Here is a 72,089-nt window from a genome sequence, read left to right as displayed (position 1 = left end):
ATGGGCCCTACTTCGAAAATTTTATGCGAAGAGGTTCTTTACCCTCTTAGAAACAAAGATGACAAATAAGGGCCAAAAACAGAAGAAAGTGGCGAAGACCCCAAAAATAGCTTAAATCATACAATGGTTATATATGATCGATATCATGACCTGCAAAACCGATTTAAGGTATCTTGAGTGATCGGGAAGAATTTCTGGAGGGATAGAAATCCTTTTCTTACTAAAAGTCCCATTACTCTACTCTACTATTTGCACCCTTTATATTTTGTATTTTACTGATTGTACTCCCAAAAAATTTTGCAATTTGAGCTCCCATTGGACGGATCATTGTCACATGAAAGAAGTAGGTCCACGCTTTGAAATGAGCCCCATTAGTCTTTTTCTGTCATTTTTGTTTGTTTAAATGTGTGCGCATCTTCCAGCTGAAGCACGATGTAGGTCCTGGAGTTGCAAGGTAGATGTCAGTTGTCATCGTATTTCGCACTTATTTCATTTTTTTGGTGAAAAATTGTATATAGTGAAAAATTATTCATTATTTTGTTCAAAAAATTCACTGAATTCAATATGATAATACAAATTGAAAAAAAATTGACAAAAAAATAACAAATTGAAAAAATCTTCAACTTGTTCGCTGATTTTTTACAGCAACTGTTTAAAGATTCTTACAAAGTTTGTCAATAGAATGTACTATTATTTTAAAATTCGATTCCATTGAAAATTTTTTCCCCCGATTTGAGAATTTTTGCAATGAGATCTCTTTTACGTGATTTTTTTAGCGATTTTGAAAAAGTAATTATCTTTTAACTTTGATGTGATCGTGTTAAATTATTTCGATATCATCTATTCCGTTTTGCCACCACATAATTCGGTACTACACTTCCATGTAATCCGCCATCAATTTCAGTTCTCAAGAAATAAAGTCAATTAAATAAATTGGTATTAATATTCGAATTCAAAAATAAAATATAAAAAACACAACAAATGTACATTAGAAAAAAGTAACTCAAAATGGAAAAAAATCATGCAAAATAAAACATTACTATTGTACATTTCAAAAGTCAAAATGAAAATTTTAATATATCACATTTTTACGCGATTTTTTTGGATATTATCCTTTTCGGATAGGAGACAATTCCGAATTTGTATGAATCATTAAAATCAGTTCAGCGGTTCTTAAGTTATAAGCGTAGTAACTAACACAACTTTCTTTTATATATATAGATTCTATTCTATATATATATAAAAATCAATTATTGTTTGTTGGTAACGGAATCAGTTGAAAACGACTGGACCGATTTGCATAATTTTTTGTAAAAACCTTCGTCATACCCCGAGTTAGGTTTAAAAAAAAATATATAGACCACGCCTACTTTTACGCCCATTATCTTAATTTATCTAAAATCTTTATATTTGCCATCTAATGAAGATATCGGTTTAGAAATTATTACACGAGATATTGTTGACTTTCCCTCCAAACTTAGGGATTTATTTGGGCGCTAGGGAACTGACCACGCATACTTCTAATCTATCTATATATATATAAGGAAGTTGTGTTAGTTACTACGCTTATAACTCAAGAACCGCTGATCTGATTTTAACGATTTACGCAAATTCGGAATAGTCTCTTGGCAAAAGAGGATAAAATCTAAAAAAATCGCGTAAAAATGTGAAATTTTTAAATTTTCGTTTTTACTTTTGCAATGTACAATATTTTTTTTTTCCATTTTGACTTACTATTTCGGAATGTACATTTGAAGATGTGTAGTCTTAGTAGAAAGCGACGAAAATTATGGAGTGGCGGACCTGAATAGATGATGTCAAAATAATTTAACGTGGTCAAACCAAAATTGCTAAAAAATCAAAAAAGAGCATATTGCATTGCAAAATAGGGAAAATAGGGAAAAATGGAGAACACTTTTCCAATGGAATCAAATTTCAAAATAATAGTAAGGACCAAACTTCGTAAGGTCCTTTAAATATTCGCTGTAAAAACCAGCGAACAAGTTGAAGATTTTTTTTCATTTTGTTTATTAGTTACTATGCTTATAACTCAAGAACGTTTTGACGGATTTTCACAATTCATACAACTTCGGAATGTAATCTATAAAAAAATCCTTTTGGCGTGAAATTTTTTCAATTTAAAAACTATATAGAAGTGTACATTTTTTATTGTTTTGAATTCTGAATGAATAATATCAAAAATGAAATAGTACGCAATACGATGTTAAATGGAGATCTTTCATGTCCGAAATTGGCATTTAGCTTTCAACTCCAGGATCCACATCGTGCTTTAGCTGGAAGATGCGAACACATTTAAACAAACGAAAATAACTGACAAAACTTTATGGGGCTCATTTCGAAACGTGGACCTACCTACTTCTTTCACATGACAATAATCCGTCCAATTAGAACTCAATATGCAAAATTCATTGGGACTGCAATCAGTGAAATACCGAATATAAAGTGCGCAAAAAATAAGAGGGGAAAGGTTTTCTATTCTTTCAGAAATTCATCCTAAACTTTCACGATACCTTAAATCACTTGTGCAGTTCATGATATGGGGCATAACCCCCGGATAAGGATACAACCCGATTTCAAGTATATCTTACATTTTAACCATATTTTCATACTAATTTCGGCAAATGTTGGTAATTTGGGAATAAACCATCCATGCAGAAACTGATCACGTTTTGTATAACCATCATATGATTTAAGAAACCGGACATTTGTTTAATCGTCTTTGAATTATACTATGATAAAAGATATGGAAATTATGGCGTCTCCAACGCGCAATTTCAATGACAAATAATTCATATTACTTTAAAAACAAGTAAAAAAATTAAGTTCGGCCGGGCAGAATTTTTACTATCATCCAGCTGAGGGTAAAGGAAACATTTTTATATAAAAGTATCTAAATTCAAGCGTGTTTCACTTTAAACTTCATATACCAGTAAGACTGTTTGGATAATGCAGTTAACTTATCAAAAAAACCATAAAGTGAATGAGGCCGTTATATGGGGCCATACCAAAACGGGAACCTCTGTGGACAATTTTATACTTCAAGGATTGTCATCTATCAAACCTTCTAAAATACCAAATTTGAAACAATTATACGCGTAAATGTGTGGATTATCAACATACCCAATATAGGTAGGTATCGTGAACCGATAGATAATTTTCAATACCAACCATCGTATTCACAATACAAATTTTTCAGCTAAATTTTGACGCTATACGTCAAATAATGTGGGCTGTATCTTAATTTTAACGAACAGACATACAGACGGACAAATCGACTTAGAATTTTATGACGGTTATGAATATATATGCATATTTTATGGGGTCTATGACGAACATTTAGTGATGTTACAAATGGAATGAAAAGTTAATATACCCACCTCCAAGGTGGATGATATAAAATTAGGGCCCGGCAACGCGGACCGGGCCAGCTAGTATATATATATATATATATATATATATATATATATATATATATATATATATATATATATATATATATATATACTAGCTGAACCCGGTGCGCTTCGCTACCCCTTTTGATTTTATATGCATTCAAAATTTTATTTACGAATATATGTTGGATAAAGAAAAACAAATTTAAAAATTTAAAAAAAATCTTGCACTAATTTAATGCGTTAATAAACAAAATCATTACAAAAGCAGTAACATGACATGCATACACGAAGGGGTTGTCCTTTGGATTTATTTATTTCATAGCAAATACCAAGCGTGCAGGAAACTGCAATTTTTTTAAGTAGAGTGGTTTTTCTATTGCAATTAGTGAATTCGAGATAGCAACATACTTCGCCGTAATAAGCGTATTTCAAATTAATTGTTGTGTTGTTTTTTAGTGTTAGCCTAAGGCGTTGTTGGTCAATGGTTCTTATTAAAATCATATCCCAATCTGATCCGATTTAAATATAATTTAAAAAAAATTACTTTTATGCAAAACTCCGCCACACCTTTCATAACTCATTGAAATTGGTGCGTCAAATATGTGAAATCGGCCGAGAAGACATATATATGGGAGCTATATCCAAATCTTAACTAATTTCCAATTAATTTATCACATTTATTATTATAACCAAATTCCACCACACATTCTGAATTTCTTTGGAATCGGTCATATATATCGTGTTTGGTGCATAATATGTATGAAATCGGCCGAAATATATATGTTAGCTATATCCAAACCTCAACTGATTTCAATATAATTTGGCAATTTTTGCTGGTGCAAGATTTTGTCTCTCTCGCTTTGGGTGCATCAAATATGTGAAATCGGCTGAGTATATATTTGGGAGCTATAATCACATCTGAGCGTATTTGAATATAATTTGTCAAATTTATTTTTGTACCAAATTTAGCCACTCATGCCGAATTTCGTTGGAATCGGAAATACGTATCGTGTTTTGTGCATCAAATATGTGAAATCGGCGGAAAAAAATATATATATGGGAGCTATATCCAATTCTGAACCGATTTTAATATAATTTGACTAATTTATTTTCTAATCAAAATCCCGTTACATATTCCAAATTTCTTTGGAATCGAACATACATATCGTGTATGGTGCATAAAATACATGAAATCGGTCGAAAATATATATGAGAGCTATATCCAAATCTGAACCGATTTTAATATAATTTGACAAATGTATATTTGTTTTAATTTCCGCTATACATTCCAAATTTCATTGAAATTAGAGATACATAGCGTGTTTGGTGCATCAAATACATGAAATCGGTCGAAAATATATATGGGAGCTATATCCAAATCTGAACCGATTTCAATATAATTTGACAAATTCATTTTGGCTCCCAATTCCGTTACTTATTTTAAATTTCATTACAATTGGAAATACATGTCGTGTTTGGTCCACCAAATACATGAAATCGGCCGAAAATGTATATGGGAGCTATATCCAAATCTGAACCGATTTCAATATAATTTGACAAATTTATTTTCGGATTAAGTCCCGTCACACATTCCAAATTTCATTGGAATCGAACATTCATATTGTGTTTGAGGCATCAAATGAACGAAATCGGTCGAAAATATATATGGGAGCTATATCCAAATCTGAACCGATTACAATATAATTTGGCAAACTTATTTTTGTTTCAAATTCCGTTACGTATTCCAAATTTGGAGACTGTATCTTCAACCAATCAATAGATATGTGCATATAAAATCTAAATTTTTGGGAGGTACCTCCGATTCTGATGCTATATCTCCAGTTCCAAGTGGAAATTCAAAAATGTATATAGCCTATGTTACTTTCAGGCGATGTTGCAGTATATATGGAAATGTTCAGGAAAAATCTATTCAGCGGTTTTCAAGTCCATAAATTACAAACAAACATACAAACATTTTCCTCTTTTATAGATATAGATATATTTAGATTAAAAAGTAGGCGTGGTTAGTTCCTCAGCCCCCAAATAAATGCTTAGGGTTGGATGGGAAGTCAACAGTATCTCGTGTAATAATTTTCAACCCGATATCTCCATTATTTTGGCATATATAAGGATTTTAGATAAATCGAAAAGTGGGCGTGGTCAATATTTTTTTCTTTAAAAACCTAACTCGGGGTATGACGAACGTTTGTACAAAAAAATTATGCAAATCGGTCCAGCCGTTCTCAACTGATTCCGTTACCAACAAACAACAATTGATTTTTATATATATAGATAAAACATTACTATTGTATATTTTAAAAGTCAAAATGAAAATGTTCAAATTTCACATTTTTCCGAATTTTTCTAAATCGTTAAAAACAGACCGGCTGTCTTTATGTTATAAGAGTAGTAACTAACACAACTTTCTTTTACATATAGAGAGTCAGATTTAAAAGTAGGCGCGTTTCTCAGCCCCTAAATAAGTACTTAGGGTTGGATGGAAAGCCAACAGCATCTCGTGTAATAATTCTCAAACCGATATCTTCACTATTTTGGCAAATATAAAGATTTTAGATAAGTCGTAATAGTGGGCGTAAAAGGAGACGTGGTCAATATTGTTTTCTTTAAAAACCTAACTCGGGGTATGACGAACGTTTGTACAAAAAATTATGCAAATCGGTACAACCGTTTCCAACTGATTCTGCTACCAACATATATATATATATATATATATATATATATTTTTTTTTTTTTTTTTTTTTTTTTTCTGCACAAAAAGACAAGCAATAATCCGATATTGTTCGAACTTTGCAAATCCTAATATTTGCATCAATTTTAGATCAAGTTCGAAAATGGACAATATCGGTCCACTCCATCAAGTACCTCCTCCACAAAGGGTCAAAATTTTGAATAATTACAACTCTTATAAAATGTGATGTAAAAGTCCGATTGTCTTCAAATTTTACATATCCCAATATTTTTATTAACATAAGGTCTGGTGTTAGGAGGGAATACATCGGTCCACTTCTTTTGGTACCTCCCCCACAAAAGGTCGAAATTTAAAAATATATATATAAAATATTGTTTTTTTTTTGCAGAAAGAGAAACGGTTTCCCGATTTTGCTCTAACTTTGCAAATCCTAATATTTGCGTCAGTGCTAGGTCGGGTGTGAAAATGGAAAGTATCGGTCCACTCCATCAAGTACCTCCCCCACAAAGGTTCAACATTTTGAATAATTATAACTCTTATTAAATATGATGTAAGGATCCGCACGTCTTTAAATTTCACGTATTCTAATATTTTTATAAACCCAAGATCTAGTGCTAACATGGGATGTATCGTTCACTCCTTCTAGTACCTCCCCCACAAAGTGTCATGAAGCTCATAAAACGTCAAATTATCATCCGATTCCATTTAGACTTGACACATCTCAACATTTCTATCAACACAAGATCTGTTATAAAGGTGGTATAGATTGAACCATTTCTTCTCCCCCATACATAGGGTTCAAGATTTTGAAAAACAAAATGCTCAAATAAAGCAAAATAAACATCCAAATCTTTTCAAATTTCACACATACAAATATTTTTGCTCACACGAGATCTATTATGATATATCTGCCAACCCCTTCTGGATTAAAATTTTCAATAATTATATCTGTCATAACTTTCAAAACAATTTAGCAATTCTTTAATACTTGCTATGCTCAAATATTTTTCTCAATAAGAAGTCTGATATGAATATAAAATTTATCGGTATTTATGATTTGTAATATTGCCCAATATTTCGCTCAATATTTTTTATTTGTATCAGATGGAGAACAAAAATGGAATATTTCGGTAGACTCTATCTTGTACATCACGCACATTTTAACATTTTCTAAAAATTATTACATATCTCATATAAAGTGAAGTAGTGAGCCGATCTGATCCATACCAGAAATGTCGGAATATTTATATCATATTTTTGGGCAATTGTAACACTAGTCAAATTATTTTTATATAATCGAACAAAGGCTGAGGGTATACATATATCTGTCGGCAATACCGACTGATACTTTTTAACTTGTTTTTTATACCCTACACCACAAGGTGCTCATGGTATTATGTCTTTGTGCATTTGTTTGTAACATGGAGAAGGAAGCGATAGAATCACTTTCTGAGTTGATTTATGCATGTCAGTCCGTCCGTCCGTCTGTCCATGTATTCTTGTGAACAAAATTTATTATCCGATTGAGATGAAATTTTCCAAAAAACATTTGTTTGACCCAAGGTCGAACATTATTGAAATTTGTGGTAATCGGTAAAAATTTAGATATAGCTGCCTTTTATTGTGCACCAAACTTCTAATATTTGCCCAAATGGGATGGAATTTGGCACATACGACCGATTTGAGTCTACAAGATAGTACGCCAAATATAGCTATAGCTCCCATCAGATATAGCTATAGCTTCCATATATATTGTTCATCCGATTTGTTGTATTTGTTACACACAGCCGTAATATGCACTCCGTAACAACGATATTCAGGGAAATATATCAAATACAGCTCAGAAATATCTTTGCCAAATTTTATCGAGATCGGTTCAGATTTGGATATAGCTCTCATATATATCTATATCTGATTTCACATTAATTTTACATCAAATGGGCAATACAAGTCCGAACTTAGAAAATACAAATGCTTCAGCATATTTAGTCCTTTCACATGAAATTATAATTATAATCATAGCGTGTATGATTGAATTTTCACACAAAAACTTTGAATTGTGGAGCCCTACTAAATTAGCAAAGTGGTGTAGGGTATCATAAAGTCGGGCCCGCCCGACTTTGGGACATTCTTTTCTGGTTAATTTCTCGGTTAATGCAGTAACAGTGTTTGGAATGTTTATTTAACTCTATTACAAAATGAAGAGTATTTATTTTGTCAACACCTCGAAACATTCTTCAGATTAAATGAACAAATTTTTTTACAACCTCCTATCCCTGTATAAAACTTTAAATAATAAATAAGATCTTAATTTCAAGGTGATTCGAGAGAGAGGTAATTCATGGGGATTTTGACATATTTGTTTAGGGACCGTAAGTGCTGATTTAAGCTAGAGTGGTTTATCGTTCTATTATGATCTACCCCATTGCATTTGTTCAAGACTTGAAAGTCATGAACGGCTTGTCTGGTTTTGACAGTTCCACTTTCGAAATGTCTCTTAACAGAAAAGGATAAAATAAAAAAAAAGAAAACCCAGTAAGTTCGGCCGGGCCGAACTTTGAATACCCTCCACCATTTGGATCGAATTTGGAAATTTTTAAAAAATATAATCTTTAAAAATTCAGTTAAACTCTTAAAAATACCGAATAAAGCCGTTATATTTTGGTATAAAGAATATTGCCGTTATATTGGGGTCTACATGGGCATTGTTTGTCATAAGCCGTTACCATATTCAAATTCGAAACTTGAAATAAACGGTGAATAATGTAGCTAAAATCATTAAAATACCGTATATAGGGAGGTATCGTTATATCGGAGCTATGCGAAGACCTGGACCTGCAAAGACAATTTTCTGTCATAGGCTGTAGCATTTATTACGATCTTCAAATACGACATCTCAAACAATTTCGGTAAGTATTGTACCTAAAATCGTCAAAATACCGAATATAGGGAGGTACTTGCATATGGGCCTAAACGAAGACCTGGACCTGCATAGACAATTTTCTGTCAGAGACTGTAGATCCCATTACGAATTCTAAAAACGTAATTTGTAACAATTCCGGTGAACAATGACGATAAAATCATAAAAATACCGAATATTGAGAGGTACTGTTATAGGGGGGGGGGCTATACAAAGACGTGACCTGCATAGAAAATTATCTGTTATAGGCTTTAGTATCCATCACGAACTTAAAATACCAAAATTGAAACAATTCCGGTGAATAATCATCAAAATACGGAATATGGGGAGTTACCTTTACTGCACAGTAAATTTTTTGTCTTAGGCTATAATATCCCTTTGGATCTTCAAATATCAAAACTTAACCTGCCTACTAGAAAAAAAACATGTGTGCAAAATTTTTGCCTTCTATCTCAATTCGTTCGAAAGATAGTGTGATTACAACAGGCAGACGGAAGGACATCACTGAATCGTCTTAGAATTTTACGCTGATCCAGAATATATATACTTTGTGGGGTCTAAAATGTATATTTCGAGGTGTAACAAACGGAATGATAAACTTAATGTATCATCCATGCTATGATAGAGGGTATAAAAATCGCGTAAAATGTCGTATAAAAAACCGCCAATAAAAATGTGAATAAAAATATTTTTGGGATATACATTATCCGTTATTGCGATATGCATGCATTTTTTATACCCTCCACCACTCCATGGAGGGTATATTAAGTACACTGAAAGAAATGAACCGGTTTCGTTGTTTTTTTTTTTTTTCATTGATGCAATGAAAAGTTACATTAATATAATAAATGTTTGGTTCATGCAATGAAAACTTACTTTGCTTATAAATTCAATGATTTTTGGTTTCAATGAAAATATGAAACGGATTTCATTAATGTTTCGAAACTACTTATTTTTACAAAATTCAGTAAAAATGTAAATATAGAAATGATACATAATAGCGTTGTCTTATACAAAAAAATGCGCAACCAAATTATTTGCAATTAGAGGGAAAATTGTTATAATTGTTATATTTAAAATTGTGCTCCAATTTAATAAAGCAGTTTCATGAAATGGATGAATCGTTACGTTATGGAGTTCGTTCTTAAGCCAAACAAATGATGCATGGATAATTTCATCTCAATTGGACAATAAAGGCGATCTGCATTTTGTTTATAAAAATACATGGGAAGACGGTCAGACTTATTGACATACATAAACCGGCTCAGAACGTGACTTTATAAAGATCATCCAAGAAAGTACGGTTTGTATCGAGTATTTCTACCTGTTACAAACAAATGCACAACGAGAAATTACCCTCCACCACAGTGTGTTGTAGGTATTAAGAAGTAAAAAACAGCAAAGTTCGGCCGGACCGAACTTTTAATACTCTCCACCATCTTCATATCACTGAATCAGGGAAGAATTTTCATTATATTAATGAACAATTTCGTTAATTTTACATTAATGAAACTTTTTTCATTTATTCAATGAACCTCTACGTTGGTTCAAAATCAATAAGTCGATATAGCGATGTCTGTCTGTCTGTCTGTCTGTTGTAATCACGCTATCTTTCGAACGAATTGAATTCGTAAATGGATCATGAAGGTCCACGTTTTCGTATAGCCCCCATATAACGGTACCTTCTGATATTCGGTGTTTTGCTGATTTTAGCGACATTATTCACCGGAATTATTTCAAATTTTGTATTTGAAGTTCCAAATGAATGCTACAGCCCAAGACAGGAAATTGTCTGTGCAGGTCCACGTCTTCATATAGCCCCCCTATAACGATACCTCCCTATATTCGGTATTTTGATGATTTTAGCGTCATTATTCGCCGGAATCGTTTCAAATTACGTATTTAGATAATCGGATCAGATCGGTTCAGATTTGGATACAGCTCCAACATATATCTTGGCCAATATCAGTCCAAAAGTCCTGAATTTCCGACCGACTTCAGCAAGTACATCGAATTCGGAGAAAATCGATTCTGATATAAAGTGCAACAACTTACACCGCAACAGAAAGAAAATAGACTCAAAAGAGCTAAAGAGTTGCTTTGCTTGGCCGAAAGTGGTGAACTGCCGAATTTGGTTTTCTCCGATGAGAAAAGCAGTTTGTAAACCAACAAAGTTATCGTGTTTACTTGGCAAAGAGGTCAGCTGAACATGTGCACCTTCGGTTGGCCACTAGAACTCAAGCGCCGGTCATGGTAAGGATGTGGGCCGCGGCCGTCAAATCAGAATAAATGCCGAATATTATCGCGAAAAGATTCTGGAGGGTGTATTAAGGCCTTGGACATGCAAACATTTTGGCCGCAGACCTTGGACAGTCCAACTTCTACTCAGAACCAGCGCACTCAGCACGCCCCGCCCAAGAATGGTTACAAAATGAGGTTCCTCGCTTTATTTCCAGCGCACAATGGCCACCAAAATCTCCGGATACCAATCCGTTGGACTATTGTGTCTGGAGTATTCTGAAAAGCAAAGTTGGCACTAAAAAATGCCAAGTGTCGATCACCTCAAGTAAGTGCTTTGTCGGGAATTGGTCAAAATACCGCAGAGCAACATTCGGGCAGCGTGTGACAGTTACATTGGCCGTTTGAAGGCCGTAAATCGTGCCAAAGGTGACCAATTCGAACAAATCTAACTTAGTCTAAAATTTGATGGTATTTCCGATATTTTTTGCTTTCATTCAATAAAATTAAAAAAAAAAATGTGAAAGTTATGGCGTTTGACTTTGTTTCAGTTTTTTTATGTCAACCAAAAACGGTGGAAGATATATATGTTAGACATATCTAAATTTGAACCGATTCCCACAAATTTTAATAGGGTTCATCCTTGGGCCAAACAAATATTGTTTGGAAAATTTAATCTCAATCGGATTATAAATGCGACCTTCATGTTTACAAGAATATATGAATAGACGGACGGACAGACGGACTAACATGCATAAGTCGACTCAGAACGTGATTTTATGAAGATCCTCAAAAGTAGCAATGGGTCTATCTCGCTTGCTCCTCCATGTTACGAACAAATGCGCAAAGGCATAATACCCTTATCACTATGTGGTTTAAGGTTTAAAAACCCGAAACATAAAAGAATCCATGATATCCAGCGACAGTTGTAGCTATTTCATTCCAATACTAACCTACTCTGTTTTTTTTTTTTTTTTTTTCAAACTGATACATCCTTTATATCTTTGACAACAAAATCCATTTCCCTTCGTGTCGGTAGCTTTACACAGCTTCTTCCTTTTTGACTCGATTCCAACCACAAAGACGACAGTGATAATGTTGATGATAACGACGATGACGACGCTCGCAGATGGCTATAAAGAACTGTAAGGGTGGTACAGTCTTCTTGGATGAAAGTACTATCTTAACAAGGGGGACATTTAAGCAGTGTTGCCATCAGCCAACTTTTGTTATTCGCATCAGCTCAAAAGATATATCTTCATCTATGGTTTTGTTTTCTCACGACTGGAACAAGCCTCGTTGTTAAATGTTGTCACTGGCAAAAGTGGTCCAGAAAGTACAATGAAATTTGCGAGTAATTTCAAATTAGAACGATGACATTTTGATGACTGCATGCTGCTGTTAGTCGTCAAGTTGTTACATTTGAGGTTTTACATGTCAAAGCATTTAAAAGAGTCGGTATCTTTTTGACGTTTTCGCACAATACTAATGTGTGAACAAGCAGCAGAATGATGAATATGAATATATAGGGATAGGAAGGGCGAGCTTGCTGTTTTAATTTACATTTAGCGATTATTTGTTCCTTTCACTCTGAAAGAAAAAGAATGAATGCTAAACATGTCTATTGTTTGTCGAAAGGGTGTACATTCTCTTGTGAGAACTTTTTAGGTAAGAACATTGTAGTATACACATTTTTATTCGTAGTAACTTAATATTACATTGATGACCATATCCGCTGTTAAAGAATTTGGCTAAGAAGTTTTAAAATTCAATGATAATCTCTTTGGAAAATTTGAAGGGACGTTGCATTGCGAGGCATTGAAGTCTAGCTCGGAAATGTTGCTTTCAAACATTTTCCAAATCCATGTATAATACGGAAGTTTTTATCATTCCAAATTGTAATCTGATATTTGGATACAATTGTATGCCATATATTTTAAATGAACGCTAGGGACGACATCATAATTATCAAAGGATAGAACAAAGTTGTTCATACACTGTGCTCATGTATATCCAGCTGTATATTTTTCAGACGCTATGTGTCCATATGTGTGAATGTGTAAAACACCAAATACATCATCTGACAATGAGCACTTAAAGTCAAAGAAATGCGGAAAAGTATTTGAAATTGGATGAATACATTTGCATCCAAAGTGTATACCGCACTAAAGGGTGGGTACTTAAGAATGTGCCAAAATAAATATTTTTTAGTGGTATAAGTCAGTTTCTATGCAAATTGACATCGTTGAATTTTATATTATAACAGAAAAATATCTTCTTAAATTCTAAAGACCCTTATAGAAAATAAAAATTAAGAAGAACGTTGACAAACGCGGTACCAGTTTTTATCGGACACCCTGTACACAGTCGCAAAGCTTATGTTATCTACTAAAAAGAGCTGGGAGTATGCACTTTTATGTAGATATGCAGCACATGCGATAATTGCATACATATGCTGCTTGCTAAAGGATTTCATAGTCCATATTTATGCTTGTGCTTATGTTAATTCAACAACAATCTCCACGGTGAGGTGTATGCGAATGCTGCTTGCTAAAGACATTCACATTTCATTATGTACACATTAGAATATGTTTATGTATAATTGCGAATACATGAGTACTGTAACATTATTCTTAAAGATTTACTTATATGTTCAGTATCATCCTAAACCATAACATATAGGTCGATACAACTTTACTGTGAAAGTATTTTGGGGTAACTGTGGCTGATTTTTATCTCTTTCCATTTGATGTATTTTGAAAGTTTTTAACAATTTTCAATGGATTGTCTTTAGTTTGGAAATTTTTCTCTCTTGCAATAAAATTTTGAATATGAGTCTCAGTTTTAGTATAATGTGGCTGCTCGATTATTTTTTAAGGTGGCCATCAAATTTTTCGGCCGTTTTGACTGGATTATCTCTACTCAAAATAATCATATTAGGCACCGCAAAATATTTTCTGTTTATTTACTTCTATAGTATAAATTTATAATATTAATGAAAGCAAGTAAGCAAAGGCTATAGTCGTGCGGGGCCCGACCATGTGATACCCTACAACACTACAATATGTTCGAAGTCCCCTTATATCCAAATCCATTTTGGAATATTTCGTTTTTAAAATAATGCCAAAAAGCTCCGCTCAGAAGTTACCCTTAGTTTTTTGGCCCGGAGAATTTGGCCAAAATTTACGCACTCCGTAGTTCTGTAAGTATTCAAAACAATTTTCACACGAATTCATTTTACAGCTAAATATAATCCAATGGTCAACCCAAATTCTAGACTTCTTCCCTGTCCTTGACTCTCTTCTGATGCGAAATTCCGTGTCGATTAATTTTCAATTGTGGCCTATAGAGCGACTACAAAATTAGAACAAAATAATTTTTTAGTCCATTTGCATCTCTAAATTTACATCTTAAGAACAATAGGCTTTAATTCTGACCCTAACCCTAACCTCATGCAAAATTTTGTGAGGAGCGACGATAATTGCGATATGCATATAATACCCTCAGAACGTAGTGTTGGTTGGTGTAAAAATTTAGAAAAATTACAATTCAAAATTGTAAGTCAAATTGAAAAAATCGCATGCGATAAAAAATATGACAAAAATTGAAAAAAATCGTCAAAAGATATTCAATTTTTTATTGGTATGTTTTTTTCGCGATTTTCTTAGATTTTATCGTTTTCTGGCAAGAGACCATACCAAATTAATGGGAATTGTGAAAATCGGCACAGCGGTTCTTGATTTATAAGCAGAATAAATAAGATCAATTCTTTTACATTACATTCATTTTCTTTACCTTACATTCAGAATTCAAAGAAAACAAGTAAAAAAGTTGTAAGTTCGGCCAGTCCGAACTTTGGATACCCTCCACTATTTGGTACAAATTTGGCAATTTTCAAAAAATAAAATCCATTAAAAATTTTGTTAACATCTTAAAATTGTCGAATGTAGCCGTATTAGGGTCTATACGACGACGTGGACCTCAAATGCTAAACTTGAAAAAAAAAAACAAGTGAAAAAGCAGAAAGTTCGTCCGGCCGAATTTTGAATACCCTCCACCATTTGGAACGAATTAGAAAATTTTCAAAAAAAAATAAATAAATAAATAAAATCTATTAAAAACTCTGTTAAAATTTTTAAAATACCTAAATTTTTAAAATACCTAAATACCTAATCAAAAATATATATACTTTGTGGGGTCTAAAATTTATATTTCGAGGTGTTACAAACGGAATGACAAACCTCCATACTATGGTGGAGGGTATAAAAATTTAACTTCAATAAAGGATGTCAAATTGAAAAAAAATCATTCTATATTTAGAATTATGAAAAATTAAAAAAATGATTCTTGGACTTGTTCTTGTTACGAAGTTGGCCGATGGAATCTATATATATAAAAGATAGTTGTGTTAGTTAATACGCTTATAACTCAAGAACCGCTGGTCTGATTTCAACGACTCAGACAAATTCGGAGTTGTTTCTTGGCAGAAAAGGACAAAATCTAAAAATAAAAATGATACATTTGAAATTTTTCAGTTTGACTTTTCGAATGTACAATAGTAATGTTTTATTGTGCATGATTTTTTATCCATTTTCAAATGTACATTTGTAGTTTTTTTTTTTCAATTGTAATATGATTTTTATTTTTTTATTGGGTAAGTGGACTATACGAATAATATCATTTCGGAGGTGGATAAGATATGAAAAACAATGCAGTATTTTATCGCGTATGAACGGTTTTTTTAAATTGATTAACTTTATTGAATTGGCTTGATTTTTTAAGAACGGAAATTGCAGGCGGGTGTAGTACCAAATTATGTGGTGGCGAAACTGAATGGACGAAAAAGGGAGACTAACTCATTGCAAAAATTCTGAAATCGGAGAAAAAATCGACAAAAAATTTTCAATGGAACCGAATTTTAAAATGAGTGTCCATTATATTCTTCGTCACAATCAGTGTATACACCGATTTAAAATTTTGTTAATTTGAGACTTTAGATTCAAGAAAATGTCCTTTCAAAAAATTAAAAGTATTGGGCCACGTTTTGATATAACCCTCACATGAATGTATCCCTGATTCCAGCTATTGCCGGGGTCTTGACCACGTTTTTCTATTGATTTGGTCATTATTTGGCATCTTGGCTTCTCTATTTCGAGGATCGTGACCACATTTTCCAATAGATCTTATAAAATTTTTCAACATAGTTAGATATTTTGGTATATCCCCATATAGTCCCTAGGTCCGCTGATCTATAGTGATTTTTCCCGATTGGCACACACGGGCATTGTTTAATCGTCATTGAATTTTGCTATGCAAATGTATTTGCTATGGTAATGGATGTAAAACTTAATTAAATTAAATTAAATTAAATTATTCAGAAATTATTTTGACCTCCTTCCACAGGTATTCATTTCTATTTAGCGGAGTCAATATTTATAATTAAATTTGTGCACCCTAAATTTGCTTTAAAGACTAAAACTATGGGCGGGCAACGCGGACCGGGCCAGCAAGTGGGCTATAATTTGAAAATTCGATTCCACTGAACTTTTTTTCTTGATTTGAGAATGTTCTGCATTTTCGTTATTTCTTAGCGATTTTAATATAGTAATTATTCTTTAACTCAGGTGTGACCGCGTTAAATTATTTCCACATCATTTATTCAATTCGCCACTCCAAAATTCGGTTCTACAATTCAATGTAACCCGCCCGCAATTTTCATTCTGAAAAAACGTCAATAAAGTTAATCAAATTGAAAAAAACGTTGGAACACGATAAAATTTTATTGTTTTTCATAACTTTTCCTCTTCTGAATAATATGTATAGTTCTACTTACCCAATAAATACATAAAACCTATAAATAACAGAAGGTACATTCGAAAATAGTGAGTAAAAATGAAAAAAATCATGCAAAATAAAACATTACTTATGTAATCAAAATGAAAAAAATTTAATTTTATGCTTTTCAGCCAAGAGACAATTCCGAATTTGTTTGAATCGTTAAAATCAGACCAGCGGTTCTTGAGTTATAAGCGTAGTAACTGATACAACTTTCCTTTATATATAGATACAAAAAGCTTTCCGAATGCTGGGAGCTTATAAGCTAATTGATCTACATTTATTACAATGTGTAGGGAACTTACCAGCTTTCAGGATGGGTATTGTTATTGAAACCGGAAAATAGCCGATAAAAGGAATTCCATCCGGCCCCGCGGATTTGCGATTTGATATTCTTTTTAACCCTGTTCCAATATTTGGTGAGTTTGGGAATTTATTTTGGGATTTATATTGTCCTCACTTATTGTTGATCCATCTGCAGTTATGTGGTCTGCGAATGTCACCAAATGGGACCTATCTTTGTTCAACGATACATCATTTCTAACACCACTATTGAAAGAAGTAGTATCACAGACATCGGAGTGTGGTGTGACACTCTGAATATTTTCAATTTTATTTTGAATAACTCAGTAATTTAAATATTGTTTCAATCACATACGTTTGCATTTTTTGTTGATTACTTATTTTTGTAGAAAATATTTTATTCTTTACTTCAAATTTGATTCTCCTTCGAGTACAAACCATTTTTCAAGTTTGTTCTGTAATTAATAAAACTTTTATAAAAAATAATAACCACCGCGTTCTATCTCTGCAAGGTAATGGGCGATAACAAGCAAGAGGCAATCCACGGAATCTTGCAATTCCGTGGAACTAACTTTCAGAACTGGAGTTTTCGAGTGCGGATGTATTTGGATTCGTTAGATTTGCTGGATGTCAGAAAACTCCACCAGTCGTAAAAAACTTAGCTGAAGCATTCTCTAAAAAGGATAAAAAGATAAGACAACAATCATTAGCCTAATAGCAGATGATTAATTGGAATGTGTTCGCGACAAGAAAACAGCGATGGAGATGTGATCTGCTCTGCAACATACATTTGCTAAGAAGTCGGTTACGAGACAAACATTGGTAAGAAAACAATTAGCGGTTCTACAAATGAAGCCTGGTGATGATTTGCGAAAACGTTTACTATTGCTTGATGAGCTCTTACGAAAACTAAAAAAAACGTATGGAGCAAATGTGGATGAAAGAGATGTCGTTGCTCAACTTTTTGTCACGCTACCAGAAGCTTTTGACCTGGTAGTGGCCGCGTTGGAAAATATGAATCAAGAAGACCTATTTTTCGAAATAGTTAAGCAAAATGAACAAGTAAAATAGCTGTAAGTTCGGCCGGGCAAAAATGAAAACCCTAAAAAAAAATTTGTTAAAATCTTAAAAATACCGAATGCAGCCGTCATATTAAAATCTAAACGGGCCTGCATAGGTAACTTTTGTCATTACCATATTCAAATGCGAAACTTGAAAAAATCGGTGAATAATGTAGCTAATATCATCCATATTGTGAGGGGCTATTATATGGGGACTATACCAAAATGTGGACCTACACACACACTTTTCTATCATAGGCTTTAGTATCCACTTCAAATACCAAATTTGAAACAATATCGGTGAAAAATGTCGCTAAAATCATCAAAATACCGAATATCGGGAGGTACTGTTATATGGGTGCTATGCACAGACAATCTCCTGTCATATGCCATTGAAATTGCAGAAAGTGCAAGAACTTACACCGCAACAGAAAGAAGCAAAGTTGGCACTAAAATATACCAAAGTGTCGATCACCTCGAGCAAGCGCTTCGACGGGAATGCGCCAAAATATCGCAGAGCAACATTCGGGCAGCGTGTGACTGTTCCGTTGGCCGTTTAAAGGCCATAAAATGTAAAAGAATGTAAAAATTATGGCGTTTGTCTTGGGTCCTAAATAAATTTTTCGACCGATTTCGCATATTTAATGCACCACATAACAACGCTAATTATGTCAAATTTCAATAAAGTTGGGAATATTTGGCGAAATTTGGTCTAAAAATAAATTTTTTCAATTTATGTTGAAACTGGTTCAGATTCGGATATCAGTCTATTAAGAAACATAGACACACCACGCTATACTACACTTTAATTGAGGTTACGATTCTTACGGTCGATTCTTACCTCTTATAGCCACAGACATCAGTTCAACTTTATGAATGAATGTAGTTTCCGATAAGTTTGGTATTTTATATGGCAATTAATAAATCCCAAGGACAAACTCTTTGTTTGTGCGGACTAAATTTAGCATGTTCCTTCCTTTCTCATGGTCACCTGTACCGACCGATTTTTACGCTCTTTACGCTCTTGAAGTAAAAACAGAAGCTTTACTATTAATACATTTTTTAAATTCTTAAATTTGTTTTATTTGAAACCCACAAAATATTCGGATATACAATTTTGACACTATGACACTATTGTATAGATGTCCAATAATATTCGGATATACAACCAAAATATTGAACAAGTAATGAATAAATTTGTGTGACTTCTCAAAACGGGTTGATTGATTTTATTTCAATTTAAATTGATTTGACCTTATTTGTATTTTTTGAAACACTCTGTATATGTATTATATACATATGTATATGTTCTTACCTGTTTAATACATTCCAACAATATTGCAATATTCGTTTATTTCACATTGAGTATGCAAATATTGTTAACAAACATAAATAATAACATAAATGGCACGAAAAGAAATCAGAAAATTCGCACACACACACACACACGCGTGTGCCACTTTTGTGGGGTTGAAAATAACATCTGCCGACAGCGTTATGTTGAGCTGTCTCCAAAAAAGTTAAATTCAATTCTTAACGAATACGAGCAAATATGATTCACTCTCATTCAAATTTCCTTTCACAATCAACGTTCCCAAACAACCCTTTTTTCGTCGAGAAGAAATTTGTTCTATTGACATAAATTTGCAGACACCCTCCGTCCTCCTCTAATAGCATAGTTGTGAATACGGCGAGAACCGAATAAAGCTTAAGAATTACTCATACACTTGAATTTGTAAAACGACTTCGAATATGATTTTTGTGCCATTTGTATGTGCGTGTGTTTGAGTTTGTGTTACATTTATTTTATCAATGTGTTTGTGTCTAAACATATTTGAAATGCTTGCATAATATTACAATGATAATAATTTTTAAACAATAATACTCGTTATACGTGTCATTGTAAGACTTTTGTTGAACATGGCATTCGGGGAACAAAACGTATTGGGCCACCAAAGGAAGTTAAATGGGCTAGACTCTAAAACACCCCACTCGAATTTTATTTATTTTATGAATGTAAAGGATTTGTTAGAGTGTTCGTAATTTACAGAATTCGTTAATGATAGAGGCGTCTTTGTAAAACGATTTATGATTACAAATGGTTATATGAGAGTCTTAATGCATGTGCCGTTTCGATAAGGACGTGAGTGACTTAATTAAATGTTTATTGTTAAGCCGTCTGTTTTCAAGGGCGTTTATGAAACTCCAAAATGTATGACATCTTTCTTATGGGTTTTCTTCGTCACATATAGTTATAGCCTTAGATCAGATATAATTTGAAATCAGAAGAAATTAATATATGGGATTTATATCCAACTCTGTTCCTCTCGAAGCAAATGATATGGCTATAGAGTGCATGATACGGCTTTGTAAAGGATTATATTGAAAAATATATATCGTAATCAAGTTTCACCACAAGCAATGGTGGAATGTGCAAACATCCATGCAATGCGGACTGATATTACATATTAGGTGCACAAGAAACTTGAAGCTATATCCACATCTGAACCGATCTGGATAAAGTTTGGCAAAGGTATCATTCAATACCAAATGTGATTATTTTAGAGTGTATTTTGCGAATGTGAGGGAATTAAGCTCCAGATCGAATAAAACATATATATGAGAGCTATAACTAAATCTTAACCGATTTTATTGCACAGTAAATATGAAATCGGACGAAAATATATATGAAAGCTACATCCAAATCTGAATCATTGAAGGACCTAATCACAAAATCGAATTAGACATACATATGGAAACTATGGCTATATTTGCACTGATTTTCACCAAATTTGAAGTATTTGCCGTGTAAATTGCCATCCTATTTGCACTAATGTTACACATTTGGTGTGCAACAAAAAACAATTTGCCTGAAGACATATATGGGAGCTATATCTAAAGTTTGCCCGATTATCTCTAATTTCGCAATAAATGCGACCTGTGCTATGTTTACAAAAATACATGGACAGATGGACGGATGGATATGTATATAACGACTCAAAATGTGATTCTATGCAGGTCATCAAAAGAAATTATGGGTTTATTTCGCTTCCTTCTCCATGTTACAAACAAATGCACAACGACGTAATACCCTGACCTCAGTATGGTGTAGGATATAATGAAAGGGTATTATTGACCTTTACAGTATAGTCAACTTGTCAGATATTATATTAATATAAGTCATCATATGGTCGGCTCAGATCGACTTTAGCCTTTGCTTACACCATACTATGGAGGGTATATTAACTTTGTCATTCCGTTTGTAACTCATTCTTGATCAGCGTAACATGATCACATGTTTATTTTGCCAGTAGGCAGGTTAAGTTCGTAAATGGGCCATGTAGGTCCACGTTTTCATATAGCCCCCATATAAAGGTACCTACCGATGTTCGGCATTTTGATGATTTTAGCGGCGTTATTTACCGGAATTGTTTCAAATTTCGCATTTGAAGTTCGTAATGGATACTACAGCCTATGACAGAAAATAGTCTGTGCAGGTCCACGTCGTCTTATTTGGTATTTTTAAGATTTTAACAGACTTTTTAACGGATTTTATTTTTTTGAAAATTGTCAAAATCGTTCCAAATGTTCCAGGTCATTCAAAGATCGGCTCGGCCGAACTTACAGCTTTTTTACTTGTTTACAAACGAAATGGAATGAATTAAGCCACCTCTGGTTTTGATAATCCAACTCGTAGCATATGCTGACACGTTTGTGGTAAGGTAGGATGTTTGACTATATTCTAAATATCGCATATATTTGACCACTCTTTTGGCCAATAAGTATCCTTTTCAATGACTTTTTATATTCAAATTCTTGGTAGTTTGTTGGGATCCAAAAACAATATTCGGTTTATATAGGAAAATTCATTTTCAAGCTATGAGAATAAAATGAAGAAAGCCCCGTTTCTATACGAAGCATGTAATTTGGTGTATTGTTAGGAAAGTATAACTTTTTTTTTAGAAAAATCGAAATAACTTTTCAGCCGCATAGTGGACTTAGAGCAAGTATTGAAGATTTTTAACTTATTAAATTTAGATATTTCATGATGGTTTACATACTTAGACTATGTTGAGTTAATAGCCATTTTCGAAGTGCTAAGTTTTTTCTGCAAACGAGTATTGAAAGATAAATTATGTTTAACTGTTAACTATTTAAAGTTCTTGGTTTTCATAGTCCCATTTTAGATTTCAAGATGTTCTTCTGGATTTGCGAAAAACCATTATTTATGATTTGGATAAATTGACTTTTAGACACCATTTAAAAGAGTACTTTTGTAAAGAGTTGATCATTTTCTGCAAGCCGGTAGACGACTCTGAGAGAATTACGATATCATCGTCATATAACGAAAAAAGTGTAGGGCTTGAAATACAACCTTGTTTTACGCCGATATCTACAGAGAAGGAATTAGTTGTCGCCAACACAGACCTTCGATTTTGTACTATCGCATAAGTCTTCCAATATTCTTATCAATTTAATTGATAGGCTCCCACTAGAAAATTTATAGAGGAAACTATTTCTTGGAATCAAATTAAATGCAGTGGAAAAATCAACAAGAAAGGCATATGTGTGCATGCAAATACTACTCTTCAGATTAATGGTATTAGTAAGATTGAATATGTTGTCAACTGTTGAATAGCATTTTCTAATACCAGTCTGAAATTTATTGAGAACTTGTTTTCGTGTTACCCAGTGTGTAATGCGGTTTAACAAGATGCTGTTGAAATAAAAAAAACCCCAAAATTTGCCGCGATGTTTGGGTCACCTTTTTTGAACAAAGATATTAAAATTGACTGTAAAACAAGTTGGAATTTTTTCGGTCAAAAATATAGTATTAAAGACATGTAGAATTTGATTTAAAATATTATTAGGAGCATATTTATAAAATTCGTAGGATATACCGTATTTACATGGAGATTTATTACCTCTTGTTTATTTAAAACATTTTTTAATTCAAAAGGTGAATCTAAAAACAAATCTCTAATAAAGGTATACACCAACTAATGTATTGATCGTCTATATTGGTTTATAGATTCTCAAAATGTATTCTAAGATGTTCTGCAGAAATATTTTCTGTGGGAGATTGAGCACGTTTCTTTAAAGATCTAAATATTGACCACCAATCTTTATCTAGTTTTCTAAGATTGTCATTGAACAAAGCCAGTTTCGATGAATAGAAAGTAACGGTCCCTAGTTATTAGAATATAATATATTTTAAGTGCCTCATCATATTTGATTTTGAACGATAGCATTGATTTGTAACTCCTCCAAAAACATTTTGGACCATGTCCGTCCATCTGAGGATATCATTCTAGCTTTCGAACGGCACAAAGTAAAATTGACCAAAATTTCAATCAAATGTATTTTAGGTTTGCAGAAACTATTTTTTTTATTTGAAAAATGGACTTAAATTCAACAAAAAGTGGGCATTATATGTTCAAGAGCATATATGTATAGCGACTGTGTTTTCCTATGCATTCAATTGCTTCCGAGGTGTCGTATGTTATGGATATTTGAGCAATGTATCCCCTTTTATTTGGGCTAAAGTTAGCCAAGACCTCGGTACCCAAAACCATGATATGATATACGTTGAGAGAAAATTACGTTCTTTAATATCGGCTAAAAGTCATTTTAGCCTCAACATATAATTTAGCCTTTATATACAGGTGGAAGACTGCATATGAATGTATATACATATGAATATGGGCTAAACCATGATTCCAAAGTTATGTCAAATGGTTTGCCAACTATTTGTAATTTACAATTAACTTTTATCATTTTTATGTTAGCTTTAAATAAAATTGAGAAAGAAAAATTCTTAAATTCTTCTATTGGTTCAAGTTGAAGTTGCGATTCCGGTTCCAGTGAAGTCTGATTATTTCGCGTTAACAGGAATATCTTTGCTAGCATACCATATGTGCCAACTATGCTTGTGGAATATCCTGCATATTTTTTCCTTTTTCAATTTTTCATTTTACTCCTTGCTTCCGTTTTTTGCCTTGAAAAAAAAAGACACAATGAGGTCAGCATACATCGCAAATCAAACACAGCAAAGAACACGTCCTATTAAAGCTCATACCACTGAGATGCGAAATGAACGCAAAGATATCCTTCGGCACTCTCCCCACCAAAGGCGCTTGTTAACAAGCAGCCAAATACCAACTGACAATACCAAAATATTTAGATTCATGGTGTCAGAGAAACCAAACACTAAAAACAACTTTCCATTCCATAGCTGTATCCCTGTGAGGGGTCGTTTTCTTCATCGCCTCCCCATCATCGTCTGACTAACATCACATGTTGAAAGAAACCCAAACACCCGAAAAGTTGGACGAACAAAAAATAGGGAAAGTGAAAAATTGAAAAAGGACACGATGGTCACAAACATTTATTCGGTCATTGTGAAGAAAGTTTCAGTGACTGGAGGTAGAATCCAAATATACGGCATTCTTCTATCGTCAAATGTCTCTGTATCTACATACATATATATTTGTGCAATGTCTGTGTTATTTCTTTTTTTTTTTTGTATTAGTTTTTTCCTTTTCCCCGGAAGGGATGAACAATTTTGGGGATGATAGGAAAATTATGGGGAGTTGATGGCTGTGCTGTTGCGTGCGGTCGTTTACGTTTTTTACGAGAAATCAAAGGGATTCAACAGTAAAATATTCATATTACTGGATTATGCATCATAATTGTGATTTATGGTAACTGTAATCACTTTTCTTTCGTTGCGAAAATAAAAAATAATATAAGGCTGGAGATGCATGCAAGCACCCATATGGCACTTAATGTCCTATGTACTTGTACGTATCGCCTGGGTGGTTATTTCCGTTGCCATTCCCAAGAACGATGCGATGATAGGTAAGTGTTTATTAAAGGTGTGAGCCAACACAGCCGTCAATGCAGTAAGGTCTTCATTCGAATGTCTGAGTGTGCGAGTGTAGGTGTTCGCCCTGTGTAAGCGTATTATCATTATTTACTCTATGGAAATTCCTACAGAATTCCCACAATCCTCATTTATGGTTACACTCATGCAATATGTAAACGAAGCTTAACCATTTCGTTTTCATTTGAATGAATTTCGACACAAATGTATTCAGTATGGCTCGTCTAGTCATTTTATAAAAGCCACACTATCAAATGGTTTTCAGTGGCGTGCTTAATTCCTTTTCTTATATTATTAAAGCAAAGTTTTAATTTGCAAGTTGTTCGATAAGTCAACAGAGGCGGCCGTTTTTGGTCAGTTCTCATGTTTTCCCAAAATGATTAGCTGCGAAGTTCAGGAGGAGGGGTTCAGACTGACCGAACCACAATATACATCGCCATGATCTGGTGTTTATACAAAACAAATTGTCTTGAATCAGAGTTGCATTTTACTACCACATACACATTATATCGATTAAAAACGTCAACAACTGTTAGCGTTTATAATCGATATAATGTGTATGTGGTAGTAAAATGCAACTCTGATTCAAGACAATGAACAAGCAAAAACAAAGAGAACATTACATCATTACGTTCAGTACTCTCCATCATTAGGTAAAACTCCATTTTAAATTAAAGTATCTGAAATCAAATCTGCAAATAACAGCGAGATCGGTTGAAGTTAAATCTAAATTTTTAAAATACAATAAAGGAGGTGGAACCGTTATATGGGGGCCACACCAAAGCAGGAACAATTTTCTACAACGAAAAAAAAAAAAACGAAATTATTATCTATTGCAAGTTATAAGTACCAAAATAAAAACACCGTGAAAAATGTGGCTAGTATCATCAAAATACCGAAAATCGGTGGGTGTCGTTATATGATATCTTGGACTAATCTCGACAATGTTGACACCGGTTGGAGAAATACCGGTTGGATATACCGAATTTGAAACAACCCCGATCGAAAATATGGTCTAAATCGTAGAAATAGAACCCGTTATAAATGGGAAAAATTCTTCAACTTACTGAATATTCGAAGGTAAAGTTATATGAAGACTATAGAACCGGAAACTACACATGCACATACAGGTACCGTTATACGAGAACGTGGAATATATATCTACGTCTAAATGGCAAAATTAGTTTATTGAACTAAAAAATATATGAAATAGAAAATGCTGTGAATTTCTTCAAAATTTGTATTATCCATAGTATGGAAGGATTTGTCAAATATAACATTACTAAGTAATGCTTTTGTAAGACCCTTTACCGACCTTCTTTGTCAACACCTTAACAAGACCAGTCATATAAAAATATGATTACACACCGGCAATAAAAGGGACTAGATACAGTGAAAAGAGAATTTGTTCTGAAAATAGCATTTTTGATGTGAATTTCTAGCTTGTTGTCATTGAAATTATGTGGTCTTCCGATGCACGCTGCACACTATGCGATTGCTATGTATACTAAGAATTGCTTACGAGGCTTCATTGAAATCAATAGCTTTTCTTTTGATGCATGCTTCCTTGGTAAGGGGTTATTCAGACAACAAATTGTTGACGAAACAAACAGAAATTCAGATGTAAACTTCATTGATAGTAACTTGGGTTAAGCGTAACATATCTGTGCAGCTTTCTTCCCATAGAACTAATTGAGCTTTTCAAATGGTAAAAGGCAAAGCGACGACTTTACACTTTTTTTGTTTAACTCGCAGGATTGGGAGTAACGTTACAACAATTCTGCAGCTGTATCATTAATGTGATATTAACATGCCCGGTTTCCTCTCTGATCGTGGATATCCAACTCCATTGGACTCTAATTTTCAAATTTTTGTCCACTGCTAAACAAAATAACAATGAATAAGTTTGTAAAAAACTCTGTCCGACACCCTCAAAATATTTAAAATAAGAAGAACAATTAGATAGGGCCTATATATAATAGTGGACTAACCATCACAAAAATTTACGGGGAGAGATTCTCAAGATACCAACAATTTGAAAGTGCCGTTATATATGATCAATACATGATCGTGCACTTACCTTCATAAAATTTAGCAGGGAGAGATCAGTTCAGAATTTAAAATGTCAAGTTACTCATGATTGGGTTTGATATTGTGACCGAAATCCTCAAAATACCGAAAATTAGGAGGTAGAGTATTATGAGGCCTACACCAACTACTGGAGCAAACTTAAAAAGTTTTAGTGTGAAGATTTTATAGCAACTTAGAACTCTAAAATGATTTGGTTTAAAATTCTGGTCAAAACATTACAAATATTGAAAATTAGGAAGTAACGCCATATTGGGGCCTTACTGAAACGTGGACCCATATGTCCAATTTTTAATACCAAATATACTAGATCAATTATAAATGTCTGAGCAAAATTTCAGAGTGAAATAATCTCCGTTATTAAGGATCTCATAACACTATGTGTTGGTCTGAGTTAAACGAAAGCAGAAAAGGATAAATGCAAAATCGTGAAAAATACGAAATTTGGAATTTTTATTTTAAATTTTGGAATGTACAATTGTAATGTTTTATATTGAATGATTTTTTTTTATTTTGACTAACTTTTTTCTAATATACATTTGCTGTGCTTTATCTTGTTGAATTCTTATAGTAGTCTTCTTTTGGGTAGCATAAAGCGACATCGAACAAAACTGAGATTTGTAGGTTTTTGTATTTACTGGGTAAGTGGAACTATAATAATATAATAAATAATAGAATAATTACCGCCTGTAAGATAGTCTTTTCTCTGCAGGCATTCATGGTCCATCGGTCCACGATATCGTATATCCCCCATATAATGGTACTCCCATTATTCAGTATTTTGATGATTGTAGACAAATTTTTCCATGAAATTGTCTCAAAATCCACACCAGTTGTTTTTTCTGAGTACTTGACCGCCTGTAAGAGAATTGTCTATATAGGTCCACGATATTGTATAGCCCTCATATAACGGTACCTCCCGATATTCGGTATTTTCTTGATTTTAGCGATCTTTTTCGACCGGAATTGTTTGAAATATTGTCTTTAAAGTATAAAGCTTGTAATGAGTACTACAGGCTATGCCAGAAACTTGTCTATGCAGGTCCACGTCTTCGTCCACATATAACGGTACCTCCCTTTATCCAGTATTTTGATGATATTGGCAACATTATTCAGCGAAATTGCTTCAAATTTCGTATTTCGTTCGGAATCGAAGCTACAGCCTATATCCTCCATAAACGGTTTGCATTTGACTTGAAATTAGCTAGTTCAATTTGTTTTCCTCTCACATCATTTAAGTAAGTAACACAACTTTCTTATATATGTATATATATATATATATATATATATATATATATATATATATATATACATATATATATATATATATATATATATATATATATATATATATATATACATATATGTATGTATATATATATATATATATATATATATATATATATATATATATATATATATATACATATATATATAAGAAAGTTGTGTTACTTACTACGCTTATAACACATGATATTATTTTGCATGATATTTATTTTGACTTACTATTTGTAATCACTCTACAGGTCGCAATTTAGAATGTAAGTGGGGCTGGGGCCAGAATAGAAGCCTATTGCTTGGAAATGATCGCATAAAATTTAGGGGTTCAAATGGACTTTGGTCCTGGTTTTTCAGTCGCTGTACAGGTCGCAATTACAGACCAATCGACGCGGAAGTTAGCATGGGAACAGGTCAATTCTGACCGTTATGTAGATGCCAATATCGGATATATATAGCGAAATATATACAATGTGTATATGTAAAGGAAGGGGATGTTAGCTAAAAAGCTTTTATCTCAAGAATGGCTGGACCGATTTTGACAAATTTCGTAATTTCAGAATGACCTCTTGCCATAAAAGAGTAAAACCCCAAAAAATTGCATACAAAGATGCCTATAATGAGTCAATATAGTTTTTGTAATATTTTGTGACATTTTTTTAAATTTTCATATTTCAAAGATGTCCGCAATATATTTAAGATGTCCACAATATATTTAAGGGTTGAAATGGACCAAAAACAGAAAAAATACTGATTACACACTTGAAGCAAATCGACACGCCTGAGAAGCGAGTTAAGGGCAGGGAAGAATTCTAGCATTTTGAATAGCCATTGGATTATATTTAGCTGTAAAATGGACCAGTACAACTAACAGCACTGCGGAGTGCATAAATATTGGACAAATGTTCCTGTTCAAACTGCCATGGGTAATATCTGTGCAGTGCTCGGTGACATTATTTCAAAAGCGAAATCTTCCAAAATGGATTTGGACATAAAGGTTCTTCTAACATATTGTAGTGCTGTAGGGTATCACATGATCAGCCCGGCACGACTCTAGCCTTTGCTTACTTTTTTTGTTTGAATTCTGAATGTAAGCTAATATAATGAGACTAGCGCACAATACGATGTTAAATTGTAATCTTTCCAAACAAACAAAAATTGCCGATAAAGCTGTATAGGGGTTATATCAAAAGCTCCTGCCCAAAAAACCCTGCCCAATGAGAAATCGAAATTAAAATTCATTGGGACTGCAATCAGTGAAATACCAAATATAAAGAGAAATTCAATATGCGGAATATAAACAATTTAAAAAGCAGTAAGTTCGACCGGGCCGAACTTTTAATACCCTCCACCATTTGCAACGAATTTGGAAATTTTCAAAAAATAAAATCCTTAAAAAATTCTGTTAAAATTTTAAAAATACCGAATATAGCCGTTATATTGGGGTCTATACGACGTGGACATACATATGCATTGTTTGTCATAAGCCGACAATACCAAATTTTAAACAATTCCGGTTAATAATGTCGCTAAAATCATCAAAATACCGAACATAGCGAGGTGCCGTTATATGGGGCTATACGAAGACGTGGACCTGCACAGACAATTTTCAGTCTTAGGGTGTAGTATCCATTTGGAACTTCAAATACCAGATTTGAAACAATTCCCGTGAATAATGTCGCTAAAATCATCAAAATACCGAATATCGGGAGGTACCGTTATATGGGGGCTATACGAAGACATAGACTTGCACAGAAAATTTTCTATCTTAGGGTGTAGTATCCATTTGGAACTTCAAATACCAAATTTGAAACAAATCCGGTGAATAAGGTCGCCAAAATCATCAAAATACCGAATATAGGGGGGTTACCGTTATATGGGTGCTATATGAAAACGTGGACCTACATGGCCCATTTACGAACTTAACCTGCCTACTGGAAAAATAAACATGTGTGCAAAATTTTAGCCATCTATCTCAATTCATTCGAAAGATAGCGTGATAACAACAGACAGACGGGCAGACAGACAGACAGACGGACAGACAGACGGACAGACAGACAGACAGACAGACAGACGGACATCGCTAAATCGACTTAGAATTTTACGCTGATCAAGAATATATACACTTTGTTGGGTCTGACATGAGTATTTCGAGGAGTTACAAACGGAATGACAAAGTTAATATACCCTCGATAGTATGGTGGAGGGTATAAAAAAGGTAGGTCTAATTTGAAAATTTAGCGAGTAATGACGTTGTGCAACATCCAATCTGGGAGTTGGGAAATTCTAATTGAATAGTATTCGGTTAGTAGATCAAAATTCCAAAAGGATTTTGGGTTCCCAGAACAAACTTTTTAAGGTCCATTATATATAGCCGTAACCATACACAAAGGGCCTCAAATATTTTTCTCTAAACTACGCAAAATTTGCGATAGAGTTTTGAATTTTATACAGTCCTAGGGGTAACATGTAGTAACATACCCATACCCATGTACGGGAATACCACGATTTCAAGTATTTTGTATATTTAAGCCATATTTTTCAAAGTAATAATAATAATAATAATAATAATAATAATAATAATAATAATAAAAATAATACTAATAATAATAATAGAAATAATAATAATAATAATAATAATAATAATAATAATAATAATAATAATAATAATTATAATAATAATAATAATAATAATAATAATAATAATAATAATAATAATAATAATAATAATAATAATAATAATAATAATACTAATAATAATAATAATAATAATAATAATAATAATAATAATAATAATAATAATAATAATAGTAATAATAATAATAATAATAATAATAATAATAATAATAATAATAATAATAATAATAATAATACTAATAATAATAATAATAATAATAATAATAATAATAATAATAATAATAATAAAGTTAAGAACATTGCCAATGCTGCCGACCAACTTTAATTAGCGAAGTCAGCATTTCCCTGTTACACGCGCCTATATCGAACCACTGACCAAACACTGCACGCGCATCGGGTCCAATTACACCTTTACCTGACGGTGCGTTTCCCACGATACCAAATGAATGCAACTTGACCATTTTAGAGTTCTGATTTGAATTGGATTGACTGCGAACGATCAGTCTTAGTTACGCAGACGAATAAAGCGGTTGTAAAGTAATTAACTAAATTTAAATAAAAGTGAATTTATAATTAAATATAAATAAAAGTGTTCTTTGATTTAACAGGCACCGGGTTAGTGCCTTAAAATTTTATTTTTTTTAAAGTGAGCAATTGAAAATCCTTAACTGGCGCCCGAGCAGGGACAGTACAAAAAAAGTGTTAAAGTGCGGTATCCTTATAATAACGTAAAAAATTCTGCGAATCCTACGGGACCCTCCAGAAACGTTGTTAATTATCCTCCTTCGCCAAACCGGTATTCCTGGTGATCCCCCAAAAATAAATATCACAGAAGGTTACCGGAGCGAAAGTGAAGCAATCCGTACCCGAGTAGGTTACCGTGATCATAAAAGCGGATTCCCAAAAAGGAAAAATACGGACCTTCCGAGAGGGTAAAAAAGGACTTTCAATTGATCGTGTCTCGGCGCGTAACTAAGGCTCAAGTGGGCTCGAAGAGCCAAAAAGAAAAAATAAAATTGATTGCATATTTAAAGATAATAAAAAAAGAAAAAAATATTGCATTAAAAAAATGAAAAATTAAAATTAAAGCAATCAGAAAAAATTTATTGCATACAAAAAAGAAGAATTAAAATTAAAGCAATAAGAAAAAAGTTATTGCATACAGAAGAATAAAAAATTAAAGCAAAATTAATTGCATGAATATAAAAATTACAGCAATAAGAAATATATATTGCATACTTGAAAAAGTTTAAAAAAAAGAAAAAGTTATTGCATACAAGAAAAAATTAAAGCAATAAGAGAAAATATTGCATGAATATAAAAATACAGCAATAAGAAATATATATTGCATACTTGAAAAAGTTTTTAAACAAAAAGAAAAAGTTATTGCATACAAGAAAAAATTAAAATTGAAGCAATAAGAGAAAATATTGCATAATTAAAAAAATTAAAGCAATAGTAAGAAAAAATATTGCACAATTATAAAAATTCAAAAAGTTATTAAAAAAAATCAAATCCATTAAGAGTGTTGGAAGAGTGCCATACAAGCCATATAAGGAGCCAGGTAAGTGAATCCTTTTACCAAAATTAGTGACCACTATGGAGGAGATGAGGACGACATTGACTAGCCTTACGGGGGCTGTCAATCGACTATTAGAACAGGTACGACTAATGGAGAATAGGTTAGGGACAATTGAGCGATCGACTGATACGGCTGAATTAAATAGGAGATTAAATGAGATAGAACGGTTGGGACAATACGGAACTTCGACTACCGAAGAAGTGGTGCACACATTAGCAGTACCCAGAACTGAGGAGGACTTGAAATCGATATGTAGACTACCAGACAGCGTTAAAGAGTTGCGCACTTTTGACGGCAACCCACTGCAGTACGTGTCTTGGGTTCACTCTGTGGAGATGGTCCTTAAAGATTTTGAAATAGTAAAAGATAAACCTATATACAGGACTATCATGCAAAGTATCAGGCAAAAGGTTATTGGCGAGGCGGATACGGCGCTAGTTTCGTACAATATTTTTGACAGTGACTGGAAGAATGTGAAAAAAATTTTATCCTTGCACTACGCTGACAAAAGGGATGTTCAGACGTTGGAACATCAGCTCAATCAACTCTCTCAGGGATCGTCGAAGGTAGATGAATTCTATTCAACTGTAAATAATCAGTTATCATTGATAATAAATAAGATAAAGACGGAGTCATATAGTGAAGAAACAATTAGTGCCTTGATATCAACTCACAGAAACCGAGCATTAGATATATTTATACGAGGACTTAACCCAGCTCTGTCTAGAATGGTAATCATACAAAGGCCAAGGACATTACCTGAAGCATATTCAGCTTGTCTTGAGTTACAGAATTTGACAATGAGGAACAATATTTTACATTCAGGAACATATAGAAAGATGCAGTCAACAGTCCGACAAACGGAGACATCTCCCTCTCCACCAGCTCGACCACCTAGACATTACAATAATCATAATAAACTGACGAATAACTTCAAGCCCAATAACTGGTCATCAAGGAATATTAATTATGACTACAACGCAAATTATAGGCCAGTACCATACCCTAAGAAACAACAGATCAAATACGAGCCTATGGAAGTAGACCGTTCCGTACAATCTAGAAATATTAATTATATGAATCGGCCCAGGCAACCCGAAAAAGGAAATTATACTGAAATTCATAATAAGGACAAACAGGCGCGTCTTTTCCATTTAGAGGCTAATTGCGAGGATCTTGATAATCCGGATATGAGTGAGGAAACACCGACTGACAATGTCAACAGCGATTTGAATGAACAGAATTTTATGGAGGAAGGCCTTCAAGCCTACCTTACATAGAATATGTAGACTGTAGAAATAAAATATTACAATTTTTGATCGACACCGGCTCGAACAAAAATTTTTGTAGCCCAGACTTGTCTGCCGGAAGTATACCCCTAAGTAAACCACTAGTGGTGAATACGGCGGGTGGTGAAATTAGCATAACTAAAAAAATAACAGGCAAATTCTTTTCTAGGTTTGGAATATTAGCTAGCATTACATTTTATATTTTGCCAGGACTTAAGACATTTGATGGAATTATAGGTGACGACTGTCTCAAAGAACTTGATGCAGTAATTGATAGGAAAGAAAATATTCTCACCATTAGAAATACAATAAGAATTCCGCTAAAGGCTAAATTCAGCAATTCTCTTAATTATGTATTAGACGATTCGGTATCGGCTGATACTCGAAAAAGAATTAGCCAACTTTTGGAAAAGTACAAGAATTTATTTGGACCAATAGACAAGAGTCAAGCAGTTTCAACGAATGTTAGAGCGGAGATACGGACAACTACATCAGATCCGATTTATACCAAAAGTTATCCATACCTAGCCGCTATGCGGGAGGAAGTTGATAAACAAATTAATGAAATGTTGTCCGAGGGAATAATACGTCCATCTAAGAGTCCTTACAACTCCCCAGTTTGGATAGTACCAAAAAAATCTAAACCCAATGGTGAGAAACAATTTAGATTGGTCATTGACTATAAGAGACTTAATGCGGTAACTATACCGGACACATACCCCATACCCGACATTAACGCTACGTTGGCAAGTCTTGGTAACGCCAAATATTTTACAACAATAGACTTGACTTCTGGATTTCATCAGATCCCAATGAAACCATCTGATATACCGAAAACTGCATTTTCAACAATGAACGGTAAATTTGAATTTTTACGTTTACCCTTTGGATTAAAGAATGCTCCGGCAATCTTCCAGAGGATGATTGATGACGTTCTAAAAAATTATATTGGAAAGATTTGCTACGTCTATATAGACGATATCATTGTGTTTGGTAATAGTGAAAAAGAACTATTGGAACACGTTGATTTAGTTTTTGGAGTGCTCGATGAGGCAAACTTAAGAGTTAATATCGAAAAAACTCACTTTATGCAAACAGAAGTTGAATTTCTAGGATATATTGTGAGTGCGAATGGCATAAAACCGGATCCGAAAAAAATCCATGCTATAGAGAACATCTTACCCCCAAGTAACCTTAAGGAGCTAAAATCATTTTTAGGGATGACGTCATATTATAGACGGTTTGTTAAAGACTACGCAAAGGTGGCGAAACCTTTGACAAACCTGACCAGAGGAGAAAATGCCCAAGTCAAAGCTAACCAGTCTAGGAAAATTCCTATAACCCTACAAGATGAGGCACTTCTAGCTTTCCAAAAGCTAAAGACTCTTTTAATATCAGCGGAGGTTTTAGCATTCCCAGAGTTTGATAAGACATTCAACCTTACAACGGATGCTTCAAACTATGCTATAGGTGCTGTCCTCTCACAAGGTGAAATTGGCAAGGATAGGCCGATTGCCTATATATCTCGTTCACTTAACAAAACTGAAGAAGCATATGCAACAAACGAGAAAGAGATGCTAGCCATTGTGTGGGCACTTGATAATCTACGAAATTATCTATACGGTGCTAAGAGTATAAAGATATATACAGACCATCAACCTCTTACCTACGCATTGGGTAATAGGAACTTTAACTCCAAGTTAAAACGATGGAAAGCACGTATAGAAGAGTATAATCACGAGTTGATCTACAAGCCTGGTAGATCAAACTTCGTGGCTGACGCTCTCTCTAGATTAAAAATAAGTGTCAACCATATCAGTGAGACATCTACGGAAACTGCTAGCGAAGGCGATTCGGAATGCACAAGAACAGCATCAGAGGGTACAGTAATAGTTTCAGAGATTGGAAACGAGGATATTGAATCTACAGTTTCAACAACACACAGTGCAGATCAGGATGCTTCTGACCTTATACCCCACATGGAAGTCCCAATTAACGTCTTTCGAAATCAGATAATCATACAAAATGGACCAGAACTTCAGTCAAATGAGATACCACACAAGAACTTTATACGTCATTATATTTCGTCTCGCGAATGGAACCGAGAGGCGCTGCTACAAAAATTAAAAGAATTGTTGAATCCAGGAATGGTTAATGGAATAAAGATTCCAGAGTGTTATTTGTCGATACTACAAAGCCTTTACTTAGAGCATTTTTCAAGATACAAGATTAGGATAGCACAAAACAAAGTTACTGACATTAGTTGCGAAAACCGGCAGTTCGAAATAATTAAGGAAGAGCACTGTAGAGCCCATAGAAATGCCAAGGAAAATAAGAAACAGATATTAGAGAAATATTATTTTCCTCACATGTTTGCATGTATCCGAAAATTCGTGGCAAATTGTAACATTTGCAACACTAATAAATACGATAGGAATCCCACAAGACCACAATTCCAAGAGACGCCCATACCTACAATGCCTTGTGAGATTTTGCATATGGATATTGTTGAAATTCAAGGCCAGAAATTTATATCAGTACTTGACAAATTTTCAAAGTTTGCTAAAGTATTTCACATCAGTGACAGATCAGTTCTGACAATTAGAGAAAAACTCGTGAAAATATTACATTTTTTTACCGCTCCAAAAGTTCTGGTTACCGATAACGAGAGTAGTTTTATCAGCCCATTAATTAAGGATTTTCTAGAGAGGCTAGGAATAAAAATATACTTAACTCCATCACAGCGCAGCGAAGTGAATGGCCAGGTGGAGCGATTTCATTCAACGTTTCATGAAATTTACAGATGTTTAAGGGCAGAGAAACCGGAACTTAGCATTCTCGAACTTACATACGTCGCGGTGGATAGGTATAATAACACCATACATTCAGTTACAGGGAAAAGGCCGAATGATATATTTTTTAACAGATTGAAAACATCAGATTTTGACAAATTAATAGAAGCACGTTCAAGCATAAATAGAGACCTTAGAAATCTTATAAAAAGAAATGCAAAAGAACAAAATAAACGCATGAATATGAAACGTTCACCACCGAGAAAATTTAGGAAGGGTGATGTGATTTTTGTCAGAATTAAAAACATAAATGGTAAAAATAAGCCAGTTTATAGGAAAGAAGTTGTGGACAAAGACAATAAGGTGACAGTTCGCACGGTGAGTGGTAAAAGGATACACAAGGCTCACATTAAAAACCTGCAACAAATTAAGTAAAATGTTGCACTTCCATTCACTGGATTTCCAAAAAAAAGAAAAGAAAAAAAGGCATAAAAATTAAAAGAAATGCACAAAAATTTTAAATACGGACGAAAAAGTCCTCCATTACTTGGATTTCCTAACAATAAGGAAAAAAATGATATATGCTGAGGCATACAAATTAAAAAGAAAAAATCTTATAATATACTACAAAAAAAATCTAAATATGGACATAAAAGTCCTCCATTCTATTGATTTCCTAAAAAAAAGGAAAAAAATGATATATGCTGAAGCATAACAATTAAAAAAAATAATTTTTCCATAATTAACTAATACAAATATAAAAATACTAACATCAAAAAAAAAAAAAAAAAAAGGGCTTTGCCTTTCTACTAACCCCTACTACCATAACCAACGTCATTACTATATTACAGAGACATGCTTTTATGGGAAACATTCATCCTTCTGGCAGGCTTTGCCATATATACTTTGCATGGAGCACAAATTTATCAGTATGATGTCCCGATAGTGACCATTCGAGTGGGAAGCGCGTGGGTTATAGATGGAAGTTTCAACTTGGTCCACGTTATACACCTTCAGGATTACGCCAAAATTGCCGAGGAAATTTCTTCACTGGTCGAGATGCGGATGCCACCAACACAAAATAAGCATATGATAGACTACCAACTTACCGAGATTAAGAACATGCTGCAGGAGTTAGGATACACTTCAAAGCAGAAGAGATCTATAGACTGGATCGGCTCAGCGTGGAAATGGATAGCCGGAAACCCAGATGCTACGGATTGGAATAGTGTGCTGAGCAGCCAAGATGCCATTATCAGAAATAATAACGAGCAATACAAAGTCAACGAAAACATTCTAAATTCAACGAGAGACGTAATTCGAAAAACCAACGAACTCGTTGACTCCATTAACCAGATCAGCAGCGGCAGAAAAAACGACCTAATTGGACAGAACACCTTGAACCAAATCGTCGTATTGAAGGATGTCCTCAAAGAAATAATTAGGGCATGTCAACTGGCAAAAAATGGTATAATCAACACAAACCTTTTGGACAAACGAGAAGTCGATAGTATCATAAACGAAATGGAAACGTTACCATACGCGAATGCAGTTGAAGCCATTGAATACGGTACTCCAACAATTTATGCAAATGGATCCGTTTTACTATATGTGTTATCTATGCCGAAATTGAGAAAAGATTTGTACCATCAACTCATCATTAGAACCCCAATTACAAACGGAAAACAAATTGAACTACCATATGATGAAGTCCTTATTAACGAAGCTGAAACTTATGGAATTCGTATCCCTTGCCTACAAATCAATAATGCAACTGTCTGTCGACAATCATCCCTAAAACAACTACCTGAAGACGCCTGTATACCACGTCTCCTTAAAAGCAAAAACGCCAGCTGCCGATATAAATTAACCAACGATCATGCTATAGAAATGATCACTACGGATATCTTGTTCCTCACCAACTATGAAGGCACTATTAAACTCCAGGAGCACACCAAAACCCTCAACGGTACTTATCTGATTCGACTCAACAATGAAAGCATTACTATTGGAGGCAGAACCTTTTCCAGTACATTAAGTTCCAGATTGCAACCATTACCATCGGTCCTTATGAACATAACTTCCGAAAGTTTCGTTTTGGATGTTGACCATGTGCATAGCATTGGATTGCGCAACATTGAAAAACTTCAATACCTTGGATCAAAACTAGACATATCTCTGGGTACTTACATCATGATCTTGATATTAGCCGGCATCAGCATAGGAATTCTGTGGTATAAAATTACAAAGAAATTGAACTTGCCAACAGTCCAGTTGCCACCAACTATGAACCCCCCTACGCATGTGATCTGCGGGACGCAGATTTTTAAGGAGGGAGGAGTTAAGAACATTGCCAATGCTGCCGACCAACTTTAATTAGCGAAGTCAGCATTTCCCTGTTACACGCGCCTATATCGAACCACTGACCAAACACTGCACGCGCATCGGGTCCAATTACACCTTTACCTGACGGTGCGTTTCCCACGATACCAAATGAATGCAACTTGACCATTTTAGAGTTCTGATGGGAATTGGATTGACTGCGAACGATCAGTCTTAGTTACGCAGACGAATAAAGCGGTTGTAAAGTAATTAACTAAATTTAAATAAAAGTGAATTTATAATTGAATATAAATAAAAGTGTTCTTTGATTTAACAGGCACCGGGTTAGTGCCTTAAAATTTTATTTTTTTTAAAGTGAGCAATTGAAAATCCTTAACTATAATAATAATAATAATAATAATAATAATAATAATAATAATAATAATAATAATAATAATAATAATAATAATAATAATAATAATAATAATAATAATAATAATAATAATAATAATAATAATAATAATAATAATAATAATAATAATAATAATAATAATAATAATAATAATAATAATAATAATAATAATAATAATAATAATATAATAATAATAATAATAATAATAATAATAATAATAATAATAATAATAATAATAATAATAATAATAATAATAATAATAATAATAATAATAATAATAATAATAATAATAATAATATAATAATAATAATAATAATAATAATAATAATAATAATAATAATAATAATAATAATAATAATAATAATAATAATAATAATAATAATAATAATAATAATAATAATAATAATAATAATAATAATAATAATAATAATAATAATAATAATAATAATAATAATAATAATAATAATAATAATAATAATAATAATAATAATAATAATAATAATAATAATAATAATAATAATAATAATAATAATAATAATAATAATAATAATAATATAATAATAATAATAATAATAATAATAATAATATAATAATAATAATAATAATAATAATAATAATAATAATAATAATAATAATACTAATAATAATAATAATAATAATAATAATAATAATAATAATAATAATAATAATAATAATAATAATACTAATAATAATAATAATAATAATAATAATAATAATAATAATAATAATAATAATAATAATAATAATAATAATAATAATAATAATAATAATAATAATAATAATAGTAGCGATTAGAAAAAGAAAAGGTCACTTCGAAAAATTGGTAGTATAGGTCCACGTTTTGGTATAACCCTCATATGAAGGTATCCCATGATTTCAGCTATTTCCAGGGTTTTATTCCGATTTTTCAATTGACTTGGCACTTATTTGGCATCTTGACTTCTAAAGGAGTAGAAAACCTCTTCGCAGAAAAATTTTCCACAATTTTCAATGTAGCACCCATATAAAAGCACCTCCTGATTTTACCTATTTCAAGGGTCTCGACCACATTTTCAGTAGGTTTGGCTAAAAACGTGTAGTTAGGCTTCTTTGTGTGTAGAAATTACAGAACATTTTCAATATATGAACTGAAAATGTAGTTTTCTAACTCTGAAATTGAAACCTTTGGCTGAAAAATAGGATAAGGTTTTAAAAAAACACAAATTCTTGAGATGCGTACTTAGTTCTATTTAGTCAATATCTATATATCTTTTGGGATTGTCTCTTGGCAGAAAAGGTTAAAATCCAAAAAAACAACGCGAAAAAATGTGAAATTTGAAAACTTTTAATTTTGACTATTCAAATGTACAATAGTATTGTTTTATTTTGCATGTTTTTTTTTTTTCATTTTGACTTACTATATTCAAATGTACATATGTAGCGTTTTTTTTTTTAACTCTAATATGATGTGTAGTCTTTTTGGGGAGTATAAAGAGACAACGGTTATATGTATTTATTTATTGGGTATGAAAAAAAAAATCAAATTTTATCGTGTACCATCGGTTTTTTCAATTTGGTTAACTTCATTTAATTGACTTTTTTTTTCAATTTTTCGAACATTTTTATAGCGCATTTTTTTCATTTTTACATGCTATATTGAAGTTTACATTTGTTATTGTTTTTTTTTTTTTTTTTTTTTTGCTTTGAACTCTGTATACGAAATAGAGGATATGAAATAAGTTCACAATACGATCTTTCCTGTCTATAATTGGCATCTAGCTTTCCAACCACAGGTCCTACATCGTACTTCAGCTGGAAGATGCAAACACATTCAAACAAATAAAAATGACCATCGCAGCCATATGGGGCCCATATCAAAACGTGTACCTACTTCTTTCATATGACAGTAATCCGTCCAATGAAGATTCATGCAGACTGCACCATACACAAAAGGCCTCAAATATTTTGCTCTACACTTTACAAAATTTACGATAGTGTTTTAGATTTGATATAATCCAATGCGTTACATGTAGTTGTGCAAAATATGGGTCATGTCGGTCTATGTTTTGATATTGCCCACATATAAGGGTATACCCCGATTTCAAATATTTTTTTATATTTTTCAAACTTATTTTGACACATTTTGGTAACTTGAGAATTTAGGAAGAAGAAAATGTCCTTTCAAAAATTATAAGTATGGGTTCACGTTTTGGTATAATCCTCATATAAAGTATACCACTGATTTTAACTTTCCGAGGCCTTGCCATATTTTTTAATTGATTGGTCATTATTTGGCATCTTGCCTTCTAAGAGGTCAATGTTTTGGAGTAGCACCTACATAATGGTACCTCCTGATTTACCCTATTTCGAGTATTTGGTTAAAAATGTGTATTAAAGTGTAAAGTGTAGGTATCTAATTTGGTACAGCCCCTTACAACAGTATCTCCCAGGTCAACCGATCTATAGAGATTCTAACAGATTGGCGGACAGACAGACGGATATTGTTGATTTGTCACTGCATTTTACTATGATCAAAAAGCAGCCTTTATTGGGACTCTAACCCACAAATTATAAACAGTTGATATATACTTTTTAACAGCTGTGCTTTATTTTTTAGGTTTCTAACTCTCAAATTACAACCAATGAATGAAAAATAGGATCAGGTTTTTAAACACTTTAACTCGACATATGCGAGTTATTATTTATAACAATTTTTTTTTCAAATATATCTACGGGCCGACAACGCGGACCGGGCCACCTAGTCTATTATCTTTATCTATATATATAAAAATCAATTGTTGTTTGTTGGTAACGGAATCAGTTGAAAACGGCTGGACCGATTTGCATAATTTTTTGTACAAACGTTTGTCATACCCCGAGTTAGGTTTTTAAAGAAAAAAAATATTGACCACACCTGCTTTTACGCCCACTATTTCGATTTATCTAAAATCTTTATATTTGCCAAAATAGTGAAGATATCGGTTTCAGAATTATTACACGAGATGCCGTTGGCTTTCCATCCAACCCTAAGTACTTATTTAGGGGCTGAGGAACGCGCCTACTTTTAAATCTATCTCTCTATATGTAAAAGAAAGTTGTGTTAGTTACTACTCTTATAACATAAAGACCGCCGGTCTGATTTTAACGATTAAGACAAATTCGGAATTGCCTCTTGGCAGAAAAGAATAAAATCCAAAAAAATCGCGTAAAAATGTGAAATTTGAACATTTTCATTTCGACTTTTAAAATGTACAATAGTAATGTTTTATATTGCATATTTTTTCCATTTTGACTTACTATTTTCGAATGTACATTTGTAGTGTTTTTTTTTAATTCTAATATGATGTGTAGGTTTTTTTGGGTAGTATAAAGCCACAACGGATAAAACTGTTATTTATAGATTTTATTCGTTGTCGCTTTATATGAAAATTCTAAAATCGAGAAAAATCGACAATTTTTCAATGGAATCTAATTTCAAAATAATAGTACATTCTACCGACAAATTTCGTAAGGACCTTTAAAAATTTGCCGCAAAAAAAATCAGCGAACCAGTTGAAGATTCTTTTTCTTTGTTCTATATTGAAGTGTACATTTTTTTATTGGTTTGAATTCTGAATGAATAGTATTAAAAATGAAATGAGGGCGCAATACGATGTTAAATTTTTTCTACTCCAGGACCTACATCGTGCTTCAGCTGGAAGATGCGAACACATTTAAACAAACAAAAATGACCAAAGAAGCGTTATGGGGCTAATTTCAAAAAGTGGACCTACTTCTTTCAATAAATTGTCAAATGAGAACACAAAATGCAAAATACATTGGGACTGCAATCAGTCAAACGCCGACTATAAAGAACGCAAAATAGAAATTCTACCTAAACATTCCAGATACCTTTAATCGCTTTGCCAGGTCATGATATGGATCATAACCCCTGATAACGGAACAACCCGATTTCAAGTATATTCTACATTTTAACCATATTTTTCGTACTAATTTTAGCTTATGTTGATAATTTAAGAAGAAACCACCTTTGCAAAAAATTATCACGTTTTGGTATCACCATCATATGATTTAAGGTATTTTCGTGGTCTTGCTCACTTTTTCATTTTTTGGCCCTTATTTGACATCTTTGTTTCTAAGGGGGAAGAAAACCTCTACTTATAAATTTTTATTTTTCGGAAAAGCGCGCATCTTAGTCTTGAGACTACCTGGGGTAAAAAACCCTGGAGTGGAAAATCATCTTACAGATAATTATCCTCATATGAATTTATTTAAGTATATTCCCCACATTAGTATACACCCAAGTCCACTTTCCCAACCAATGTGTGGTCAGAAAAGAAAATTTGGTATTCTATTGAATTTGTAACCCCCAAGAGAATATTGGTTGGGAACGTAGATTTGGGATGTACGTCTATATGAAATAAACTCCGAAATGTCAATCTGGGACTCATTCAGTCGGAAATTGTGGCAGAAACATGAAAAAAAAAAAAATACGAAATTATAAAGGAACTTTATTGGATCTCCACCGCAAAATTTAAATGACAAACAATTAATGTCCATCTTACGGTAATCGGAGCAAAAGAGTATTTTTTTTGGCTATTCTGACTACATTCTGCCTTCAAGTATGAGGTGGACAAAACTGAATACCACGCAGTACGGGATTTTAAACGTTGGAAATACAAATTTCAAATTATAGATCATTTGAATGCTTTTTACAATATCAAAAATTGAGCTGAATTTTCACATGGGGCTATTATAGATGTTCTTTATCATATAGGTATTTAACACTCAAATTAAAGCCTATAGCTGAAAAATAAGATCAGGCTCTTTAAAATATCTAAAACCGACGGTAATTATAATTTTTGCCATGAATATTAATTTATATTTAGTCATAGAGTCATTACTCATAATCAAGTCATTACTTATAATCAAAATTGGAGTAATTATAATGGCGTCATTACTTATAATCAAAATTGTGCCGCCTACATAAGTCAGATCTGTGATTTATTATGCTTTAAAGACTAAAAGTACGGGCCGGCAACGCGGACCGGGCCAGCTAGTCTATATATAAAAATCAATTGTTGTTCGTTGGTAATGGTATCAGTTGAGAACGGCTGGACCGATTTGCATAATGTTTTGTACAAACGTTCGTCATACCCCGAGTTTGGTTTTTAAAGAAAAAATATTGACCACGCCTACTTTTACGCCCAATATTTCGATTCATCTAAAATCCTTATATTTGGCAAATAATAAAGATATCGGCTTGAAAATTATTATAGGAGATACTGTTGACCTTCCATCGAGTCTTAGGTATTTATTTGGCCGCTAGGGAATTGACCACGTCTACTTTTTAATCTATATATATGGATATGGATACATATATATATATTTTAAATATTCGTTCTACCCCGAGTTAGGTTTTTATTCAAAGAAAAAGTGACCACGCCCAATATTACGCCCAATGGCTGGGCCGATTTGACTCAAATTTTCTCTGGTTATTTGTTATTACAGTGGAAACGTTTTCATGAAAGAAACTGTTGAGCCTCTATGAAAATCGTGGAACTGAAAAAATTGACTTTTCTATTTTGATATGGAGTTTTTTGTAGAATTGTTTCAAAATGTCTTTTGGAATTAACAATTCCCTGTTTTTGAGCCCTTCAAAATATCTAAAATTTAGAACACATTTGGTCGACGAATATTGGGACATAATATTATATGAGGGATATATTTAAATGAAAACAAATATATTCCTTTTGTAATATCAATAATCCTAAGAAATTTAATATTAAATTTGGTGACCTCTATCGTAATTGCAAATGGTGGATGAAGAGGCTCACGGACATAATTTAATCAACAAAGATTTCAACTTTTTAAAATACTTTATGGGGTCCCTAACATATATAAAACGATGAAACTCTATTTATGATAGTTAAATTAAAGTCATATTGCCAAGATTTCAATTTAGAAATTACTATCGATTCTGAAGTCCAAAACCCCAAAAAATTGACTAGATCCAATGAGAACTCAAAATGCAAAATTCATTGGGACAAATTCTTCCGAAATCTTAAAAGTAACCTTAACTCACATGAAACGTTATACGGTGACTATGCGCGATCGTCAGTAATTATACTGCGGGAAATTACATTTGGAAAATTGTTCGGTTGATAGATAAAAATCCCAAAAAGGGGTTTCGGGTCAAACGTTTTTAGGGTCCATTTTATATAGCTTAACCAAACACAAAGGGCCTCAAATATTTTGCTCTATCGTTCGCAAAACTTACGATAGAGTTTTAAATTTGATACAATCCTGGGGGTTTCATGAAGAATCAGTTGTACAAAATATGTATCAGGTCGGTCTAAATTGATGTAGTTCCCCAAATGATGTAGCCCCTTTCAAATTCCTCAAATGTTGGTAATTTGAAATTTTAGGAAGAACAACACATTCTTTCGAATAATTATAAGAATAGGACCATGCTATGGTATAACCCTTATATGAAGGTATCCGCTGATTTCCAGTTTCTTGGTCCCATTTTTCAATTGATTTTACCCTTATTTGACATTCTAAGGGGGTAGAAGACCCCTTCGCGGAAATTTTTTTGATTATATTTTCGAAACGATTTGGCTTAAAATTTGTGTTTAGGCTAATTTGGGGGTAGATGGGCTATTAAAAAACAGTTAATGTATACTTTTTAGTACACGTGTTCTATTATTTAGGGTTTAAACTCTCAAATTAAAACCTCTGGCTGAAAATACTTATGCTTTAAAAAGTATGCATTAAAGACTAAAACTAGGGGCCGGCAACGCGGACCGGGCCAGCTAGTTATATATACAAAAGAAAGTTGTTACTACGCTTATAACTCAAGAACCGCTGCTCATACGAATTCAGAATTGTCTCTTGGAAGAAAAGGATAAAATAAAAAAAAAAAATACGTATGGAGGGTATATTAAGTTCGTCATTCCGTTTGTAACTCATCGAAATAATCATTTTAGACCCAACAAAGTATATATATTCTTGATCAGCGTAAAATTCTAAGACGATTTAGCCATGTCCATCAGTAACTTAAGATAGGAAGCTAAAATTTTGCACAGATCTCTCTTTTGTCTGCAGGCAGGTCAAGTTCGAAGATGGGCTATATCGGCCCACGATATCGTATAGCCCCCATATAAGGATCCCCCCGATATTCGGTATTTTGATGATTTTACCCACATTTTTCAACGGAATTGTCTGAAAATCCACACAAGGAGTTTCTAGTGGGTACTTTATACCTCGGAAGAGAACTATCTATATAGGTCGACGATATCGTATAGCCCCCATATAACGGTACCCCCCGGTATTTTTTCGGTATTTTTTTATGATTTTAGCCACATTTTCTAATGGAATGGAAACCCACACAAGAAGTTCATGGTGGGTACTTTATCTCTTGAAAGAGAATTATCTATATAGGTCCACGATATCGAATAGTCGCCATATAACGGTACCCCCGATATTCGGTATTTTGATGATTTTAGACACATTTTTCAATTGAATTTTCTGAAATTCCGCACACGGAGTCCCTTATGAGTATTTCACCCCCTGAAAAAGAATTGTCTATATAGGTCCACGATATCGTATCCCCTATATAATTTTTTTGAAAATTTTCTATTTCGTTCCAAATGGTTGAGGGTATTCAAAGTTCGGCCCGGCCTTTAGCTTTTTTACTTGTTATTTTTAAATTCTGTAAAGACTACTCTTTTTGGGTAGTATAAAGCGACAACGGACAAAACGGTTATTTATAGATTTTATGTTTTTATTGGGTAAGTGGAACTATACGAATATTATCTTTTCAGAAGAGGATACGATATGAACAAAAGAAATCAATATTTTACCATGTACTTACTTTTTTTTTTTTGATTAACTTTATTTAATTTGAAAACTGAATTGCAGGCGGGTTACGTTGAAGTGCAATACCGAATTATGTGGTGGCGAAATGGAATATATGATATCAAAATAATTTAACGCTGTCACACGAAAGTTAAAGGATAACTACTTTTTCAAAATCGCTAAAAAAAACCAAGAAAAAAGAGAGCTCATTGCAAAAATTGTAAAACCGAGAAAAAAACGAGAAAAAGGTTTCAATGGAATCGAATTTCAAAATAATAGAACATTCTATTGACAATCTTCGTAAGGACCTTTGAATATTAGCTTTAAAAATTCAGCGAACAAGTTGAAGATTTCTTTTTTCGATTTGGCTTATCAGATTTTTTGAACAAAAAGATAAAGTTATTTTCAAGATATAAAATAATGTGATGTTAGTTATTACGCTTTTAACTCAAGAACGGCTTGGCAGATTTTAACAATTTTTACAATTCCAAAATAGTGTCTTGGCAAAAAAAAAAAAAAAGTCGCGTAAAAATATGCCAAAAAAATGTGAACGAAAAAAATATTTTTTTGATGTCAATTTTTTTCAATTTAACATACTAAATTTGAGTGCTCATTTTTTATTGTTTTGAATTCTGAATGAATAATATTAAAAATACAACGAGTGCGCAACGATCTTTCATTTCGGCTTCTTTAATAAGACAATAATCCGTTCAATGAGAATTCAAAATGCAAAATTCATTGGGACTGCAATCAGTGACATGCCGAATATAAAGGGCGCAAAACGGTAGAGCGAATTGGATAATTAGTATGAAACGGATTAATTTACTTCCAGAAATTCTTCCTAAACTTTCAAGATATCTTAAATCGTTTTTGACATGGGTCATTATAAAGGTACAACTTGATTTTAATTATTTATATTTTACATTCTACCCATATTTTTCAAATTAATAATATCGGCAAATGTTGGTAATTTGAGAAGAAACCATTAAAAAAAAAAAAAACAAGTAAAAACCAATAAAGAAAGTCTTTAATTCGGACGGGGCCGACTTTATGATACCCTACACCATTTTCCTAATTTGGTAGAGCTCCGCATAACAATTAAAAGTTTTTATGGGAGAATTCAATCATACACGTTATGATTATAATTATAATTTAAAGTTCAAAGGACTAAATATACTTGTATTGCCCAGTTGGTGCACAATTAATTTGAAATCTGATAAATATATATATATGGCTTCTAGACTCAATTCGGTCGTAAGTGCCAAATTCCATTCCATTTGGGTAACTATTAGTCGTTTGGTGCACAATAAAAGGTAAATCGGACGAAGTTATATATGAGAGCTATAGCTATATCTCAACCGATTTCGATCAAATTTGGAATACCTATTTTCAGGCCTAATTTAGTTGTATGTGCAAAATTCCATACTATTTGGGATGATATTACACGTTTGGTGCACAATAAAAAATATATATATTGGAGCTATATCCAAATCTAAACCGATCTCGATAAAATTTAGCAAAGGTATTTTTGAGCTGTATTTGATATATTTCCCCAAATATTGTTGTTACAGAGTGCATATTACGGCTAATAACAAATCGGATGAACAATATATATGGGAGTTATAGCTATATCTGAACCGATTTCGATCAAATCTGTCATACTTATTTTCAGACCTAATTTGGTTGTATGTGCTAAATTCCCTACTATTCGGGCTAATATTACACATTTTGTGCTCAATAAAAGGTAAATCGGAAGAAGATATATATAGGAGCTATATCTACATTTTTACCGATTATCTCCAATTTCAATAGGGCTCGTCCTTGATTGATTGTGAAAAATTTCATCTGGATCGGGCAATAAATGCGAACTGTACTTTGTTCACAAAAATACATGGACAGACGAACGGACAGACAGACGGACGAACATGCATAAATCGACTCAGAATGTGATTCTATGCAGATCATCAAAAGGAACTATGGGTCTATCTCATTTCCTTTTCCCTGTTACAAACAAATGCACCAAGACATAATACCCTGACCACCTTGTGGTGTAGTGTATAACCAGTAAAAGAAGTCTTAAAGTCGGCCGGGCCAAACTTTTAATACCCTCCACCTAAGGGTAAAGGAAACATTAGAGCCCATTATGACCCACATATACCAATTTTTAGACATATTCATGGGAAAATGTGCCAAAAATCATCAGAATACCGAATATCGGAAAATACGGCTATATGGGGCTATACAAAAACATGGACCTACACATACGGTGTTTCGCCAAAAGAGCTAAAACCCAGTAAGACCAACAAATACCAATTTCTAGACAAATCCGCGAAGAAATGTGACAAAAACAATTAAAATGCCGAATATCGGGAGGTACGGCTATATGGGGACTATACGAAAAAGTGGACCGATATATCTCATTTCAATACCAACCATCCTAGACACAATAATGTGGGCTGTATCGTGATTTCAACAGACAGACGGACATCGTTAAATCGACCTAGAATTTTATGCTGATTATGAATATTTATACTTTATGGGGTCTACGACGAATATTTAAGGATATTACAAACGGAATGACAAAGTTAATATACCCTCTATTCCAAGGTGAAGGGTATAATTATGAAGTTTTGATATAACTATTATATTATTTAAGCTATTTTCGGCGTCTTGAAGGTTTTTTATTTTTTTGGTCATTACTTTGCATCTTTTTTTCTAAGTGTAAAGAAAACCTCCTCGCATAAAATTTTCAATTTTCGGAGTAGAGCTAAAAAATTGTATTTAGACTACTCTGAGGTAGATAACCGTCTTACAATTGTCACATAGGCATTTATTTAAGTATAGTCTCCACATTAGTGGGGTCCAAGTCCACATTCCAAACCAATGTGAGGGCAGCAAAGAACTAGACGCATGAAATATACTCCGAAATGTCAAAGTGGGACTCATTCAATCGAAAACATGAAAGAATTACGAATATTAGAAAATAGCACGGGACCGAACAATGGTTAATCGTCATTGCATTTTATTAACCCACAATTAAAATAAAAACAAGTAAAACAGCAGTAAGTTCGGCCGGGCCGAACTTTGAATACCCTCCACCATTTGGAAAGAATTATAAAATTTTCAAAAAAATAAAATCCATTGAAAATTCTGTTAAAATCTTTAAAATACCTAATATCGGAAGGTGCCGATATATAGGGGGATATACGACATTGTGGACCTATATAGACAAATCTATGTCTGGGTATAAAGTACTCACATGGAACTCCTTGTGTGGATTTTCAGATAATTCCATTGGGAAATGTGGCTAAAATCATCAAAATCCCAAATATCGGGGATACCGTTATATGGGGGATATATGACATTGTGGACCTATATAGACAAATCCCTTTCAGGGATGAACTCCTTGTGCGGATGTTCATACAATACCAATGGAAAATATAGCTAAATTCATCAAAATACCGAATATCGGGGGGTACCGTTATAGGGGGGCTATACGATATCGTGGACCTATACAAATAATTCTCTTCCAAGTGATAAAGTACCCACAAGTCACTCCTTGCGTAGATTATCAGAAAATGTGGCTAAAATCATCAAAATACCGAATGTCAAGGGGTACCTTTATATGGGGGCTATTCGATATCGTGGACCTATATAGATAATTCTTTTCCAAGGGATAAAGTACCCATAAAGAACTCCTTGTGTGGATTATCATACAATTCCGTTGAAAAATGTTTCTAAAATCATAAAAATACGGAATATCGGATATCGTATAGACCCCGTTATATGGGGTCTATACGATATCGTGGACCTATATAGACAATTCTCTTTCAAGGGATAAAGTACTCATAAGGAACTTCTTGTGTGGATTTTCAGACCATTCCATTAGAAAATGTGGCTAAAATCATCAAAATACCGAATATCGGGGGGTACCGTTATATGGGGGCTATACGATATCGTGGACCGATATAGCCCAACTTGACCTGCCTGCAGACAGAAGAGGGATCTGTGCAAAATTTTAGCTTCCTACCTTAATTCGTTTAGACTGTAGCGTGATTACAACAGACGGACAGACGGACGGACATGGCTAAATCGTCTTAGAATTTTACGCTGATCAAGAATATATATACTTTGTTGGGTCTAAAATGATTATTTCGTACAACGGAATGACGAAATTAATATACCCTCCATACTATGTTTGGTGGAGGGTATAAAAAATACCGAATATAGCCGTTATATTAGGGCCTGTACGACGTGCACCTACATAGGCATTGTTTGTCACACGCCATTACCATATTCAAATTCGAAACTTGAAATAAACTATGAATAATGTAGCCAAAATCTTCAAAATACCGTACATAGGGAGGTATCGTTATTTAGGAGCTATACGAAGACCTGCATAGACAATTTTCTGTCACAGGCTGTAGCTTCCATTACGAACTTCAAGTACGTTATCTCAAACAATTTCGGTAAGTATTGACCTAAAATCGTCAAAATACCCAATATAAGGAGGTAGTGATATATGGAGCCTATACGAAGACCTGTACTTGCATAGGCAATTTTTTGTCACAGACTGTAGTTCCCATTACGAACTCTAAATACGTAATTTGAAACTACTACGGTGAATAATGACGCTAAAATAATCAAAATACCGAATATTTGGAGGTACCGTTATATGGGGGCTATACGAAGACGTGGACCTGCATAGACAAATTTCTGCCTTAGGCTGTAGTATCCATTTCAAACTTCAAATCCCAAATTTGAAACTATTCCGGTGAATAGTTTCGCTAAAATCATCAAAATACCGAATATCGGGAGGTACCGTTATATGGGGGCTATATGAAAACGTGGACCTACATGGCCCATTTACGAACTTAACCTGCCTACTGGCAAATTAAACATGTGTGCAAAATTTCTTCTATCTCAATGCGTTCGAAAGATAGCGTGATTACAACAGACAGACAGACACACAGACGGACATGGCTTAGAATTTTACGCTGATCAAGAATATATATACTTTGTTGGGTCTAAAATCATTATTTCGATGAGTTACAAACGGAATGACAAAATGAATATACCCTCCATAGTATGGTGGAGAGTATAAAAATTCCCATCTTACGGTTATGGGTGTAAAAGATTAATTATCTTTGACTATTCTGAAATTATTCTGCCCTCAATTATGATGTGAACGTTGGAGATACAAATTCCAAATTATAGCTCAATTGAATGCAAAATGTTGCTAAGCTCTTTACTGAGTTTTCACATGGGGCTATTATAGAAGTTCTATATCATATAGGTTTTTAACACTCAATTAAAGCCTATGGCTGAAAATAAAGATCAGGCTATTCAAAATATCTGAAACCGACGTTAGGTGATTATCTATTATAATTTTTGTCATGAATATTTATTTACATAAATCAGATCTGTGATTTATTATGCTTTATAAATATGCATTAAAGACTAAAAGTACGGGCCGGCAACTCGGACCGGTCAGCTAGTATAACTATAATCATTGATGGTATATTTAATACTCTCAAATTCCCTATAAAAACTTTAAATGGTTATGTGAAGCTCTACTAAATATGCAAAGGGATGTAGGTGATCATAAAGTCGGCCCCGGAATATGGATCAAAAAAAAAAAAAAAAAAAAATATGTGATACCAATCCTCACAAAATTAAAATCGCATGTAGTGTATCTATGTCTATCAAGTTGTGGACACATATTAACAATGTCTAATATAAACGTATGTAGTGTGATCGACCCACCCGAATTTTGTTCTTTCCTTTTTATACCCTCCACCAAAAAAGGTATGGAGGGTATATTAACTTTGTCATTCCGTTTGTAACTCATCGAAATAATCATTTTAGACCCAACAAAGTATATATATTCTTGATCAGCGTAAAATTCTAAGACGATTTAGCCCTGTCCGTCCGTCTGTTGTAATCACGCTACAGTCTAAACGGATTAAGATAGGAAGCTAAAATTTTGCACAGATCTCTCTTTTGTCTGCAGGCAGGTCAAGTTCGAAGATGGGCTATATCGGTCCACGATATCGTATAGCCCCCATATAACGGTACCCCCCGATATTCGGTATTTTGATGATTTTACCCACATTTTTTAACGGAATTGTCTGAAAATCCACACAAGGAGTTCCTTGTGGGTACTTTATACCTCAGCAGAGAATTATTTATATAGGTCCACAATATCGTATAGCCCCCATATAACGGTACCCCCCGATATTCGGTATTTTGATGATTTTACCCACATTTTTCAACGGAATTGTCTGAAAATCCACACAAGGAGTTCCTTGTGGGTACTTTATACCTCGGCAGAGAATTGTCCATATAGGTCCACGATATCGTATAGCCCCCATGTAACGGTACGCCCCGATATTCGGTATTTTGATGATTTTACCCACATTTTTCAACGGAATTGTCTGAAAATCGACACAAGGAGTTCCTTGTGGGTACTTTATACCTCGGCAGAGAATTATTTATATAGGTCCACAATATCGTATAGCCCCCATATAACGGTACCCCCCGATATTCGGTATTTTGATGATTTTACCCACATTTTTCAACGGAATTGTCTGAAAATCCACACAAGGAGTTCCTTGTGGGTACTTTATACCTCGGCAGAGAATTGTCCATATAGGTCCACGATATCGTATAGCCCCCATGTAACGGTACCCCCCCCCCCATATTCGGTATTTTGATGATTTTACCCACATTTTTCAACGGAATTGTCTGAAAATCAACACAAGGAGTTCCTTGTGGGTACTTTATACCTCGGCAGAGAATTATTTATATAGGTCCACAATATCGTATAGCCCCCATATAACGGTACCCCCCGATATTCGGTATTTTGATGATTTTACCCACATTTTTCAACGGAATTGTCTGAAAATCGACACAAGGAGTTCCTTGTGGGTACTTTATACCTCGGCAGAGAATTATTTATATAGGTCCACAATATCGTATAGCCCCCATATAACGGTACCCCCCGATATTCGGTATTTTGAAGATTTTACCCACATTTTTGAACGGAATTTTCTGAAAATCGACACAAGGAGTTCCTTGTGGGTACTTTATACCTCGGCAGAGAATTATTTATATAGGTCCACAATATCGTATAGCCCCCATATAACGGTACCCCCCGATATTCGGTATTTTGATGATTTTACCCACATTTTTTAACGGAATTGTCTGAAAATCCACACAAGGAGTTCCTTGTGGGTACTTTATACCTCAGCAGAGAATTATTTATATAGGTCCACAATATCGTATAGCCCCCATATAACGGTACCCCCCGATATTCGGTATTTTGATGATTTTACCCACATTTTTCAACGGAATTGTCTGAAAATCCACACAAGGAGTTCCTTGTGGGTACTTTATACCTCGGCAGAGAATTGTCCATATAGGTCCACGATATCGTATAGCCCCCATGTAACGGTACCCCCCGATATTCGGTATTTTGATGATTTTACCCACATTTTTCAACGGAATTGTCTGAAAATCAACACAAGGAGTTCCTTGTGGGTACTTTATACCTCGGCAGAGAATTATTTATATAGGTCCACAATATCGTATAGCCCCCATATAACGGTACCCCCCGATATTCGGTATTTTGATGATTTTACCCACATTTTTCAACGGAATTGTCTGAAAATCGACACAAGGAGTTCCTTGTGGGTACTTTATACCTCGGCAGAGAATTATTTATATAGGTCCACAATATCGTATAGCCCCCATATAACGGTACCCCCCGATATTCGGTATTTTGAAGATTTTACCCACATTTTTGAACGGAATTTTCTGAAAATCGACACAAGGAGTTCCTTGTGGGTACTTTATACCTCGGCAGAGAATTATCTATATAGGTCCACAATATCGTATAGCCCCCATATAACGGTACCCCCCGATATTCGGTATTTTGATGATTTTACCCACATTTTTGAACGGAATTGTCTGAAAATCCACACAAGTAGTTCCTTGTGGGTACTTTATACCTCGGCAGAGAATTATCTATATAGGTCCACAATATCGTATAGCCCCCATATAACGGTACCCCCACGGTATTCGGTATTTTCATGATTTTAGCCACATTTTTCAACGGAATTGTCTGAAAATCCACAAAAGGAGTCCCTTGTGGGCATTTTACCTCCTCAAAATGAAGTGTCTATGTAGGGCCACGATATCGTATGTCCCCCATATAACTGTAACCTCCGATATTCGGTATTTTGATGATGTTAGCCACGCTTTTCGATGGAATTGTCTTAAAATCAACACAAGTAGTTCCTTGTGAGTACTTCACCCCCTGAGAGAGAATTGTCTATACAGGTCCACGATATCGTATAGCCCCCGTATAACGGTACCACCCCATATTCGGTATTTTGATGATTTTACCCACATTTTTCAACGGAATTGTCTGAAAATCCACACAAAGAGTTCCTTGTGGGTACTTTATACCTCGGCAGAGAATTATCTATATAGGTCCACAATATCGTATAGCCCCCATATAACGGTACCCCCCGATATTCGGTATTTTGAAGATTTTACCCACATTTTTGAACGGAATTTTCTGAAAATCGACACAAGGAGTTCCTTGTGGGTACTTTATACCTCGGCAGAGAATTGTCCATATAGGTCCACGATATCGTATAGCCCCCATGTAACGGTACGCCCCCCCCCCCCATATTCGGTATTTTGATGATTTTACCCACATTTTTCAACGGAATTGTCTGAAAATCGACACAAGGAGTTCCTTGTGGGTACTTTATACCTCGGCAGAGAATTATTTATATAGGTCCACAATATCGTATAGCCCCCATATAACGGTACCCCCCGATATTCGGTATTTTGATGATTTTGCCCACATTTTTTAACGGAATTGTCTGAAAATCCACACAAGGAGTTCCTTGTGGGTACTTTATACCTCAGCAGAGAATTATTTATATAGGTCCACAATATCGTATAGCCCCCATATAACGGTACCCCCCGATATTCGGTATTTTGATGATTTTACCCACATTTTTCAACGGAATTGTCTGAAAATCCACACAAGGAGTTCCTTGTGGGTACTTTATACCTCGGCAGAGAATTGTCCATATAGGTCCACGATATCGTATAGCCCCCATGTAACGGTACCCCCCCCCCCCCCATATTCGGTATTTTGATGATTTTACCCACATTTTTCAACGGAATTGTCTGAAAATCAACACAAGGAGTTCCTTGTGGGTACTTTATACCTCGGCAGAGAATTATTTATATAGGTCCACAATATCGTATAGCCCCCATATAACGGTACCCCCCGATATTCGGTATTTTGATGATTTTACCCACATTTTTCAACGGAATTGTCTGAAAATCGACACAAGGAGTTCCTTGTGGGTACTTTATACCTCGGCAGAGAATTATTTATATAGGTCCACAATATCGTATAGCCCCCATATAACGGTACCCCCCGATATTCGGTATTTTGAAGATTTTACCCACATTTTTGAACGGAATTTTCTGAAAATCGACACAAGGAGTTCCTTGTGGGTACTTTATACCTCGGCAGAGAATTATTTATATAGGTCCACAATATCGTATAGCCCCCATATAACGGTACCCCCCGATATTCGGTATTTTGATGATTTTACCCACATTTTTTAACGGAATTGTCTGAAAATCCACACAAGGAGTTCCTTGTGGGTACTTTATACCTCAGCAGAGAATTATTTATATAGGTCCACAATATCGTATAGCCCCCATATAACGGTACCCCCCGATATTCGGTATTTTGATGATTTTACCCACATTTTCCAACGGAATTGTCTGAAAATCCACACAAGGAGTTCCTTGTGGGTACTTTATACCTCGGCAGAGAATTGTCCATATAGGTCCACGATATCGTATAGCCCCCATGTAACGGTACCCCCCGATATTCGGTATTTTGATGATTTTACCCACATTTTTCAACGGAATTGTCTGAAAATCAACACAAGGAGTTCCTTGTGGGTACTTTATACCTCGGCAGAGAATTATTTATATAGGTCCACAATATCGTATAGCCCCCATATAACGGTACCCCCCGATATTCGGTATTTTGATGATTTTACCCACATTTTTCAACGGAATTGTCTGAAAATCGACACAAGGAGTTCCTTGTGGGTACTTTATACCTCGGCAGAGAATTATTTATATAGGTCCACAATATCGTATAGCCCCCATATAACGGTACCCCCCGATATTCGGTATTTTGAAGATTTTACCCACATTTTTGAACGGAATTTTCTGAAAATCGACACAAGGAGTTCCTTGTGGGTACTTTATACCTCGGCAGAGAATTATCTATATAGGTCCACAATATCGTATAGCCCCCATATAACGGTACCCCCCGATATTCGGTATTTTGATGATTTTACCCACATTTTTGAACGGAATTGTCTGAAAATCCACACAAGTAGTTCCTTGTGGGTACTTTATACCTCGGCAGAGAATTATCTATATAGGTCCACAATATCGTATAGCCCCCATATAACGGTACCCCCACGGTATTCGGTATTTTCATGATTTTAGCCACATTTTTCAACGGAATTGTCTGAAAATCCACAAAAGGAGTCCCTTGTGGGCATTTTACCTCCTCAAAATGAAGTGTCTATGTAGGGCCACGATATCGTATGTCCCCCATATAACTGTAACCTCCGATATTCGGTATTTTGATGATGTTAGCCACGCTTTTCGATGGAATTGTCTTAAAATCAACACAAGTAGTTCCTTGTGAGTACTTCACCCCCTGAGAGAGAATTGTCTATACAGGTCCACGATATCGTATATCCCCCATATAACGGTACCTCCCGATATTCGGTATTTTATGATTTGACCCACATTTTTCATCGGAATTGTCTGAAAATACATACAAGGAGTTCCTTGGGGGTACTTTATACCTCGGCAGAGAATTATTTATATAGGTCCACAATATCGTATAGCCCCCATATAACGGTACCCCCCGATATTCGGTATTTTGATGTTTTTAGCCATATGTTTCAACGGAATGGTCACAAGGGGTTCTTTGTACACAAGGGGTTCTTTGTGAGCACTTTACCCACCGACAGAGAATTCTCTATATAGGTTAACGATAACGCATAGCTCCCATATAACGGTACCCCGCGATATTCGGTATTTTGATGATTTTAGCCACATTTTCCAATCGTATTGTCTGAAAATCCACACACGAAGTTCCTTGTGAGTACTTTACACGCAGACATAGATTTGTCTTTATAGGTCCACAATATCGTATATCCCCCCATATATCGGCACCTTCCTATATTAGATATTTTAAAGATTTTAAAATAATTTTTATTGGATTTTATTTTTTTGAAATTTTTCTAATTCGTTCCAAATGGTGGAGGGTATTCAAAGTTCGGCCCGGCCGAACTTACTGCTTTTTTACTTGTTTTAAATTCTAACATTCATCCTACTTGGGCTTATGTTCAACATTTGGTGGGCAATAAATTTGAAATAAGGTACTCAACTCCCGGCGTATCCAGCCATTTCTACATTACCATTCAGATTCTATCTTGCCCCAATGTTTTGGATGATTTTACATTTCGGATGACATTCGCAACATCAACCATCGTAAACTGTGGCGGTACCTCCTCGGCGGAAATCTCAGAGTTCGAGAGCGATTCATCCTTACTCATAGTTTAGTTTTTGAAGTGACGGTTGGTCAACTCTCCGAGTTCTGACCAGTGAGCTTTCCCATGATTAAGGATAGTGCGCCGTTAGGAGGTTATAAATCGGGTGCTCTGCCTATGGGGATGATTAGTGGGAGATGGTCTGATCTAAAAGAAATGATGACATTTGGGGGACACTCTCCTTTTATTCGATTTTCAATCCAGCCTGTGGTCATTAGCTAAATGTCACCACCTGTTATGCCTTCCAAAACGGCTGTTCGAGACTATTAACCGTCGAGATATACACATGGAGCATCTTTTCCTCATAAGTTGCACACTTGAATGCTACCTCATACATTCCAAGAACAGGTCACCGTAGACTACCTCAAGCGAGATAAGTTTTTTCCCCACCTTCGCTTCTGGCGCAGTGCTTCCTCAGTACATTGTATTACAACAACGTTGTACGCTCATTTGGGCGCTTATCCTACTATTCATTAATACTACTTACTATTAATAAATTCTACTATATCATTCATCTTATCTCGGAGTCCGATGCAATTGAATTGTTATAGCGGCAGATAAAGTATTTGAAGTGATGTTGATTTTGGTAGACATTTTATTGCGTGCAATATGCCTTTATAAGCCCGGCTAAACGTTTTATAATAATCAGTAGTGGGATTTTTTCAAGTGTTTCGCCGTTAACGACAAAAATCGGAAACTTACAAGCACACAATTCTCTTGTTATAAATTAATTTTACATGGTGAGATGAAAAAACTGCAACCAACTTCAGACTGCTGTCATATCTAAGCCACTCTTCCGACAGCTGTTAAAATTATCATAGTGACAGCTCATTACATTGTTTACAAGGGTACAAAAGCAATTTGGTGAGATTAAAAAAAAAAAAAATTATTCGTGATGCAATTTTGATGGATTTCTATATATTTGGCTGGAAAACACATGTGGTTATGTATAAATCTTTTGGTTCTCGTACCATCGCTCGTTACCGTGATTCTGGTAGCGTAGCCCGACGTCAAGTAAGTTGACGGAAGAAAACATCATTTTTCAGCCAGAGGTTTTAATTTGAGAGTTAAAAACCTAAATAATAAATCACGTATATTAAAAAGTATACACTATTATTATATACCATGTAAGATGGTTTTATACCTCCAAATTAGCCTAAACACACATTTTACTCCAAATCGATTCGATAATATAATCAAAACCCTCGAAATAGGTAAAATCAGGAGGTACTTTTAAAATGGCGCTTCTCCGAAACATTCACATTGAAAAATTTTCCCGAAGAGGTCTTCTACCCGAAGCTGGATGCCAAATAAGGGCAAAATCAATTGAAAAATGTGACCAAGACCCTGGAAATACCTAAGGGTTGTACCAAATCATGATCCTATACTTATAATTATTTGAAAGAATGTGTTGTTCATTCTAGAATCTCAAATTACTAACATTTGAGGAATTTGAAAGGGGCTATATCATTTGAGGGGGAATATATGTCACAAAGTAGACTGACAAGAAACACATTTTGTACAAAAAATTCTTCATGTAACCCCAATTAAAAACTCTATCGTAACTTTTGCCGAGTATAGAGCAAAATATTTGAGGCCCTTTTTGTACGGTTAAGCTATATAAAATGGGCCCTAAAAACTTTTGACCTAAAAACCCCCAATTTCCCAAGTGTAATATCCCGTTGTGTATTTACTGACAATAGCGCATAGTCCCCGTATAACGTTACATGGGAGTTAAGGTTACTTTTAAGGGTTCGGAAAAATTTTCCGAGGATATGAATTTTTTTCTAAATTTTTTACTAAATTTCTTACTAAATTTTTTATTCGTTCCACTATTTTGTATAGTCTGCATATTACAGTGCCTCTTCGTATTCGGTATTTCACTGATTGCAGTCCAAATTAATTTTGCATTTTGAGTTTTCATTGGATGGATTATTTCCATATCTAGTAATTTTTTTTTTTTTGGAATTTTGGACCTCAGAATCGATAGTAATTTCTAAATTGAAATCCTGGCAATATGACTTTAATTAAGCTATCAAAAATAAAGCTTCATCGATTTATAAAAGTTAGAGACCCCATAAAGTATGTTTAAAAGTAGAAACCTTTGTTGATTAAATTATGTCCGTGAGCCTCTTCGTTCACCATTGGCAATTACGATATAGGGTAAGTGTGCCTAATTTCGGCATGTCCCAGTAGTCGGCACTTTTTATTTTTAAGCCCAAATAAATGAAACTATTATAACTAAATGTTTTTTGTTTACTTTAAATATATTGTCAGCTATCTTTGTGTACAATTTCGAAAAGATGATTTATTTTAATAAAAATTAAATTTTTGTCCGTGAAGGTCCTCAACAATCCATATTCTTAAGAAAAGTACAATAAAGACGTCGAATCAGTTTAACTAAACAAAAATATTATATTTTAATGAAATAATTTATTATTATTATTAATTGTTCTTACAAAAAAATTGGTATGCCGACTCTTGGAACATGACATACCGACAATTGGCAAGTGGTGCCGACTACTGGCACAAAAGCATTGTTTTAATAAAAATACAAATTTATGAAATTTAATAAAAACTTATTAAAACTTTATTTATTAGTGCAAAAACTATACAAAATTTCGAATCTGAATAAATTAATTTTGTAATAATTGAAAAGTTCCACTCAGAATGGTGAGCGATTAAAAACGCGAAAATCCTAAAAGTGCCGACTACTGGTACACTTAACCTAGGTCATCAAATATAATATGTGTCTTTCAAACTTTGCACAGGTTTTTATATTATTCTTAGGATGATTGATGTTAGAAAAGGTATATATTTGTTCTCATTTTGATGTAGCCCTCATATAATATTATCTTCTAATATTCGTCGACCGAATGTGCTCTAACTTGGCCGATTTGAGGTATTTTGAAGGGCTCAAAAACATTGTTGAGGTTATAAATCATTTGTCAAAAAATTACAACAAAAGTCCACTTTATGATTTATTCTCTATTCAGTACGTCTTTATAATCGTTATATCATCGTATTTAATTAAATTTTGTGACCTACATTATCAGTATTATAAAGGTCTTAGTAATATTTTCCAAATTTAAAATCATTTTGCATTCGTAACTTTTAGAAGATCATGTTGTAAGGTATTATTGGTTCCCTATTAGGCATAGTCTCTATTTAAAAGTACGTTAAGATTTTAAATGTTTTGATGCTTTGAAAAGTATTTTTAATCAAAATTTAAAATTTTGGTGGCCACCATATAACGGAATGTGTAGAAAATATGCAAAATTTTTAGATTTTTTTTCAAATAAGAATTTTTAATTCCAAACGGCATTTTGAAAGAATTCTACACAAAACTCCATATCAAAATAGAAGAGTTAATTCTTTCAGTTCCACGATTTTTTTTGGAGATTTTCTCAAAATTTTCATTCATGAAAACGTTTTCACTGTAATTACAAATAACCAAAAGAACATTTGAGTCTAATTGGCCCAGCCGTTCTCAACTGATGCATTACTATACTTTTTTTAATTTTTTTACATATAGATTTAAAGAAGTAGGTTTGTCCAGTCCCTCTGACCCCAAACCGATACCTAGAGTTGGAGGGAGAAGATTACGTCGTGTACTAACTGTGGAACAGATATCTTTATGATTTTGCAAATATTGGGATTTTAGGTAAATTCATTCAATTACCAACGAACAATAATTTTTTTATATATATAGATTAAAAAGTAGGTGTGGTCAGTTCCTCAGCCCCAAATAAATACTTAGGCTTGGATGGAAAGATAACTGTATCTCGTGTAATAATTTTCAAACCGATATCCTCATTATTTGGCAAATAACAGGATTTTAGATAAATCGAAATAGTGGGCGTAAAAGTAGGCGTGTTCCGTAGTTTTAGTCTTTAATGAATAGTTTTTAAAGCATAATAATTCACAAATCTGGTTCACATAAGTGGCACAATTTTTAATATAAATGAAGACTCGATTAAATAGAAATAAAAACGTCTTTCAAAAACCTGATCGTATTTTTCAGTAAGAGGTCTTAGTTTGAGAGTTAAAAACCTGAATAATATAGCATATATATTAAAAAGTATACATTAACTGTTTATAATAGGCCCATGTAAGATGGTTCTCTAGCCCCAAAGTAACCCAAACACACATTTTAAGTCAAATCGATTCGAAAATATAATCAAAACCCTCGAAATAGGTAAAATCAGGAGGTACTTTTATATGAGCGCTACTCCGAAACATTGATTCGAAAATATAATCAAAACCCTCGAAATAGGTAAATCAGGAGGTACTTTTATATGAGCGCTACTCCAAAACATTGACTTTGAAAAATTTCTGCGAAGAGGTCTTCTACCCGAAGCTGGATGCCAAAAAAGGACAAAATCAATTGAAGAATGTCACCAAGACCCTGGTAAAAGCTTAAATCACCGGATACCTTCACATAAGACTTATAATGAAGCATGGTCCCATACTTATAATTACTCGAAAGAATTTGCTTTTCTTTCTAAAATCTCAATTTACCAACATTTGAGGAATTTGAAAGGAGTTATATCATTTGAGGGGGCTTTATCGCAATGTAGACCAACCTGACACATATTTTGTAACCCCTAGGACTGTTTTAAATTTAAAACTTTATCATAACTTTTGCGGAGTATAAGGCAAAATATTTGCGGCCCTTTGTGTATGGTTAAGCTATATAAAATGAACTCTAAAAAAGTTAAATCCGGGAACCCCTCTTTTGGAATTTTTTTTTATCAACCGAAAAATTTCCTTATCCCAAGATTGTCTGCGGCGCAGTGCAATTACTGTCGATAGCGCATAGTGCCCATACCTATGATTTAAGGTTACTTTTAAGGGTTCGGAAGAATTTACCGAGTATATGAATCCTTCTCTTACTATATTTTCAATTCACTCCACCATTTTGTATAGTCCGCATATTACAGTGCCTCTTCATATTCGGTATTTGACTGATTGAAGTCCCAATGAATTTTGCATTTTTAATTCTCATTGAATGAATTATTTCCATATCTTATCAAAATTGAAAATTTGGTTATAGCAACCATATAACAGCATATATAGAAAATATGCAAACTTTCTCGATTTTTTCGGTTTTTTTTTTCAATATGAGTTTCTAATTCCAAAAGGCATTCTGAAACAATTTTACATAAAATTCCATATCATAATAGAACAGTCAATTTTTCCATGACAACGTTTCCTCTGTAATTACAAATAACCACAAAAAAATTGAGTCAAATCGGCCAAGCCGTTCTCAACTGTTGTGTTACTATACCTTTTCAATTTTTTTAACATATAAATTTACAGAAGTAGGTGTGGCCAGTTCCTCCGACACCAAACAGATACCTAGGGTTGGAGGGAGAGTCAAGATTACGTCACATACTAACTGTGGAACAGATATCTTCATGATTTTGGCAAATATTAGGATTTTGATCACTTTTTCTTTGCATAAAATCCTAAATCGGGGTAGGACGAACATTAAAAAAATCCAAATAGTTCCAGCCGGTCCCAACTAATTCAATTACCAACGAACAAAAATTGGCTTATAAATTGATTTAAAAGTAGGCGTGGTCAGTTCCTCAGACCAAAAAATAAATACTCAGGACTGGAGGCAAAGTCAACAGTATGTCGCGTAATAATTTTAAAACCAATATCTTAATTATTTGGCAAAATATAAGGATTTTAAAATAGTGGGCGTAAAAGTGTGCGAGGTCGAACGTTAGTACAAAAAATTATGCAAATCGGTTCAGCCGTTCTCAACTGATTCCATTACCAACGAACAACAATTGATTTTTATATACATAGATTTATGGGAAAACATAAATTTCAAATTCGTCTCAGGTTTTTGGAAAAGAGAGATATATTTAGATATAGGAAGTTGTAATGAACTGCTAACTTGTTTCGCAAATTATGACATATAAATGTACGGAAAATTGTGGCCCTTTGTGAGTGAGGTATCTTTCTCATCCACACACACACACACACACACACACACACACACACACACACACACACACACATATATATATATATATATATATATATATATATATATATATATATATATATATATATATATATATATATATATATATATATATATATATATATATATATATATATATACCAGAAGGAGTAGACCGATATTGCCCATCTCCGAACTCGATCTAAGCTTGACAAAAATATTACGATTTACCAAATTTGGACCAAATCGGATACTCCCTTCGAGAGTTATCGTGCGCACCATTCAGCCGGACAGACAGACGGACGGACATCACTAGATCGACTCCAAATGTTCTGAAACGTATTTGGTCGACTATGCACGTTTTGACCGTATCAAATGATATATACCCTCTGTAGCCATATGTCTGAGGGTATAAAAAATGTAGTGGATACACATTCGATTCAATTTTTGGATCGAAATTTGATATATGTTAGTGGTCTTTAATGATAGACAGGTAGTTCTTTGGCAGGATTCTAGTCTTATACTTTATGTTCAAAATTCGATCTCGATTTCAGTAAAAATATTAGTCAAATTTGAGATATAATAAATTGATTTATAGTAAAACGTGTCGAAATGGTATGTTAAGATTATTATTGTCGGTCGAGTGGACCGACCATGTAATACCCTTCAATAATAATATTTACGGTAAAGTTTCTGCAGATCATTCTTTGGACTGGAATGATCATTACCAAAATATCATTCTGAATATCAGTTTTGGTTCTTAAAGGTTTACAAATAATCTAATAAATTGCATTTCTGTCATTATTGCATTACTCCATTCCAACATGACCAGAGCCACAAGATGACGTCGAATTTCTTATCAATTACCTTATACTTGCGCCCTCTGTCGTGCTTATGGGAATTCCAAACAACATTTGAAAATTTAGATTCATGTGTACATTAAGCACTATCAGTCTATAAGTGTCGTTTTTATACCCTCCACCTTGGAAAGGAAGGTATATTAACTTTGTCATTCCGTTTGCAACATGTCTAAATATTCGTCTTTGGACCCCATAATCTATATCTGTAAAAGAGGAAAATGTTTGTATGTTTGTTTGTTTGTAATTTATGGACTCGAAAACCGCTGAATATATTTTCCTGAAAATTTCCATGTATACTGCAACATCGCCTGAAAGTAACATAGGCTATATACATTTTTGAATTTCCACTTGGAACTGGAGATATAGCATCAGAATCGGAGGTACCTCCCAAAAATTTAGATTTTATATGCACATATCTACAGATTTGTTGAAGATACAGTCTCCAAATTTGGAATATGTAACGGAATTTGGAACAAAAATAAGTTTGCCAAATTATATTGTAATCGGTTCAGATTTGGATATAGCTCCCATATATATTTTCGACCGATTTTTTTCATTTGATGCCTCAAACACAATATGAATGTTCGATTTCAATGAAATTTGGAATGTGTGACGGGATTTAATCCGAAAATAAATTTGTCAAATTATATTGAAATCGGTTCAGATTTGGATATAGCTCCCAGATATATTTTCGGCCGATTTCAAGCATTTGATGCACCAAACACGCTATGTATCCCCAATTTCAATGAAATTTGAAACGTGTGATAGATTTTATCTAAAAAATTGATTTTTCAAATTATATTGAAATCGGTTCAGATTTGGATATAGCTCCCATATACATTTTCGGCCGATTTCATGTATTTGGTGGACCAACTACGATATGTATTTCCAATTGTGATGAAATTTAAAATAAGTAACGGAATTGGGAGCCAAAATTAATTTGTCAAATTAAATTGAAATCGGTTCAGATTTGGATATAGCTCTCATATATATTTTCGGCCGATTTCATGTATTCTATGCACCATACACGATATGTATGTTCGATTCCAAAGAAATTTGGAATATGTAACGGGATTTTGATTAGAAAATACATTAGTCAAATTATATTAAAATCGGTTCAGATTTGGGTATAGCTCCCATATATATTTTCCGCCGATTTCACATATTTGATGCACAAAACACGATACGTATTTCCGATTCCAATGAAATTCGGCATGAGTGGCTAAATTTGGTACAAAAATAAATTTGACTAATTATATTCAAATACGCTCAGATTTGATTATAGCTCCCATATATATATATATATATATATATATATATATATATATATATATATATATATATATATATATATATATATATATATATATATACTCAGCCGATTTCACATATTTGATGCACCCAAAGCGAGAGAGACAAAATTTGGCACCAGAAAAAATTGCCAAATTATATTGATCAGTTGAGGTTTGAATATAGTTAGCATATATATTTCGGCCGATTTCATACATGTTATGCACCAAACACGATATATATGACCGATACCAATGAAATTCAGAATGTGTGGCGGAATTTGGTTACAATAATAAATGTGACAAATTAATTGGAAATTAGTTATGATTTCACATATTGGACGCACCAATTTCAATGAAATATGAAAGGTGTGGCGGAGTTTGGTGTAAAAGTATTTTTTTAAATTATATTTAAATCGGATCAGATTGGGACATGATTATACCCTACACCACATAGTGGTAAGGGTATTATGTCTTTGTGCATTTGTTTGTAACATGGAGAAGGAAACGAGATAGACCCATAGTTACTTTTGAGAACCTTCATAGAATCACTTTCTGAGTCGATTTATGCATGTCAGTCCGTCTGTCCGTCCGTCCGTCCGTCCGTCCGTCCGTCCGTCTGTCCATGTATTCTTGTGAACAAAATGCAGGTCGCATTTATTATCCGATTGAGATGAAATTTTCCAAATAATATTTTTTTGACCCAAGGACGAACCCTATTGAAATTGGTGAGAATCGGATCAAATTTAGATATAGCTCCCATATATATCTTCATCCGATTTCGGGTTAAATGTGCACCAAATGTCCACTATTAGTCCAAATTACCTGAATTTTGGCACACCCAACCGAGTTCGGCCTAGAAGCAAGTATATCAAATTTGGAGAAAATCGGTTCAGAAATAGCTATAGCTCCCATATATATCTTTCATCCGATTTGATCTTTAAGTCCCTCACATTCCTACTATGCACTCCACAACCGTGATATTTGGTACCAGGTATTAGATGGAGCACAGAAATAGATGTTTTAAATTTTATCGAAATCGGTTCAGATTTGGATATAGCTCCCATATATATCTTCATCCGATTTCGGGTTAATTGACCACCAAATGGCCAATATCAGCCCAAATGGCCCGAATTTTGGCACATGTGACTGAGATTAGCCTTAAAGCAAATACAACAAATTTGGAGAAAATCGGTTCAGAAACAGCTATAGCTCCCATATATATGTTTTATCCGATTTGGTGTTTAAGCCTCTCACATTCGTAATATGCACTACACAAGAATGATATTTGGTACCAGATATAAGATACAGCCCAGAAATAGCTGTTCGTAATTTTATCGAAATCGGTTCAGATTTGGATATAGCTCCCATATATATCTTCATCCGATTTCGGGTTAATTGTGCACCAAATGGCCGATATAACTCCAAATGGACTGAATTTTAGTACATCGGACCAAATTCAGCCTAGAAGCAAGTATATCAAATTTAGTGAAAATCGGTTCAGATATAGATGTAGCAACCATATATATGTTTCATCCGATTTAGTGTTTTAGTCCCTTACATTCGTTGTATTCACTCCACAACCGTGATATTTGGTACCAGGTATTAGATGGAGCACAGGAATAGCTGTTTTAAATTTTATCGAAATCGGTTCAGATTTGGATATAGCTCCCATATATATCTTCATCCGATTTCGGGTGATTGACCACCAAATGGCCGTAATAGCATCAATTTTGGCAAATCCGACCGAAACCAGCTTAGAAGCAAGTACACCAATTTTAGTAAAAATCGGTTCAGATATAGCTATAGCTCCCATATATCTTTCATCCGATTTGGTCTTTAAGTCCCTCACATTCGTAATATGCACTCCACAGGAATGATATTTGGTACCAGATATCAGATAAAGCCCAAAAATAGTTGATTTTAATTTTATTAGAATCTGTTCCCATATATATCTTCATCCGATTTCGTGTTAATTGTGCATCAAATGGCCAATATCAGCCCAAATCACCTGAATTTTCGTACATAAGACCGAATTCAGTCTAGAAGCTAATACGCCAAATTTGGAGAAACCCGGTTCAGAGATAGCTATAGTTCGTAAAATGCACAATAGAATTAGATAGATTTTGATTTTCTACCAAATATCTCATAGAGCTCTGATCGCATAATATTTAGGGGTTGAAATGGACCAAAAACTGAAAAATTTATTGATTTTGCAGTTGCTCTACAGGTCGCAATTATGGACCATTCAACGCGGAAATTAGTATGGGGCTAGAGCTTCGGGCTGGGCAGAAGTTTTCCAATTTTGATTGACTATAAGTGAGTGGGTGAAAAAGACTATAACATTTGTATAAACCTTTTTTACGAGAGCTCTACTAAATATGCATAGTGGTGTAGGGTATCATATAGTCGGCCCCGCCCGACTTTTGAGCTTTCTTTACTAGTTTTAATAAGAACCATTGACCCACAACGCCTTAGGCTAACACTAAAAAACAACACAAAAATTGATTTGAAATACGCTTATTACGGCGAAGTATGTTGCTATCTCGAATTCACTAATTGCAATAGAAATGACACTCAAATTCAAAAGATTGCAGTTTACTACACGCTTGGTATTTGCTATGAAATAAATAAATCCGAAAGACAAACCCTTCGTGTATGTATGTCATGTTACTGCTTTTCTAATGGATTTGGTTATTTACGCATTAAAATGGTGCAATATATTTTTTTAATTTTTAATTTGTTTTTTTTTTTTTTTTTAACCAACATATATTCGTAAATAAAATTTTGAATGCATATAAAATCAAAAGGGGTAGCGAAGCGCACCGGGTTCAGCTAGTGTATATATATATTTATAATCAGCATAAAATTCTAAGTCGATTTAACGATGTCCGTCGGTCTGTCTGTCAGTCTGTGTCTAGGATGGTTGGTATTGAAAATGAGATATATCGGTCCACGTTCTGGTATAGTCCCCATATAACAGTACCTCCCGATTTTCGATATTTTGATGATTTATGCCACATTTTTTTACGGATTTGTCTGAAAATTGGTATTTGTAGGTCATAATGGGTTCTAGCTCCTTTGGCGAAACATTGCATGTGTAGGTCCATTATTTGGTATAGCCCCCATATAACGGTTCCTCCCGATATTCGGCATTTTAATGGTTTTTGTCACATTTCTCCTAATGTTTCCTTTACGCTAAGGTGGAGGGTATTAAAAGTTTGGCCCGGCCGAACTTAATGTTTTTTTAGTTGTTATGTACTAGTGATTTCATCGGCAAGTGTCATTCTGCATTAAAAATATTCGCGGGTGAATAGAAATTTTGGAATTTTTCACTTGCTAAATATTATCAGATGACCAAAATTGTAGGGCTCTGTCTTGTCCTAAACTCTAAATTAACATATTCTGCGTGACAGGATATATAATGTATTTTAAAATAATAAGACATCGAAAATAATCAATAATTTTCGGCGAATAAAAATGCATACTCAATGATCTCAGCCATTTTTTATAGACGTGTGTAAAAAAGGATATTTGGAACCTTTCCAATTCATTATCGAAATAAAACTGAAAATATTTGTTTGTGTGAGCAAATCGAAATACATAAATAGTTCATTGTCTTTGTCACACGTTTATGAAATCAAAATTAAATATCCAAAGTTGCTGAAGTGAGTATTCAATATTACCCAAATATTCCACCGATAAATCTAGAAAGTTCTCTGCAAAAAATGTAGGAAGTTTTATTTATGTACACCAATATTTCTAACGGTGTATCCATAAAAATATCAAGCGACACATTCCCCTCCAACTACTCGAATAAAACTAAATATTCTACCAAAACCATTTAGACAGAAAATTCAAAACAATTTATTTTTATATAGGATCTTCAGCAGATCATATTTGAACATTACATAGATCTGGTGGTCAAAATATTGAATAATCATTATTCTCATGATACTATTCTTCAGTTTTCTTCAAAGTATTAATATTTGATTTAGTGAAAAGTTTGAATTATTTAATCTTTACGATTGTCTTTCCAATAAGGTAAACATAAATAGGTAGTCAAATTCTCAGGTATGTATCTGCCGAAACTCCGACTAAACTTTTTCCTAAAAACAGATTTGTGGTAAAGTTCAAATACAAACCAAATATGAGATGTTGATTGGTTTGAAACGTAAATTGTAATGGAGAAGTATATATATATATATATATATATATATATATATATATATATATATATATATATATATATATATATATATATATATATATAAATTTAACAAGTAAGCAAAGGCTACAGTCGAGCGGGGCCGACCGTTGAATACCCTACAACACTATAATAAACCATACAGTTTATATAGGCGAGATACACGAAAGAATTCCACAAGATATTGTGACAAATAATAAAAGAAAACCGTCAGATTTCGTTCTCTAATTTTCGAATAATAGCAACTTAAACTAATTTGCTAATTTCCAATTTATTGGTAGATGTTGCACTTAAATGGTCTTCCTAGATCTGGAACCAATATTTCCCAACGACCTATAATCTCTCAGAAGTGGCAAAAGATTAACATTTATTATTGGTTTTTGACTGAAACGCATATATATGACATACAGACATTTGACTATATTCTTCCACGAAATCAG

Source organism: Musca domestica, unplaced genomic scaffold, assembly GCF_030504385.1.
Source record: "Musca domestica strain aabys unplaced genomic scaffold, Musca_domestica.polishedcontigs.V.1.1 5, whole genome shotgun sequence".
NCBI classification, from domain to species: domain Eukaryota; kingdom Metazoa; phylum Arthropoda; class Insecta; order Diptera; family Muscidae; genus Musca; species Musca domestica.
This window is presented reverse-complemented; position numbering follows the sequence as displayed.